General features: G+C 49.5%; 3 protein-coding genes across 6 annotated transcripts; all 3 read left to right on the top strand.

The window, feature by feature from the left end:
- Positions 1 to 749: 749 nt before the first annotated feature.
- Positions 750 to 13,838, top strand: Ing5 (inhibitor of growth family member 5). Of its 4 annotated transcripts, none has more exons than XM_051154395.1 (8): positions 750 to 851; positions 3,421 to 3,492; positions 7,597 to 7,763; positions 8,085 to 8,271; positions 8,345 to 8,438; positions 11,942 to 12,077; positions 12,188 to 12,249; positions 13,466 to 13,838. In XM_051154395.1, exons 1-8 carry the CDS (start codon positions 815 to 817, stop codon positions 13,506 to 13,508), a joined length of 798 nt encoding a protein of 265 aa, XP_051010352.1. In that variant the 5' UTR covers positions 750 to 814; the 3' UTR covers positions 13,509 to 13,838. The 4 variants fall into 4 exon arrangements, with proteins under 4 accessions (XP_051010352.1, XP_051010353.1, XP_051010354.1 ...); XM_051154396.1 differs by having other exon boundaries at positions 8,348 to 8,438; XM_051154397.1 differs by having other exon boundaries at positions 8,085 to 8,196.
- Positions 13,839 to 21,559: 7,721 nt separating this feature from the next.
- D2hgdh (D-2-hydroxyglutarate dehydrogenase) lies at positions 21,560 to 41,843 on the top strand. Its single transcript, XM_051154401.1, has 10 exons — positions 21,560 to 21,702; positions 22,445 to 22,788; positions 28,598 to 28,655; positions 29,199 to 29,338; positions 30,687 to 30,880; positions 32,391 to 32,559; positions 34,882 to 35,025; positions 35,896 to 36,038; positions 39,135 to 39,300; positions 41,329 to 41,843. Exons 1-10 carry the CDS (start codon positions 21,656 to 21,658, stop codon positions 41,586 to 41,588), a joined length of 1,665 nt encoding a protein of 554 aa, XP_051010358.1. The 5' UTR covers positions 21,560 to 21,655; the 3' UTR covers positions 41,589 to 41,843.
- Positions 41,844 to 51,647: 9,804 nt separating this feature from the next.
- Positions 51,648 to 59,826, top strand: Gal3st2 (galactose-3-O-sulfotransferase 2). Its single transcript, XM_051153676.1, has 4 exons — positions 51,648 to 51,726; positions 56,918 to 57,020; positions 58,055 to 58,322; positions 58,948 to 59,826. The coding sequence occupies exons 1-4, from the start codon at positions 51,648 to 51,650 to the stop codon at positions 59,764 to 59,766; spliced, it is 1,269 nt and encodes a 422-aa protein (XP_051009633.1). The 3' UTR covers positions 59,767 to 59,826.
- Positions 59,827 to 68,779: the final 8,953 nt, after the last annotated feature.

Raw genomic sequence — 68,779 nt, forward strand, 5'->3', positions numbered from 1 at the left:
CCAGGCCAGCCTGGTCTACAAAGCAGAGTCCAGTACAGCCAAGGCTACACAGAGAAACCCTGTCTTGGGGGGGAAAATGTGAAAAGGTCTCGCTAGTCTTGGCGAGCATGAGACTCGTCTTGTAGACGACCGCAGGCCTCGAACTCAGGGAGACACACCTGCTTCTGCCTCCCTTGTGCTGAGACTTAAGGCGCGAGTCACCACGCCCGGGTTTTCTTGGAAATTTTGCTGGCCTGGAGGTGTGCATGGCCTTCTTCAGGAAGTGCGAGTGAAGCACCACGTTCCAGTGTGGGCACGCCCCCATCGGGACAAGAGGGCAACACAAAGAGCATCAATGTTAATGCCTGCATTCCGGGGGTCTCTTTCCTGGTGGCTCACGAAGCCAGGAGAAACCTCAGGCAGCCCGAGGCGGCTCACGGCATGGCCAGACCCCACGTCTGAACAACGAGGGCCGAGCCGCAGATGCCAGCTGGAAGGTGAAGCTTGGAGCCAGCACACGTGCAAAAGGGGCTCCAGGCCAAGCGCTTTAACAGGGCAGCGCCACGCCTTGGAACTGGGCTGGGGACAGAGAGGTAGCTTCCGCATTGCAAGGTGCAGATTCCATCGCTCACCCGGATTCCCTTAGGGCAAACCCCACAGCGCCGCCTGGCGAGCGCCGCCGGCCGGAAGCACGGGGGTGGGCCCTGAAGCGCCCCCGCCCCGTCTCTGGCCAATCGACGCGCGCGGCTCATGAATAGTGAGCGCGCGGCACCGCCCCGCCCCGAGTCCGCGGCACCGCCCGCTCGCGCAGACCCTGAGCGTGGCCGCAGCGAAGATGGCGACTGCCATGTACTTGGAGCACTACCTGGACAGTAAGCACTCTGGCCGAGCCAACGCCCGCGAGGGTCTGCGCCGCCGTCGTCCCCGGGTCACCGCGATCCGTGCGGGGCACAGGGATACGCGGAACGATGGGGACAGATCGTGGGGACAGTGGGGAGGGGGGGCGCGCACGGCTGGGTTGAGGCGGGGCCGCGGATGGAGGGCGTGGGGCGCGGCGCGGGGTCCCGCCGCCTCCGTCGCGCCAATTCCAGGTGCGTCACGGGGGGTGTGGCCTGCGGCTCATGCCGCCCTCTCCGCTTTGGCCACACCCCCAACGCTGACCACGCCCACACCCCCTCCTCTCTATTTTGGCCTGGCTTGTGGGGAGGCCCGCCCCTTCTTAGCCCTCTGCTTGTGATGACAAGATTCCCATGTGTAGCCAAAACCTCAGCGTTTGCATGTGGTAGGAAGGAGCACTAGGCTAGTGGGGTGCGTCTTTTTCGCGGGAATTTGTGGTATGACAAGTTAACCCTGCAAAGGATGCTGTCCTGTATAACGGGTTGACCTTTGACATCCCAGGCATTTCTAACTCCGTTTATTTATAGATGGTGCGATGGACCCCCTGAGAGAATTAGGAGGAGGATTTTTCCCCCACTCATAGCAGAGGAGGAATTGAGACCCTTTGAATGGAGATGCCTCAAGCCCAATGGGGAGCCCATTTCTGCTCTTTTGCTTGGGTTTTTCTAGCTAGGCCTGGGAAGTGGGACTCCAAGGTGATCTGGCTTTATTCTGATGTCCATCCAGTGGCCATTCTACCGTGTGGGTCCAAGATGAGTTCACTACAATGCTGGCATCGCATGCTGCGTCCCGTGTGCTCCCCCCACCTGTCATGTGTGCCGTGTGTGGGCAGGAGCCCTGTTTCTCTACCACTACTGGGCACTACTTGGGGCACACTTTTATTTTTTTAAAGTTCACTGGAGATTAAGGTGTGGGAATAAATCTAGATCCAGAAACTGCAGATATAAAGGCCCCTCTCAAACCGAGAGGGTTGGCGCACACCTTTAATCCCAGCACTTGGGAGGCAGAGGCAGGTGGATCGCTGTGAGTTCGAGGCCAACCTGGTCTACAAAGCGAGTCCAGGACAGTCAAGGCTACACAGAGAAACCCTGTCTCGAAAAAACAAACAAACAGACAAACAAACAAACAACCAAAAGAAAGAAAAGTCCTTCCTTCTGAGAGGAGAGAGGTCCCCTGGAGGGTAGAGGTCTGACTAGCTGCCATGGTCACAGGAGTCGAGCTGTAGATGGGAAAGGCTTGTTGAGTTCAGGAAGTCACAGGCTTAAAGCAGCACAGCAAGTTCTGTATAAGATTTAGCCCTAAAGTGCTGGCTATAGGGAGTATTTGAGTGTGACAAGACCCAGAGAGGCAGCTGGAGCCTGCTGTAAACTTGAGGTAAGAGGTAGATCTGCATGAGGGCATCCAGTGCAGGCGGAGAAACAGCATGGGTTGGTTTGCGGACCAGCTCACTCTAACCACAGGGACTGCTAAACTGCTCAGGGGGCACTGGTTGCGTTTCCAGTGCTCATAACTGTGTGTGGCTGGAGGCTGATACGTTGGGCCGTGTCTTGCGACCACTTGTCTGCAGTTCCTGGTGCGGTAGTTATTAGGACAGAGTTGGAGAAATCAAGGAGGAGACCCGGATTCTATCTTGAGCTTTGGTGGATGAAGTTTGTTGAGTGGTGTGACCTAGGGCTGAGAAACAGGGTAGTTCAGGGGAGAAGTCTCAGCAGTCTTCCTTGGCTCTGTCTGCTGAGGGCAGGTGCCTGTGTCTGCCTTTTCACCTGACTGTCCTTTGAAACTGTCTGTTGTGTGCACTGTTGGGTACCTCCCCCTAAAAATGGCCTTTTGATTCCCAAACTGGAACAGAAGTAGAAAGACGAAACCTGTTATTGCAGGCTTTGGTGTAAAACCCTGGAGATAGGTTTGGGTTTTTTTGTTTTGTTTTTAAGATTTATTTACTTACGCATATGGGTGTTTTGCATGTATGTCTATGTACCACATGTATGCAGTTCCCCTGAAGTCAAAACGGCATCTGATCTCCTAGAACCACAAAGGTGCTGAGAATTGAACTTGGTTCTTCTGGAAGAAGCACTACGTGCTCTTTTAAAATTTTTATTTTTTCAGCGGGAGGTAATCCCCCTCAGGAACAGTCATAGGGGAGGGGAATAATGGGAAAAGGGGGTGGGGGAGGAATGGGAGGATACAAGGGATGGGATAAACATTGAGATGTAACAAGAATAAATTAATAAAAAAAAGGAAAAAATTTATTTTATTATTATTTGCATTAAGTGCTCTTTTTAAAATTAATTTATTATTTATGTATACAGTGCTCTGTACACCTGTAGGCCAGAAAAGGGCATCAGATCACACTACAGATGGTTGTGAACCACCATGTGATTGCTGGGAATTGAACTCAGGACCTTTGGAAGAGCAGGCGGCACCCTTAGCCACTGAGCCATCTCTCCAGCACCCACACTAAGTGCTCTTAACAGCGGAGCCATCTCTCCCCAGAGGCAGCTTTTTGCTTTACTGAGATATACAACACTTCCATGTCTCTTTCAGGCATTGAGAACCTCCCCTGTGAACTTCAGAGGAACTTCCAGCTGATGCGAGAGCTGGACCAGAGAACAGAAGGTGGGTACAGCCTGAGCTCGGTTTGACGGTTGGCCAAGGAGAGAAATGACTAGTAGAGGGCGTGGACCATCAGAGGGCCCTGCAGGGACCTTGTATATGCAGGTTTAGCATTGCAGTGTCTTGGAGGGAATACTGGTACTATTTGAGACAAAGCCTTGCTATGTAATGTTGATTGTGTAGACCAGGCTGGCCCCAAACTCATAGAGAATCACGTGCCTGCCTCCTGAATTCTGGAATTAAAGGTGTGCATCACCATGCCCCAGCTCGGGTCCTTTTTTGTTTTTTGTTTTAGCCGGGGCCTTGTTCTGTGATCCAGGCAGGCCTTGAATTCCCAAGGCACTTTCCATAGCTTCTTAAGTATATAGGGGTAGGGAGGGGGGTGCTGGTACTTTTAACTCAGGTATAGTTTCTTGCATTTTTGTTTTGTTCGGTTTTGTGTGTGTGTATTATGTGTGCATGCGTATGTAGACACATGCACTTGCGTACGTGGAGACATGTACTTGCCTTGGCATGTGTAGGGGTCAGAAGACAGCCTTGGCTTCAGACCTCATCTTCTACCTTGTGTGAGACAGGATCTCTTTTCCCATTACTGCTGCATGTACCAGGCCAGCTACCCCTCTCCCAGTAAGTGTGCTGGAATTCCAGGTGCACTTGCTTCCATGCTAGGCTTCTGCCTGGGTTCTAGAGGATTCGGTCTCATGTCCTTATGCTTTCACAGCAAGCACTCACCCACTGAGCCATCTCCCCAGCCTATGTCCTATGGCTCTGGCTGCCCTTGAACTTGCTCTGTAGACTATGCTGGCCTCAAACCTAGAGATCCACCTGCCTCTGTTTCCTGAGTGCTGGCATTAAATGTGTGCCACCACGCCCGGCTTGTCCCTGGGCTCTTACACAGATTCTTCTGGTAGCTTCTCAACTATTATTCTTTTCAGTCAGAACACTTGTTACTTCTCTCCTTTAAAGCTTTATTTTTTTTTCCGTATTTCTGCACTGTTAATAAATTGCGTGTTCCTTATCCAAAATGCTTTGGGCCAGAAGGATTTTGAATATTTATGGTTTTCAGTTTTGAAATATGTAGTGAACTATCTTGGGGGTGCAACTCAAGTGTAAACAAAAGAAACTTTGTGTCTGGAGGGTAATCTTATGTGATACTGCTATTGATTTTGTATATGAAATACTGTTTGCCCTGAACTGCATGTTCTGTGATCTGAGGTGTGCGGTCTTCCATTGTGGCCTCTTTTTAGCAGGGGAGGTAGAGAGATGGCTCAGGAGTTCAGAGCTCTGGTTCTTTAAGGGGACCCAATACCAGTAATCACTTAGCAGCCACCAGCCCCCTGTAATGCCAGGTCCAAGGGCTCTAACGCCTTCTCCACCCTTTTTCAGGCCCCTTGCATGCACACAGTGTATCTATACATACATGCAGGCAAAGCATATACATAAAAAAATAAATATTAAGAAGTTTCACAGTCGAGTGTGATGGCTCATGCCTGTAATCCCAGCACTTGAAGAGGCAGAGGCAGGCAGATCTCTATGAGTTCGAAGCCAGCCTGGTCTACAAAGTGAGTCCAGGACAGCCATGGATACACAGAGTCCCTAGGTGTCTCTGGTCTGTACACTGGTCCGGCCTGTTTGTTAATCCTCCTTCCGATCCACTTGTGCTCAAGCCGGGTCTAAACCTGCTGTTCTCTCCTCTCCGCCTGCCTGTCTCACCTGCGAAGGGCGGTCTCCTTCTCCCGTTGAGGGTTGATTAGAAAAACAATAGTCCAGGTGGAGTCCCCAGGTCCGCCTCCTAAATTCCAGGCCCAGGATGGCTCCACCCAGTCTATCTCAGGGAGTGTCCATGGTGTGTCCAAGGGTAAAGCCCACCAAGACTGCTTTCACCTGTAACAAAGCTTACAGTTCTTTCCACAAGCCAAGGCTACACAGAGGAGCCTTGTCTTGAAAAAACAAAAGCAAAAAATTTTTACATAGGAATATTCAACCAATGTTTGAAAAGTTAGTGATTTTTTTTTACCTCTTGATATTTTCCTACTTTAAAACATTTTAAAACTAACTTTATGTGTTTGGGCATTTTGCCTGCATGTATGTCTGTGCACAGCGTGCATGCCTGGTGCCCCCAGAACCCATCAGAGAGTGTTGGATCCCCTGGGACTGGAGTTACAAACAGTTGCAGGCTGCCATGTGGTTGCTGGGAATTGAAACTCAGTCCTTTGGAAGAGCAGTCAGTGTTCTTAATGTCTGAGCCATCTCCCCAGCCCCCATGTCCATACTTTAAAAAAAAAAAAATACACACACACATACACTTTATGTCATGTGCATGCCTGCATTTATGTATATGTACCACATGTGTGCCTTCGTGTCGTAGGGCACCAGAAGAGAGCATGGTCTCTCTGGAGCTAGTGTATGGATGGATGTGGGACACAGTGGGATTCTGTCTAGGACCTCTATAGGAACAGAAAGTGTTCCTAACTGCTGAGGCCTCTCACCAGCCCTATGCACTTAAGACGTCTTGAAAAGGTTTATTTATATATATGCCTGTGTATGTGTATGCAGGTGCCCATGGAGGCCAAAAGAGGGTATCAGGTCCCTGGAGCTGGACTTGCAGGCAGTTAGGAGCTGCTGTAAGTGTGCTTGTGCTGGAAATCAAAGCCCAGTCCTCTGGAAGAACAGCAGTGCCCTTAACTGCTGACCCGTCTCTCCAGCTCAGTCTCCCCCTTTAAATATTAGTTTGTGTGCGTGTGTGCATTCCCATATACATGATGTTGGCTCTGTTTCTTAACAATTAAAATTTATTATACAACCCAACTAGCTTACACAAGAGGGAAGGTTAAAGGGAAAAAAGAGTGAACCTTCCGGTATCCATTCCACCAGACGGGTCCCTGGGTGTCTCTGGCCTGCGTGCTAGTCCGGTCTGTTTGCTCTAGCCGGGTTTGAGCCTCCTGCTGCTCTCTCCTCTCAGCCTGTCTGTCACCTGCGAAGGGCGGTCTCCTTCTCCCATTGAGGGACGATTAGAAAAACAATAGTCCAGGTGGAGTCCCCAGGTCCGCTTCCTGAATTCCAGGCCCAGGATGGCTCCACCCAGTCTATCTCAAGGTATCCATGGCGCGTCCAAGGGTAAAGCCTGCCAAGACTGCTTTCACCTGTGTCAAAGCTTACAGTACTTCCCACCACATGTGCTTCTGTCACAGTGCATATGGAGGTCAGAGGATAGCTGCAAAGGAGCCTGTTCTTTCATACCACCATATAGGGAGCCCTGGAGAGATGGCTCAGTGGTTAAGAGCGCTCACTGCTCTTCTGAAGGTCCTGAGTTCAATTCCCAGCACCCACATTGTCAGCTCACAACCGTGATGCAGTTTTCTGGTATGCAAACGTAATGTAGACAAAGTGTCCATGTAATAACATCGTGTAAGTTGCAGGGGTTGAACGCAGGTTCTTGGGCTTGGTGGCAGATATCTTCACCTGTTGAGCCCCCTCACTGTCTGATCCCTCCCACCCCAAGATGGAGTCTTTTAGCCCAGGCTGGCCTTGAACTTGGTATGAAGCTAAAGCTGGCCGGAAGTCCTAATTCTTCCTCCTCTAGCTCTCAAGCACAGGGATTATAGGAATGTTCTGTCATGCCAGGCTTTCAACTCCCTATTCTAAACAACACACTCTTGTTGCCTGCCCCCCTTCCCTTCCTTTCCTTTTCCTTTCTCCCTTCCTACATACCTTCCTGCCTTCCCTCCTTCCTTTCCTTGAGCTGCTAGGTGTTGGGGATGGAGCATATGCCTTGCTTACTAGTATTACTGTAGTTTGGATGTTTAGAAGGTTTCTTGCTTTTGGCTGTTAGATGTATTTTCCTGAGTGTATTGTGCCTAAATGCCTCTCCTCTGGGCGTGTGACTAAGTTGTGCACCAAGAGCTAGGCAAAATGGCCATACATTTACTGTTCGGGAGAATTGGGGGGCAGTTTGACCACTTGCTGGACAATACTTGTTCCGGGTCTGTCCTGGGTATGTTGCTGTACCAGGAAGCGCGCAGTGACACGGCCAGTGATGCTCCTGCCAGCTTCCTGGATACACACCGCTCTACCCTCTTGCTTCCACGTCTCACCTGTCCCCATCAGATAAGAAGGCAGAGATCGACATCCTGGCTGCAGAGTACATTGCCACAGTGAAGACTCTGTCTTCAGAGCAGCGCGTGGCACACCTGCAGAAGATCCAGAGCGCCTATAGCAAGTGCAAGGAGTACAGTGATGACAAGGTGCAGCTGGCCATGCAGACCTACGAGATGGTGAGCGCGGGCTCTCACCCCTCTTTGCATGCCACAGGAAGGGAAGTGGGTGGCCTTGAGTGTCTAGGGTAGGAGTTCAGAGCACCTAGAGAGAGGACACACTGGGGGTCGTCATCCATGGGCCCACACCCATGATTTTGGATTTGGGGATGGGGTGCTGTGTCTTGCTGGTTCGTGGAACTATGTTTTGTTTGTGTTTTCTTGTGGTGCTTGGGGGATCTAATCCAGTGCCTTGTGCGTACCAAGCAAGTGCTGAGCCAGCGAGCTGCATCCCTGGCCTGCTTTTACTCTACAGTCAGCTTTCCAAGTGTCCTTTCGCAGGTGGACAAACACATCCGAAGGCTTGATGCTGACCTGGCACGCTTCGAGGCTGACCTGAAGGACAGAATGGACGGGAGCGACTTTGAAAGCACTGGACCGCGGAGCTTGAAAAGCAAGTTGGCTGACGTTCTGTTTACTAGTGACTGCAATTTTGAAGGCTGTCGTCTAAGTGTGCTAGGGAGCGACGGTAAATGAATCTGGGCGAATCTTGCTCCACTTTGGTCTGTTGTGTGAGGATAATGGGGGTCTTTGTTCTTCAGAAGGTCGGAGTCAGAAAGAAAAAAGAAGCTCCCGGGGCCGAGGCAGGAGGACATCGGAAGAGGATACTCCAAAGAAAAAGAAGCATAAAAGCGGGTAAGAGGGGTTGGTTGGTTGGTTGGTTGGTTGGTTTTCGAGACAGGGTTTCTCTGTGTAGCTCTGGCTGTCCTGTGTTGGCTCTGTTTCTTAACAATTAGACTTTATTATACAACCCAACTATCCTATACGAGAGGGGAAAAGGGTTAAAGGGTAACAAGAGTGAACCTTCCGGTATCTGTTCCACGGGACAAGATCCCCAGATGTCTCTGGCCTGCGTGCTGATCTGGCTTGTAAACTGGTGTCTCCCCAATCCACTCGCCTGCAGCCCCTCCTCTCCACTCTGCCTGATTCTTTTTCAATCCTCTCTGGCTCCCTCCTGATGTTCGATTAGAAACACAATAGCCCAGCTGGTGTCCCTGTCTGTTTCCTGAATTCCAGAACCAGGTTGGCTCCGTTTATCACAGTGTCAATCTCAGTGGGGTATCTGTGTTGTTTCCAAGCGGCTTTACCTGGGTAAAGCTTACAGTCCTTCCCACAGTCCTGGGACTTGCTCTGTCGACTATGCTGGCCTGGAACTCACAGAGATCTGCCTGCCTCTGCCTCCTGAAAGCTGGCATTAAAGGCTCCACACTACTGCCCAGTAGAGAGTGGCATTCTCTTATCCCTCAGGGTGATTTCTTCTTCTTCAGTCTGGGGGGGAGGTGTCTTCTTAGTGCCCCATCCACCTTCAGGTGTTGTGGGAATCTGTCCCGGCTTTGCCCTGGGAATTTGGGTTTCCCACAGTATCAGTCTGCGCAGAGGCAGCAAGCGAGTCTTGCCTTCATTGCTTCCAGTTTATACTGCTTCTGGGTTGAGGGGCGCTAGCTGTGAAAACAGCCCTGGTCTCAGACTCTAGAGCCGAGGGAACTGTCACTCCGCCTTTGTCGGTGTGGACCTCATTTAGTTCCCATAGTGTCCTCAGCATGAGGAGTCTAGTGTAGGGGTCTCTCAGTAGTGGAGAGGCCAGCACCCTCTGGCTGGAGCATCCTCTGAGGCCTCAGATGTAAGACAGGCATGTAACTGCTCCTAAAAACACAGGTAGGCTGTTCAGCTTCTCCCTTGACGGGAGCCATCATGTTATACCTGATGCTTAGGAAACAGTCATTGCTTTCAGGCCTGTTTGCTGGGCTGGTGGCAGTGATGACTGAACGGTGGCAGTGGTAGGGCTTCTGCTCTGTATTGACTTGGTGTTGGCCCCTGAATGGTAGTGCCGCCACCTTCCGAGTGTACATGTGTTCAGACAGGGCAGCCCGCTGGAACAAGGGGTGTGCTCAGGCCTTGGCATCGGATGCACAGAGCAGGCATCCGATGCACAGAGCAGGCATCCAGAGACAGTGAGAGACATTGAAGTCCTGGCCTTGCAGGACCAGGGCTTCAGAACCTGAAGTTTACACAGACACTTGTCTGTTGCTCTCCTGGAGCTCTGCACAGTCCCGGTCCCTAGCTGTGTTTGTGTTGTTTTGTTCCCATGACCTAAATGAGGCTGTCATTTTCTGTGGGGGACTTGGAGCAGTGCTCAGTCAGGATCTTGTGGCTCAGTGGTCACTTGGCCAGACCATGGGTCTCATGAAAAGTCACTTCCCTAGAACTGTCAGCCGCCATCTGTTTCCCATCTCAGCTCCTGTAAGCTAAAGTCAACATTCAGCTCTTTGACTGCCCCAGGGCCTGGTCAGTCCCCTATTCTAACGCTTGGATAGGCAGCTAAGTCCTCTTTACCTGGATTGTTAGGTAAGCACATAGGCGGTCATGTCCCGAGGCAGCTTCCTGGCCACGTCTAGGGAGGGGAGCTTACACAGAGCAAGTGTCATGCCCAGGGGACAGGGACTAGCTGTAGGGCGTGACTAGGTATCCTTCTCAACCTCTCAGAGACAGGGCCCTAGTATGTACAAGCTGGCCTTGAGCTGCCTTTCTAACTCAGGCTGCCTTTGAACTTGGGGTCCTCCTGCCTCAGTTTTCCAAGTGCTGCCTTAAAGGTGGGTGGCCCTACGCCTGCCTAGCTGAATGGAGATTCTGGGCTGCAGGTCATATGACAGCTGAATGGCTGTGACTGTTGGGTGGAGCTTCCTATGGGAAAGTTCCCCATGGCCGAGAGAATTGAGCAACTAAGGCAGGTACGCTGCTGGGCTTGGCTTGCTGCCTCAGAGGGGCCTGCATAGTGTCTTCTGACAGTAGGCCAGAGGGCGAGGCACAGAGTGTCACAGGCAGGTCTTTAAGGAGGTTTCCTATTGAACGACCTCTTTGGCAGTGCTTGGGAATGTTCTTGTGACATGTCTATTTCAAAAAGAGGTGGGTAGAAGCATGGGCTGCCTGCTAAGGAGACGCCCCAGATCCAGAGCCCCCAAGGTGTTGAGCTGGAATGTAGGTGTACACGCCCATGCACATAAGCAGCAACTGTAGAGGCCTACGGAACATTTGGAAGTTTAGAGACAAGGAGCCCAGGCTCTGTCTTGTTTCCTGTCTGCAGCTGTGCCGTGCCTTTTGCCATTTGCCCTCATGGGAGCTGACCATATTTATTTATTTATCTATCATATATTATTTATATATACCATATATATATATATATATATATTTATTTATCACTAGGCTGGGGTGAGTAGGGATAGTGGTATTACAAGCCTAAAGATTATCGTGTCTAGACTGCCCTACAATTTACATGGTCAGTTGAAAAACACACACAAAGAGTAAGCACAGCTCTACAGTGAAGGGCGGGGCCAGGCTGTGGCTACAGCAGGAAGATGAAGAGGTAGCTTTCTCCCTAGGCTACTGCGCAAAGACCCAGACACAGCTGCAGGCTCTTGTCAGCCTACTGGGCAGCTGGGTGAGGTTGATGTGTAGATATTTGGAACCCAAGGGAGGTGGCCAGTGTATGTCTGGGGTGAGGGGACCTGGGTAGATGCATTGGTTCTAGCAGAGCTGGTGGTGAATGTCTCAACCCTTAGGCCAGCCTTGGGTGACACACAGACTCAGATGTTAGCAGTCTGCTGGCAGGGAGCCATGTCCTTGTCCCTCCCAGGAGGTAGGAGCCAACCCAGAAGGGAGACCCAGAGAGAGCAGCAGCGTCATCCTGTTGGAGGGGTCTATGTAGACCGCACAGGCTGCTGTTGCATAGTGAGTGCTGTTGGTAATCTCAGTCCCCACTGCCTCCCGAGGCTGTGCTGGTGTGAGGGTAGTGTGCTTGCTGCTTGCTGCTGCCCCTGGGTTTGTGGCTGACACTAGTCCAAGGCAATCTCTTCACCTGGTAATTAGCACACCGTATTGTTCTCACAAAGTAAATTCAATAGAGATTTGGCTGGGAGGTTTTGTACCTTCGTGGCAGACATTAGGAGTGTGCCTAGGTTCCAGTGACAAGAAAGTTGGAAACAGGTTTATGAATGATGATTAGCTCAATCGTTGTAGATTCTTTCCTTGGAAACTGCAAGCGTCTTTGGTTCCAGGGTGGCAGAAGGGCTGCAGCATGGCCTTGTGCAGCCACGGCCTTCCTCCTGTTGCCCTGTCCTTATCGGAGCCTCCTCTCCCTTTAGGTCTGAGTTTACCGACAGTATCCTATCTGTGCATCCCTCTGACGTGCTGGACATGCCTGTGGATCCCAATGAGCCTACATACTGCCTGTGCCACCAGGTGTCCTATGGGGAGATGATCGGCTGTGACAATCCTGATGTGAGTGGGTCTTCAAGGATACATGTGCCCTGGGACAAATCTTGTTGGCCTTCCTGTGTTTAGCACACAGAGTGCATGGGTCTGACCCAGGCTTTCCCCTTGCTTTGCAGTGTCCAATTGAGTGGTTTCATTTTGCCTGCGTGGATCTCACCACAAAGCCCAAAGGAAAGTGGTTAGTATGAGGTGACTGCAGCCCTGGACAAGCCTGTCTGGTGCTCTGTGCCTTGTGTGTCTCCATGTTTCTGCAGCATTGGTCCTGTCTGGGGAGGAGCAGTGGTGGTGGCAAACTTACAGAGGGCTTATATAGTCTCTATATGCGCACTCTTTGAAGAAGGGCTCCCTGCCCCCACCCCACTGTGCAGCTAGTGCTCTACCACTGAACTACGTCCCCTTCGCCCTCTGGCTCCAGGCCGGATAGAGATTCTCTTAAGTGAAAGCAAGAAGAGTGGATTCTTGTCTCTAGGGAAAGATGAGACTTGTTAAAAAAAAAAAAAAAAGGAGCTATTCTCCCTCCCTCCCTTTCTTTCTTTCTTTCTTTCTTTCTTTCTTTCTTTTATTTTTATGTTTTGGTTTTTCGAGACAGGGTTTCTCTGTCCTGGCTGTCCTGGACTCACTTTGTAGACCAGGCTGGCCTCGAACTCACAGCAGTCCGCCTGCCTCTGCTTCCCAAGAGCTGGGATTAAAGGCGTGCGCCACCACACCCAGCCCGAGCTTGTACATTCTTGTTTCTGTCCTACGTCTGGTCAGCAGTAGGGTGCTGGTCAAGATGTTCCCAAGGATTTATATGAATAAAAGCCTAGTTTTGTTGACTTGTGTTAAAAATGGGCGCACAATCTTCAAATAGCAGGACTTGGGCCCTTCTCAGAGGAGCGCTTGGAGCCTCTCGTGGTAACAATCTCAGTGTGTAGATCAGCCAGTTTGAGTCTGCTGCGAAAGGAAAGTGAACGCTGTGTTGCCAGTGCACTGGTCATGTGTGTGGGGTGAATATAATGCCACCTTGTTGGCCAGGTCATTTTGCATGGCTCCTTGTTTCGTGCTACAAGGACCATATATACGGCAGGTCCTTTGGCTGTGCCTCTGCCTTGTGGGAGTGGGCTGGGCCGGGGTGGCAGTGGGCGTGTGAGAGCGGGTGTGTGCGACTCTAGATAATGGGCACCTTATATTATGCCCAGCCTTATCTGGATCCCAAGGCTACCCTGATAATGGATTGATCAACTTCAAAGGGCAGCTTTCCCCAGAGGAGAGGCTGCACGTCTCACCTGGTGTAGCCATCCCTGGCACTGTCTTACCAGAATCCAGCTACTAGCTACTCTGTGAGATGCAGGAAGCATACCTGGGTGCTGGGAGAAACGCTGCAGAGGGTTGATCCCGTGCCTTTCTCATCACAGGTTCTGTCCACGATGTGTTCAGGAAAAGAGGAAGAAGAAGTAGAGAAGAGGCTGTGGTGCCGGGCTGAAGAGCAAGCTGACACATTTCTTCACTCATGTTGCAATATTAGCTTTCATTTTAAAACTACCTTATTTCGACTGATATTTAATAATTCAGTGGCCAGTTGTAATTTTGGATATTTCCCAAAACAAGAAGCCACTGCACCGTTTGCACAGAACAATCTATCTCACAGGGACTTGCCACGGTGACTTTACAAGCAGGCTCCCCCATCCCTCAACCTCCCAGTACTGGGAATAGCCACACCACCTGTGGTGTGTGTCAGTTTGGGCTGTAGGCAGAGTGCGTGGTGCAGGGTGGACACATTTTAGCCTGGTGTACACTGCCGCTACTTCATGCCCTGAGGGTCAGCCTCCAGTGCCCATGCTTTCCAGGACTGTCTCGTGGCACCGTGGAAGCACAGCTGTTGCTCTGTGAGCAAGGTATTATCAGGCGTTGCCCCATGCTGTGCACTGACCCTGACTGGAGACCAGGGACGCTTAGCCAAGATACCTCTGGCGTGTCTGGAAGGGACCGGGGGCCTCTCCCAGGTGGAAGTGCCCTCTGTTGCATTGTGCACTACGTTTTCAGTGGGAACTTCCAGCCCTCCTTGGAAATTCAGCTTCCGTTAGCCTTGGACTGTCACCTTACCACGACCAGCACTGCCCAACAGCGGACAGCCAGCCAGGCTGAGCTTCCGCCTCTCTGGGAATTCCTGACTTTTTTTTTTTAACTGTGAAGATGAAATTATTGTAATAGCATGAAGGTCATGGGTCTGTGTGTCTATGAAGTGAGTCTGTCTCCTGTGAGCTGTTAGAGCTCTGCTGTGTTGCATCCCACTACCCCAGCAGCTTACATCCAAGGGGACTACAATTATGTGACATGATCTGTGAATGTGTGTGCCCAATAACAGTCCTGGAATGAAGGTAGGAAATTAGAATGTACCCTTTCTTTAACCACTGTCCACGAAACCAGTGTTGAACTGTCTTTTGGAAATAGTTGTGGGGATATGTGTGCACAGGGCCTGTTGAGATGCATCTGCGGCGGGTCCTTAAGAGTGACAGGATCCTGAGAGCGTCCTTTGACTTAGACTTCCTCTGGCATGTTCTCCAGTGACTCAGGCTCTCTGAGAAATAAGAGAGCGTGTTCCTGCCTTCACCCCAGAAAAAGACCCACAAGACGGAGCTGTGTTATGCAACTTCCAGTTTAAGGAGAGGCCATTTTTTTTTCTTTCTCTTTTTAATATGACAACGGACACATTGTTTTCTTATGATGGCCACATCTAAACAGATACGCTTCCCTCCCACTTTATACCAAGAAGAGGAAACAAAGCAAAAGGGAGTTGGATCTGCCCCACACCATGCCATCATGGTCATATTCCTGCTGGACAGGATGTCCTGCCTAGACTGTCCCAGTGAGAGGGAGATAGGGGAAGGTGGCGTGTGTTTGTGCTACTGAATTAGTTGGTCCATGTTGACCCTTCTTGGGCAGTGGGTGCCAGGCAGGTTGTTGCAGCTGATAGCCAACTGCCGAAACTGGTCTCTAGGCTAGGAAGAGCTTTGGAAATGCTGGTTCCTGTGGCCTATGGGCTCAAGGGGGCTGGCATTCTTGGGGACCCCTCTTAGGCTCAGATTAGATAGACATAACAGACTTTTGTTGTACTAAAGGTTGGAAGGATAAGTTAAAAATAATTTCCTTTTTTTTTTATTTTTTAAAGACTGGGACTCATGTATCCTAGACTGGCTTTGAACTCTCCATGTCGCTGAGAATGACTTGGATCTTTTGATCTGCTTTCCTTCCTTCACTTCCCAAATGCTGAGGTTACTGGTATGCATCAACAGGTCTGGTTTTGCAATGTTAGGGACCAAACCCAGAACTTTTTTATTTTGGCTTTTCAAGACAGGATTTAGCTGTCCTGGAACTTGTTCTGTAGACCAGGCTGGCCTCAAACCCAGAGATTCTCCTGCCTCTGCCTTCCAAGTGCTGGGACTAAAGGTATGCACCACCACCACTCTGGTCCAATCCAGAACTCTGTGAATGTTAGGCAAGCATTCTACAAATTGAGTTAATTATTTTCTTTATTTGGAAGCAGTACTTTATTATGTAGCCCAAACTGGCTTTGAACTTGGCAGTCATCCTGCCTTAGCCATGAAATGTTGGGACCACAGGTGTGTACCATCATGCCTGGACCTCTTGTACAGTTTCTGGAAGCCACAGAAGCTGGGATAATATCTGAGACTCAGCCTGAGGCAGCTGAGTCCTTTTGACTGTTGGGAAGAAAAGGTATTTACTGGTGGAGGTGTTGGAGACTGGATAAGCTCCATCTTCTGGCTTCCTGAGGTCACACTGGTTGTTCTCTGAGTTGTACCTAGGGCCATCCTACATAGCTCTTCTAATTTTGTAGTTTCTATGATTATCTGCTTTTTACTTTTTTTTTTTTTTTTTTTTTTTTTTTTTTTTTTTTTTTGACAGTTATAATAATGTCACCAAAGTAGTTACAGATAGTTAGGGAAAAAAAAAACAGAATTCATGGGTTTGGGCATTTAACTCAGCAGTGGAATGCTTGCCTACCAAGTATGAAGCTCGGTGTGGCATTGGCCCTGTGGTGGTGAGCAAAGCTGCCTTCCAAAAGTGATGGTCTAGGTTTGATCCCTAGCAACAAACCAGAAGAAAAAAAAAACGGAAAGGAAGATGCTTTGGGTCCTTGTTGGTACTCTGATGAAATGCTTGTTCCCATTGGTACTGTCTGTGAGCAAGGAGGAAATTCAAGAAAAAGCATCCTAGCACCAGCTCTGACTTGGGTGCTGCGCCACTGAGCACCATTCCAGAAGCCCCAGCTCTCTCTACCGTTGGACCAGACACTCTCTTGCCTGCCCATCCCATCGAGACCTGGCCTTCATCTGTCCCTGCTTCATAGACAGTGGCTTCTGTGGCCCCCACAGGTCCCTATGGCAGCTGCTTCCTGAGCCAGTGCTGCATCCTCCCCGTGTAATTCCCCTTCCTTGTCGCCTTCCTTGTTTTCTGTGCACAGTATCAGTAGTTTGAATCTCTCCGGTTTCTTGGAGAAGAAGCACGGTGGATTAATTAGAAACTGAGCCCCCAGGTCTGTGAACATGCTAGTGGCGTGATGGTCCAAGCAGTACTGACCAGGTGGTCACCTGTGGAGCAGGTGAGGTCAGTGTGGAGTCAGGCCACCAGCTGTGTCTTCCACTCTGCTGTGAAGAGCCATGTGTTAAGAGGGCTTGTGGATGGCGGGGATAGTGGCCACCTGCCTGCTCCTGTGTATACATCTCGCCTTCTGTCCCTCACCTGTCTGTCCCCAGAAGGCCTTGGCAGGGACGCTTCAAGCAATAACACTGTCCAGAGAGCAACTCCTCCATGTGATTATGGTGCCATGGTTGGCTCTGTTACGAGGCCAGGAGGTTGGGTCTAAAGGGTTTGCAATCAAAACAGTGAGGGACACTTCCTTCAGGCGTGGCCAGTCTGTTCTCTACCAACAGGTTGGTCTTCACTGCCTATGTTGAGAGGAGCGTTAAAGCAAGGGAGGTCTAAGGAGTGTCTTTTTCCCTCAGAATGTGCTGTGGTGGTTGCTCTTCACCACACTCCATCCATCAGGATGAAGCAGCTTTAACATGAATGTCACATTTTATTTTCAAGGGATTATTACCTTTGTCCCCTTTGTAGAGAAGAGATGCTATTGTAAGTCTTTTTATTAAATAATGTAAAGATGTATATCTGTATTTTTGGATCATGGATTATGGATATATTGTTTTAATAAAGTATTTTTGGGAAGAAACCCTTGAAAGTAGATCATTTTTGAAGACAGGCATGAGCATATCACATGTTCATTTAGTCAAGGGTCGAGGATGCCACTGAGGGACTTTATGGACCTAGGACCCTGAACTTGGCTCTGGTTGGGTACTCAGGGAGTCAATGCTGGGTTTCTAGGCTCCCACAAAAGATGCTTGCGTGGATGGGACTGATGGGGACTGCTTTATAAAGTACTGGGGGCTGGGGTATGTCTCAACACTGCCTGACATGTACAAGGCCCTACCTAGGCTCCACCCCCAGCAATATGAAAGAAAGCAACACTGTCCCTCCCCTGAACCGGAAACCTACACCTGGGGACTCTTGGAAGTGTCAACATCCCTTTGAGAAGGCTGGTTGGGCAGGTCCCACACACATACGACCCCAAACTGGGTGCTTAACAAAGTTTATTTCCCACAGTTTTGAAGGTTTGAAATCAAGGTGCCAGCAAGGTTGATACCTGCTAATACCTTTGCCCTTGGGTTGTAGGCAACTGCCTTTCACTGTGCATTCATGGGACAAGGCAAATGTGCCCATAATCCCAGCACTTGGGGCATCAGACAGATCTCTGGGAGCTTGAGATAGCCTGGTCTATGCCAGTTCCAGGCTAGGATGGCCTACATAGTGAAATACAGGACTTAGAGCATACATCCCCAGTCCCTAGTGTTTATAACAGACCATGCAGGTCCCAACCGTAAGTCCCTGCTTAGCCTTAATTACACACATGTAGGCCCTGTCCCTAAACAGTCAAGTTAGGGGTTAGGGCTCCCACATATGAATGCGAGCATAGACATTACTGGGTTGTCTGAGGCGTTTCCTTGAATGGTGCTGAGTTTCCAGGCTGGTCAGCATGAGGCTCAGCTTTTCGCCCATCATGGGAAACATTCTGTCAGAGGCTGTGGTTTTGGGGGGAAGGGACCCTGTGGCGACTTGTTAGCCTCTAATCTCCATGTAGTCTCCAGAGTATCAGCAGTCAGTTCTCAGGGTGACTTTAGGGTCAAGGCACAGTCCAGTTCTTTAGTGTTGGATGGGTGAGTGACTGCCGATCTTGGCTGGCTCTGTTACTAATTCCAAGAGTCCAAGCTGCCATTGGCCCACTAGTTAATGAGGGCTATGGTGATCAGGTAATGAGAGTTAGCATTAAAAGAACCAAACACTCTCTGGGCGTCTTTTCTGAACCTGTAACTGACTATTTTAGGGTTACCATTGCTGTGATAAAACACCATGACCAGAAGCACCTTGGAGAGGAAAAGGTTTATTTCACCCACAGTTCCTTATAATGTCTCATTCTCCAAAGCAGCGAGGGTAGGAACTTATGCAGGACAGGATCCTGGAGGCAGGAGCTGATGCAGAGGCCATGGAGGGGTGCTGCTTACTGGCTTTCTTATAAAGCCCAGGACTACCAGCCGAGGGATGGAACTTAAATGGAAGCTTTGATGTCTTTAAAAACTCAGGTATGCGCCTTTAATCCCAGCACTCGGGAGGCAGAGGCAGGCGGATCACTGTGAGTTCGAGGCCAGCCTGGTCTACAAAGTGAGTCCAGGATGGCCAAGGCTACACAGAGAAACCCTGTCTCGAAAAACCAAAAAAAAAAAAAAAACAAAAAACAAAAAAACAAAAAAAAACTCAGGTATGCTATGTGAACATGTCTTTGTTTTAATCCCAGGTGTGGAATATGGGGTTGATTCAGATTGTCCACAGCAGCAGACTATTTGCCTTGGAGAGGGGCTCTTTGCCAGCTGCAGACAGTTTAATTCTGAGGACTCTGGAGAGGAAATAAATGCCAAAGCCCATACTGCTGCCATCTGGTGGTCACAGTGAGCACCTGCAGGCTGTGGCCCATGCCTTCCAGCCTGCTCATGGCTGGCTAGGTGGCTGTGAGGCCAACAGTGGGGACCAGTATGTTCCCCAGCGGTCTTGTGTTTCTGTGTTTCATTTCTAGTTCTTGGGAAGCACATAGTGGGGCTCCATTGTTCTAATGGGCAGATAGTCACTGCGGGCCCTTCGTTGTTGCTTATGAATAAACGTCCTTTCGGTGAAAAAAAAAATGCCAAAGCCCAGACAGAGTTGGGGGGCTCTAAGAAAGAAGAACCCCATTCTCCCGGTGCTCCTGATTGATGCAGTTTGAAGAGAAACAGTTGGGGATTGAGAGGAAGACTGGCCTTGCCCCCCAAGGAACCTAATGACCCTGGGCAGCAGGAAGTGGCTAAGGAGAACTACACCCCTTCTCCCCACTAACCTCTTTTCTCTTGAAGTGTTGGAAGGATTGGGGTGGAGAAGGAAGAAAGAGACATAAGAACCCAAAATAAAAAGGTTTTAAACATACACCTACGGGCCAGGCATGGTGGTGCACTCCTTTAATCCTAGCACCCGGGAGGCAGAAGCAGGTGGATCGATGTGAGTTCAAGGCCGGCCTAGTCTACAGAGTGAGCCCAGGACAACCAAGGCTACACAGAGAAACCCTGTCTCAAAAACGGGGAAAAAAAAAAAAAAAAAGCAGCACACCTACATCCCAATGCTCCTGTCTGATAAAGCTAGGAGGGTGGGCAGACCCTAGGGAATTGCTCTATTGAAGGCACAGCCACAGATGCCTCCACCCCCTCCCAGCACATGGCATGTGGCTATTGACTCCTAAATGTTGAATTCATTTTTTACTTTTGGGAGACAGGGGTTTCTCTGTGTAGCTGTCTGTCTTGGAACTTGCTCTGTAGACCAGGCTGGCCTCGAACTCCTAGAGATCTGACTGCCTGCTTCTGCCTCCCAAGTGCTATGATTAAAGGTGTGGGTCACCGCTGCTGTCTGGGCCTATTCAAGTTTTCTTTTATCCAGTTTGCAAGGACTACCAGGATGCCATCCATGGCTTTTAGTTGGCAAAGCAGCACTGTCCCTCTAGTCTGCCTTGGTCTCAGGAGCTTGGCACTCTTCCTGGTTCAGAGATCTAACATATCTGGTACAGAATTCTAAATTAGCTTGCCATCTTTTTTAATTTTTATTTTATTTTTTATTTTGGTTTTTCCGAGACAGGGTTTCTCTGTGTAGCCTCGACTATCCTGGACTCGCTTTGTAGACAAGACTGGCCTCGAACTCACAGCAATCCACCTGCCTCTGCCTCCCAAGTGCTGGGGTTAAAGGCGGGCACCACCAGCGGCTAGTTTGCCATCTTACAGAATGTACTTCCAGGCTTGTTTCTGCGTTGGAAAACGGAAGTGGGTAAGCCGGGAGAAGTTAACAGTTATTGGAAACCGGGAGATGAACCCTGTTTCAGACCCCAAGTATTGTCCAACCAGCAAAATGGAAACTACTAGGGTTATTTAAAGGTGTGTGGAAGGCTGGAAAGTGGAATGCTGAAGTAACCGAATAATTTCAAGAAACAGCAACTGTTACCTAGGGCTGGGAGTGGCAGGGGAGAAAGACAGTGTCATCAAGCCTAGGAAACTGCTGCTGCTCCCTGTGCCTTGGAGCTGCCATAAAGTACTGCAGAGCCGAGACAGGACTGCCTGAGGAGTGGGTGGCTGGGGCTGGCCCCAGGAGGTCACAAATACTCCTGTAGAGTTGGTCTGGTCTCTGTGGTTCCCACAGTCAAGTCCCAGCCCTGGCCCTTTACTTGGAGGTTGGGCTTTCAGAGTAGTGTCTGCTGATGGACCAGTGACCCCAGGTAAGTCGGAAGCCCATGGGAGATAGAAAAGGGTAGAGATCCATAGGATCGACAGAGATCCCTAGGAAGATAGAAGCCCCTGGGGAAAAGAGGAGCTTCTAAGGGTGACAGTGGCCCCTGCAGAAAGAGCCACAGTGAAATGAAGGAGTGGCCACTTAGCTTTTGGGGCTAGTCGGGTGGACCACGATGGGGCCAGTTGGGAAAAGCGCTCGGAATAGAGAATGCTGGGACATCTGCTGCGTGGAGTCTGAGTCTGGTAAAAGCAGGGCAATCTCCACTTTGGGACCAGGCAGACTAAGGATAGGTCAGCAGGAGCTCAGGGCCAAAGGACTGGGAAGGGCGGGGCAGGACCCCAGCAGGGTGGCGTCAGGGAGGAAGGGCGGGGTCTGGGAGGGAGGGGCGACGCACATGCGCAGTCTCCTGCTCCACCCCTCTGGTCCTGGCCTACGGTAGTGCAGGGGTGGGAACCTGGGTGAGCGGTATTTGCATTCTGACGGACGCCAGGGTGCGTAGTGGGCTGGCTGCAGTTCCTGGGTGGAGGGCGCTGGTCTCTGGGTCTGTGCAGCTGGGACTGTGACCGCACAGGTCAGGAGCGAGCCTATTTACAGCACTTTTCACTTCCCACAACCCTTGGCCGTGTTGGCTGGGAAGGCAAATAGCAGGTCTTCCCTGACGTCATAGCACATGGCGCATGCGCTTGCTTCGCGCATGCTGTGTGGTGTGTTTTTTCCGTCTCAGGTAAGGCGGAAGCAGCGGCCAAGTAAGATCCTTCAGGTGGCCTCTTCCGGAAAGCTACATGGATTAGCTGTCCTACCCTGGCCAGTATGCACTGTCACAGTTCACTTCCTTTCCTTCCATTAAGACATTTTTGTTTACTACGTGAATGTAAAACCCGCCTTTCAACTATGTTTGGGCGCACAGTTCCGTGATTCCTTTCCTTTTCGTGCCTTAAAATCTAGTTTTATTTTGAAGGAGAAGGGCCTGGGAAAGCGATTGCTGTTTGCAAAAGTTAAAATACAGCGCCCACGAGAGGTTGTACCGCCCACAAGTACATACTCAGGGGAGTCTCTGGATGTTACACTACAGGACGAAACATTAAGAACCAAACCCTCCTAAGCATCTCGTCCTCTGCACCTCATCTTTCTAGTGCCAAGCCACCCCGTTTCTCCAGGCCAGTGGTTGTCAACCTTCCTAACGCTGTAACCCTTTAATACAGTTCTTCATGTTGCGGTGACCCCCAAACGTCATAACTGTAATTTTGCTAGTATTATGAATCGTAATGTAAAACCTGATAGGTCGGATATTTGATAGGCGACCCGCCCCCAGGGGTCGTGAACTGCAGATTGAGAACTACTGCTGGAAGCTATGTGTAGGTGACTTCAGTTGGGGTGCAGAGGCCGCTGCGGGGCTTTCTCACTGCAATATTGTTCGTGGGTAGCAAATTCAGTCTCTCCTCCCGCCCCCCCTCAATTTCTCTCAGATCCGGAGCAATGGTGCTCCATTTGGTGCCCAGGTGGTCCGCAAGGCTCTTCCGGGCTTCTGCAGGATGGAGGAGAACCTACGCTCAGGGAGCTTCGGTGGGGTTGAAGTGGCTGGCTTGCCCTCGGGGTATGTACAGCCCTTTGGCTTGCAGAGGGTACTCCTCCGTCCCTGGCAGCCCTGAGGTGATGCTGACCTCTGAGAGATACCCTGTGCAACGGCTGCCATTTTCTACTGTGTCTGAGGAGGACCTGGCTGCGTTCGAATGCATCATCCCTGGCAGGGTTATCACGGATCCAGAGCAACTGCAGGCATGCAATGTGGACTGGCTGAGGACCGTCAGGGGTGAGTTGGGACCCCGGGCAGTTAAAGTTAAGAGATCAAACCAGGAAGACAGTGTCGGGGAGGGCAGTAGAGTCAGTATGGCTCACAAGTCTGGGAAGACACCACCAAGGTCTTGTGAGAGCAAAATGGGCAGAATAAAAAGTGAAGGAGTCCTTGGCTGAAGCGAGGGTGTGTGAACACTGTTGCCTGCATTTGCTCAGCTTCCCCTCCGACAGCCTTCACCAAAGGCATGCCCCTCAGTTCTGGAAGCCTAGAGTCTGAAATCAGGTGTGTTCTCTGCAGCCTCTGGGAGAGGGTCCTTCCTGACACTGAACTTCTGGTGACGCCAGGTGTTCTGGTCAGCAATCCTCCGGCTTCTGCCTCTGTCTTTATCCTCTTCTGTTTTTTTTTGGGGGGGGGGGATTTTTTTTTTAATTTGAGGGGGTGGGAGGGACTGATTGAGCCTGAGCAAGCAAGTGCCTTGGGAAACCAGAAGAGAGAGGGTATTGGACCTTCTGGAGTTAAAGTTACTGGTAATTGTAAGCCACCTGATGTGGGTGCTGGGACTCAAACTACGTTCTCTGCAAAAGCAGCAAGTGTTCTTAATTGTTGAGCCATCGCTCCAGGCCTCCCCTTTGGTCTCATAGAAACTTGTCTTGTTGGTGTATTTAGGCTCCACTTAGTCCAGGATGATCTCAAGATCTTTAAAAAAAAAAAAAAAAAAAAAAAACTGTGTGTGTGTGTGTGTGTGTGTATGTGTGTGTGTGTGTGTGTGTGTGTGTAAGAGAGTGTGGATTTGTGCACAGAGATGCTATACATGTGGTCGTTCTAGGACCAAACTCTAGTCCTCTCTACTGCTCTTAACTGCCCAGCTGTCTCCAGACCTCAACATTAGGTCTTAATTATCCCGTCAAGCCTTTTTTTTTATACTAAGCTGGAGAGATGGCTCCACAGTTAAGAGCACTGGCTGTTGTTCCAGAAGACCCGCCCCCCCCCCCCCCCCCCCCGGCTTCACTTCCCAGCACCCACATGGTAGGTACCACAGCACCACAGTGTCTGTAACTCCATTTCCAGGGGGATGTGAGACCTTCACATAGACATACATGCAGGCAAAACACCAATGCACATAAAATAAAAATACATTTTAAGGGCTGGAGAGATGGTTCAGAGGTTAGGAGCACTGGGAGGTCAAGGTTTCTCTGTGTAGCTTTGGCAATCCTGGACTCGCATTGTAGACCAGGCTGGCCTTGAACTCATAGTGATCTGCCTGCCTCTGCTTCCCAAGTGCTGGTATTAAAGGCGTGCACCACCACGCCTGGCCAAATAAGCAAAACAACAACAACAACAAATATATATATATATATATATATATATATATATATATATATATATATATATATATATTTTTTTTTTTTTTTTTTTTTTTTTTTTTTTTTTTAAGAGCCCGTTTCTATATGAAGCCATTCTTCTAGGTTCCCGGGTTAAGATTCTGACTCTGTGTGTATGTGTGTGTGTATCTTTATAGATGGGTGTATGACAGGTGCTCTTGCTGTCTGCCACCTCCTGCATCTGTTTCCACCGGTCAGTAATTCTACCCAACTGAGATCCTTCTCAGTAACCCAGGCCCAGCACCTCCTTTGGGTAACTCCTCTTTTAAAGTGATTTTATCCAGCTTGAAAACACAGCATGGCATTCTTGCTGTGAAGAGAAGTAGTTGGCAACAGTGTATAGAGAGCGTTTGACAAGAAGTGGGGACACTTGGGTGCCAGGCAGCCTGGCCCAGTGCCACATGGCTGTTCTCTTCCTGGAAGGACCTGATAAAATTGAGACATCATCACAGGTTCCAGAGGGATTGGAAAGAATTGTCCTCTAGGTCTGCGTGTGAGGTAAAGAGGAACAACAGCACTGTTGTGTGGACCCCAGTTTACTGGGCTGAAGGGAGCATGGAAGAGCAAGTCCTTGGGTTTGCCGAGATAGATGCAGCCAGCTGGGCTAAGTGGCGGGGCCAATCTGGAGTCCAGCCTTGGGGCCATGCTGGAGCTCCGGGTCCCAAGGCCGTCAGTGGAGAGGACAAGCTAGCTAAGGAGACTGGGAGAGCAAGGCCCAGGGGCAGCAGGGGAGCCACAGGAGTATGTCACAGAGTCAGTGGAGAAAAGCTTGGTGAGGCCACACAGGTGGATCGCTGGATTAGGCAAAGTGATCGAGGTCGACGCCCTTAGTGAGCTTGACTAAGAACTGTGGCGCCATTGGTGACCTTGGTGGGGTGGAAGACAAAGTATAGCTGGAGCTGATTCTGGGCTGGAGGAAGAGGGCAGTACTGGGGTGCTGGAGGGGTACGTACTTGTTGGGGGTTGGGGGGTAAAGGTAAGAGCACAAGCCAGAGGAGGTTCGTGTTTGTTTTTCTGTTTTTTTGAGATGGAGTTTCTCTGTGTAGCCTTGGCTGTCCTGGACTCGCTTTGTAGAGCAGGCTGGCCTTGAACTCACAGCGATCCGCCTGCCTCTGCCTCCCGAGTGCTGGGATTTAAAGGCATGCGCCACCATGCCCAGCCCTTCATTTTTCTGTTTTAAGATGAGAGCATTGTAGCAAGTTCCTAGCTGATGGGGATGATGGGGGAAGCTGTGTAGGAAAGGAGGAAAGGGGAAGCAGTGAGCAGGAGTGGTGATGTACATAAGGGAGCTAGCTGCACAGGTGTGAGACACCAGGTAGCAGATCGCCTGCAGTAGCTGGAGGAAGTCATTGCTAGTGGGTGAGAGGCAAGGTGGGTAGAAGTTTGGAGGGGTGCTGGCAGCCATGGTCAAACGTACACTGTGGCCACAACTGTGTTTCCTACTTATAAAGATAGGCAGCAAGTCAGATTTGTCCCCAGTATGAGTGGATACGAAGTCCAAGTGAGTTCACCAGGAGGCAAGCTAGGGACCAAAGGGGGCATTGGGCAGCCAGGCTTGAGATGGGTGAGTGGTGAGATGGGTGAGATGGAATGGTCCTTTGGCAGTCTCTCAGTTAGGGTTGCTATTGCTGTGGTGAAACACCATGACCAAAGAAACTCAGGGAGGAAAGGGTTTTCACATCACTGAAGGAAGTCAGGACAGGAACTCACGAAGAGCAGGAACCTGGAGGCAGGAGCTGAGGCAGAAGCCATGGAGGGGTGCTGCTTACTGCCTTGCTCCTCCTGCTTCTTATAGAATCCAGAACCAGCAGCCCAGGGATCGCACCGCCCACAATGGGCTGTGCTTCCCCAATAAATCACTAATCAAGAAAATGCCCCCCAAGCCGGGCGTGGTGGCGCACGCCTTTAATCCCAGCACTCGGGAGGCAGAGGCAGGCGGATCACTGTGAGTTCGAGGCCAGCCTGGTCTACAAAGCGAGTCCAGGACAGCCAAGGCTACACAGAGAAACCCTGTCTCGAAAAAACCAAAAAAAAAAAAAAAAAAAAAAAAAGAAAAGAAAATGCCCCCCGCCCCCGCCACAGCTGGTTCTTCGGGAAGCATGTTCTCAATGGAGGCTCCCTCCTCTAAGATGACTCTAGCTTGTGCCTGCCAAGTTAGCATAAAAATAGCCAGGACGGGTGGATTATCAGGAGAGGTACCTATAAGCTCTTGAGATTTGGCAAAGTGCCAGCACCACATGCAAAGGCTGCAAAGCAAACAACATTCAGGGGACAAGAAGCAGGGGAGAGGCTCAGGAGTGCAGCTGTAGCAAGGCTCTGGGACAGAGGAGGGCATTCGGGTTGGTTGGACTACAGTTTGTTGAAGGGTGAATGAGGAATCCTTTTATGTTGTCATCAACTGCAAAGGGTCTAGGATACCAGAGAGTGCCTGTGACAACTTTAAAAAAACGATTTGTTTGTTTGTTTATTATATGTACAATGCTCTACCTGCATGTACACCTGCACACCAGAAGAGAGCATCAGATCACATTCTAGATAGTTGTGAGCCACCATATGGTTGCTGGGAATTGAACTCAGGACCTCTGGAAGCATAGTCAGTGCTCTTTTTTTTTTTTTTTTTTTTCTGAGACAGGGTCTCTCTGTGTTAGCCTTGGCTGTCCTGGACTCACTTTGTAGACCAGGCTGGCCTCGAACTCACAGTGATCCTTCCTGCCTCTGCCTCCCGAGTGCTGGGATTAAAGGTGTGTGCCACCACGCCCGATTTATAGTCAGTGCTCTTAACCTCTGAGCCATCTCTCCAGCCCCTCTGCTGCAACTTCTTGAAGGCATGCGGAGGGCAGGTCCTGACCCTGTGAGTGGCCTTTCTGCCTGGAACTGTTTGGGGCCTGTCTTTTTCCTGGCTTGGTTGGAGCCTTTCCAGCTAGACTCGCCTCTTGGTTTGGGCATTTTCCTGTACTGTCTTGGTGATTTCCGGCCTGTTGTTCCTTGTTCTTTTTGTTTGTTTTTATTTTTGTTTTGTTTTGTTTTTGAGACAGGGTTTCTCTGTGTAACCTTGGCTGTCCTAGACTCATTTTGTAGACCAGGCTGGCCTCGAACTCACAGAGATCCGTCTGCCTCTGCCTCCCAGGTGCTAGGATTAAAGGCGTGCGCCACCACGCCCAGCTTTTGTTGCTTGTTCTTGATCTCATTGGCTACTAGCTCCTCATTTTATTGGTTTCTAGTTAGAAGGGTCTACGTGTATCACAATTGTATTATCTTTCTGTTGTTACTTTGCCTGCTATGAGCAGACCCATTGCTGGGCTCTCGAATGTCTGTTGGAAAAGCCACTGCAGACTGGATGTCTTGCTTGCCTTCACCAGCAGTGCTCATAGCACTGAGCTCATTCACACAGGATGGCTCAGCACCCTGAACACAGCCAGCAGAAAGTCCACTGGTGACCTGGGTCCCTGGGTTAGGCCAGCCAGCCTAGGCAGCAAAAGCTATTCTTTTTTTTTTTTTTTTTTTTTTTTTTTGAATTTTCGAGACAGGGTTTCTCTGTGTAGCCTTGGCTATCCTGGACTCACTCTGTAGACCAGGCTGACCTCGAACTCACCGCGATCCGCCTGCCTCTGCCTCCCGAGTGCTGGGATTAAAGGCGTGCGCCACCACGCCCGGCTGCAAAAGCTATTCTGATGAGAAACTGTCTCCTATCTCTCAGAGTCACGAAGTGTAGAGCTTGAATCTTAGGGTGACTTAATTCGAGGACAGAGCTGCTCCACAGTGTTTCTGCAGCCACCATTACCTTAGGGCTCACAGGGATGGAAGAAGCATTTGGACTTCAAAGGGATGAAAGGGAGAGAGAAGCTTGAATGTCCTGGATGGCTGTGGCAACAAATGCTGCCCCAAGTGGCTCCCAGTTGCCATTTGGGCATCAGACAAAGGCAGTAAAGAGTGAGTGAGGAAGGCATGAACCCACTCTGGTGTGAGTAGAAAGCTGCAGGAAGGGGAGTCCTTCTCTGCTGGAACCTAAGGTACAGATGGATGGATAGATCTGTAAGTTTTTTAGCTATTGTACTAACTGGTTAAAGAAGAGTCTGTTAAAAGTCAACAGTCAGTTTGAGGAACAGCAGGATGTTTCCAAGTCTCCAGAGAAGCCCAACAGATGCCATTGCAGGTCGATGCTAGAGCAGGTGGGGAGGGGCCGTTGGCTCCAGCACTTGCTGTACAGTGATCCAGCTGTTACAGAATTCCTAGCAAGGCCCAGGACCCTCAGACGTCTCACTCTTGCACGTAAGTGTGTGTGGCTCTGGTGGCTGTGCTTGGCATGTCACTGAGGAAAAGCGAATGTCACGGAGGATGTTCTTTCCGATAAGCTAGAGTGGAGGGTGGGCATTGGGGGAGGGAGGCTTGTGACTGAGCCACTTCCCTCCACCTGGGCTGACAAGTGTGTTCTCCTGTCACAGGCTGTAGCAAGGTGTTGTTGAGGCCCAAGACCTCAGAGGAAGTGTCCCAGATTCTTAGGTAAGAGGAGATATCCTGCATGCTTAGGTAAGATGCCGTCTGCAGTCACACAGTGCTTTGCAACACCATGGGCCACGTTCATACCTACCCGTTAGAAGGTCCCTGTAGTTTGCTGCCCCTCTGAGTTCACTGGGCGCAAGAATACTGATTGCAGGATTCATCGCAAGCATAGCCCAAGGGCTGGTGTGTCGGGCTCAGAACTCAGCGCCTAGCAGTGGTACTGGACGGAGTGAGAGTGGTGGAGGGTACAGCTGGTGTGCTGACTCTTACAAACGCTATGAGAGGGTTCTGAAGGCATTGGAATTAAGCCCCACAAACCACTTCCCCCTGCCCCAAGACAGTGCTAGCCTCCCTTTCTCTGTGTATAGCTTTGGGGTAGACTCTCCTTTAGAATTCTTCGTGGGGTATTAGGGAAGAAGCCTCTGTCAAGCAGAAAGGCTTAGAAAGGAGATCAAGCTTGGGAGACAGATGTCAGCTTGGTAGCATGTCATTTGGGGGTAGTCATATGAACACGGCTTGATATCTACCCTATGTTTGTCCGAGGCATTGCCATAAGAGGAACTTGGCCGTGAACCCACAGGGCGGGAACACTGGCATGGTGGGGGGCAGTGTCCCCGTCTTTGATGAAGTCATCCTGTCCACTGCTCTGATGAATCAGGTCATCAGCTTTCACGATGTATCTGGTAAGTTTGTGTGCTGTAGGCTCTGAACTCCTCTTGTCCTTCCTATGGCCAGATGAGTTTGTCTTTCCTTGCTAGCCTCTGTGACTTTGCTTAGGCAAGGAGACGAGCTCAGACATTTGTGTGCGCTCATGTGTATAAGGTCCTGGCTGGGACGGACCTGGCAGGTGCATCAGGACCAACTTCCCTGGGCTGTAAGGCACTAGGCGGCTCACACTGTGGGGGCGTGTCACACAAGTCCCATTCGCATCCAGTCTTTGCCATGGCAGCTCTTCCTGGACATATGTGTGGCCATGCAGTGATTCTTGTGAAGAGGTGTCATAGCCTTTTCTTCTCTACAGAGGCTGCTGGATTGGTGGGAAGGGGCTACTGTTGGTAGTCGTCAGCGACATCTCGGCACCAAAAAGTGATCCCCAAGCTGAGGGCACTGATCTGTAACTGTTCTTTCTTCCTCTCCTTCCTCTTAGTGACACAAGAATCTTTTTGGCTCCATTTTTGCCTTTCTCCTTTTTCTTGTTTTATATTGTCATTACGAAGGGCCAGGTGTTTTGTTTGGTCTAGTAGGAAGAGATGGCTTTTGAGAGGTTCTTACCTATAAGGGAGTTTCGAGTTTCTCAGCAGTGACAGTTTATTTCTCTCTCTCTCTCTCTCTCTTTTTTTTTTTTTTTTTTTTGGTTTTTCGAGACAGGGTTTCTTTGTGTAGCCTTGGCTCACTTTGTAGACCAGGCTGGCCTCGAACTCACAGCGATCCGCCTGCCTCTGCCTCCCAAGTGCTGGGATTAAAGGCGTGCGCCACCACGCCCGGCTTTCTTTTTCTCTTTTTGTTTTTGCTTTTTGAGACAGGATTTCTGTGTTGTTACAGTTAATTGTATCTGTGCTCTGCCTGCATGTACACCTGCGGGCTAGAGGAGGGCATCAGATCACATTATAGATGGTTGTGAGCCACCATGTGGTTGCTGGGAATTGAACTCAGGATCTCTGGAAGAGCAGTCAGTGCTCTTAACCGCTGAGCCATCTCTCCAGCCCCAGAGTACTGGGATTAAAGGCATGTGCCACCACACTTGGCTAGCAGTGAGAGTTTTCTTTTTTTCTTTTTTCTTTTTTTTTTTAAAGATTTATTTATTATGTATACAGTGCTCTGCCTGCATGTGCTCCTGCAGGCCAGAAGAGGGTGCCATATCACACTACAGATGGTTGTGAGCCACCATGTGGTTGCTGGGAATTGAACTCAGGACCTCTGGAAGAGCAAGACAGTGCTCTTAACCACTGAGCCATTTCTCCAGCCCAGCAGTGAGAGTTTTCACATCCCTAGAAATCCAGACATTGTTGGTCACCCAGTTGCTCTTTGTAGGAATTCTGGTCTGCCAGGCGGGCTGTGTGCTGGAGGAGCTGAGCCGCTACGTGCAGGAGAGGAACTTCATCATGCCCCTGGACTTGGGAGCAAAGGGCAGCTGCCACATCGGGGGCAACGTGGCCACCAATGCTGGCGGTCTGCGCTTTCTGCGGTATGGCTCACTTCGAGGGACTGTCCTGGGCCTGGAAGTGGTGAGCTGGGTTCTAAGGCGGTGCAAAGCCTGCCCTGGGGATTGTCCTAGCTTCAGTCTGAGGTGGTTGGGTCTCCGCAGCGGTATAGGACGTGGGCCTATATTGGTATGTGTGTATCTGTTTCAGGTTAGGGACTCCATTAACTGTAGTGGTTCCTGGCTCTAGGTGCCTCAGGGACGTACAGAGTCCACATTAGGAGCTACCAGGGGACACTTTACTCAGACAGTGACACTCGGCTAGTACCAGACTTCCAGGAATTGGAGAGTGAGGAAGGTTAGCTAAGGCCAGCTTGGTATGGAGTCACACCCCTGCCAGCTTACCTCCAGGACCCTTGAGTCCCCTCCCCTCAACCCTTGCTATATATTAGAGGCTCAGATCCTCTTGTCTATGCAGCATTTTCTACCCACTGACTCGTCTCCCCAGCTCCTGTTTTTCTATCAGTAAAGTTGGCAACGAAGACTAACTCACTTATCACATCTACTGGTCGGTTCTTATGGCAGAGCCTGTGTCCTATTTACCCAGGTAGCCCTGGGGCAAATATAAAGCCGTGCTTTATCCAGTAAGTCTCTGGCTCTGTTTTCTGCTTGGTTGCCATTTACTACAATTACTACTACTGTTATTATATGTCCCATCCTGGAAATCCAGTAAGCCTCTGACTTGAATTATTAGCCAGTGACTCTCAGGTAGAACTGCGGTGTGGGGAACCAGCATGCCTTTATGACTCAGATGTGGGGGAGCCTCAGGGCAGGGCCGTTTGGTCCTCCTGGCTGTGTTCCTCCTATCTCCAACTGTGCTCCTCAGCCCCCTTTCATGGGCTGTCAGCCTCTGAGGTGTGTTCCCTGCCCCCAAGCTGTCCTTTGACTTCTCCCAGCTCTTGAGGTTCTTTGCCTTGCTTAGGTGTGTTCCCTGCCCTTTGCAGTCATGCTTCTGATCTTCCCATTTGTGCTCCCTACTCTTCCTAGCTGTGCTCCTCACTGGCAATGACTATGCTGTGCTCCCTGCCCTCCACAGCTGTGCCCCCTGCCGGCCATAGCTGTTCTCCCAGCTCTCCACAGCTGTGCTCCCAGCTCTCCACAGCTGTGCTCCCAGCTCTCCACAGCTGTGCTCCCAGCTCTCCACAGCTGTGCTCCCAGCTCTCCACAGCTGTGCTCCCAGCTCTCCACAGCTGTGCTCCCTGCCCTCCACAGCTGTGCTCCCTGCCCTCCACAGCTGTGCCCCTGTGCATTCTTTCCTTCTAGCAGCCAGACAGCAAACTTCTTGGCTTATGATGAGTTTGCGGAGTTCTAGCTGGGGAGAAAAGTTACCCCTTTAGTCTGATTAATCCACTCCGGGTTCCACTCATTCCCAGGCTTCATCCAGAATCAAACAGGGGCGTGGGGAGAGGTGAGTGGGGTGGGGTGGGGAGAGTGGGTGAGAGTTTATGGCTGGCTACATTTTGGAGTTGGGTCAGCATCTCCAGAGAAGGGATGGGTAGCCAGTGCAGGAAGGCCTATCTCTTTCCTCCTGCCAGGTACTTGCTGACGGAACCATCCTGAACTGCCTGACCTCCCTGAGGAAGGATAACACAGGCTATGACCTGAAACAGCTGTTTATCGGGTCAGAGGGCACCCTGGGAGTCATCACTGCCGTGTCCATCTTGTGCCCGCCCAGGCCCAAGGCTGTGAATGTGGCTTTCCTCGGTAGGTCCCTCAACCTGCCTCTGAGGTGAAGAGTGGAGAGTGGACAGGTGCCCTGGGCATGTTGGTGTGCACGTGGAGTGAGAGGAACTCATTGTTCTCGCTTCTTTGCTTCCTGTCTGGAGATCTGGGTCCTGGCCCTCCAGGGTGAGCGTTACGGTTAGCCTGAACCAGAAGACCTGTTCCACCTTCACAAAACCGAGATTCTTTTCTTCTCTGTCGTGGCTGGCTTGCATTTTAGAAGTGTGTCGTGCGGTTCTGAGAGAGGCGATGGCATAGTGGTAATTCCTCTGAGGCAGTGGGCCTCTCTCTCCCTCTCTCTAGCTCCACAGTGGGCTGCAGCCTTTCATCCATGGGGCCCTCTCACCATTCAGCATCCTTTTCTTTTTTTGTTGTTTTTTGTTTTTTTGTTTTTTAAGATAGGGTTTCTCTGTGTAGCCTTCGCTGTCCTGGACTCACTTTGTAGGCCAGGCTGGCCTCGAACTCACTGTGATCCATCTATCTCTGCCTCCCGAGTGCTGGGATTAAAGGCGTGCGCCACCACCGCCCAGCTTCAGCATCCTTTTCTGTGTAGCCGAAGTAAAGCCAGCTTCTGCCTGTGGCTTGTGTTCGTCTCTCTTACCTTCATCTGGGCCACTTCCTGGCCTCCTGCCTGCAGCCGCTGGCTCATCCAGTTAAGCTGGACAGAGAGAGGTGCTCTTGACTTGTTGGATCCCACCAGGGAAGGCTGTGGGTCCTAGGGTCCCTTCCCAGCTACTTGGTCTTATTGTGTCCTTTTATTCTATTTATTAAATGTGTGTGTGTGTGTATATACATTTATGTGTGTGTTTGTGGAGGCCAGAGGCTAACCTTGGGCATTGTTCCACTTTGTCCTTGGAGACAAGGTTCTCCGTTATCCTGGTAACTACTCAGTAGCTAAGCTGGCTGGCCAGCAAGCCCCAGAGATCCGCATGTCTTCATTTCCTTGGTGTAGAAGTCTCCAGGTGTATACCGCCATGCTGGCTTTTCTTTTTGTCTTTTTATATCTGTATGTGGTTTTACCCACGTGTATGTTGTCATGCCTGCATATATGTCTGTGTGCCATTGTGTACACAATACCTGTGAGGCCCAGAGGAAAGAGTCTTATTTCCCAGAACTAGGGTTATAGATTGGTTGTGAGCCACCGTGTGGGTGCTGAGAACCGAACCCAGAGCCTTTGAAAGAACAGCCAGTGCTCTTGACTTTGGAACCATCTCTCCAGTATATAACCAAAGACTGAGACGTTTCTTTAACTCTTCATCTTTCTGCACCAGACTTTTCTCAGTCTCTCGTTCCCTTTAAATCCATCCACGAACACTTTTTGTGGTAGAGGACCAGGCTTCTCGTGGTGTCTTCTCTGTTCTGAGCTCTCCTCGGTCGTATACAGAGCCTCACTTCTGAATGGTTTGGTTGGTTCCTAGAAGCCTAGAAGAGGATGATTTCTTCTTGGAGGGGGTCTGTGCTGTGGCTCCCGAGCCCGGTAACCTTGCAGAGATCTCAGGTGTCCCTACATGAGTGTTGGATCAATTTCTGAGACCAACTTAGACCCTAGTGCCGACAGGTGAGCATTACAGTTGTTTTTCTGAAACTGTTTTTTTCAGTTTCTCTCTTAACTCGGCTATCACACACAAACAAATTGAGACTCTATTATATTATTTTAATAAGCTTCATATAACTGAATAATAACTGAGCAGTTATTATTCCATTCTTATCCCTCTAAGCTAATCTGGTGTCCTCTCAGCGTACATCCCAGAGATACTTGCACTTTGTAGCTTTCTCCGCTCCACTCCTCCTCCTCCTGATCTCTCTTGGACCTCTTCCCATGGCTGAACCCCCTGCTTCTTCCTCTCTTCTAACTCTTCCTCCTCTGGCTGTCAGGAAGTCCCGCCCCATTCTCTCCCCTGCTCAGAGATTCTCAGAACAAGGAGTGCAGTGCAACCAGATAAGGGGGGCGGGGGCACAGAAACCAGCCCTTGAATTACACAGTAGCCTTACACCTACAGGTGAGTGGAATGGCCCATTTCTGATGGCTCTTGGCTCTGGCCCCTCTGACTTCTTTTGCCATTCCAAGTGCTCCGTGGACGTTTTTAGCTGTAGTTTCAGATCTAGAGACCTTGATATGTACCTGTGGGCTGACCTGTGGAGTGTTTCCGGTAGCACCAAACCCTTCATAAGTCACTCTACTTGTCCATGTGAGTTAGGTTGCTGTTGCTTCTGAGAAAGGGTGACCTGGCCAGGTGATGGGTGAGGCCCTGGGTCCTGCTGTCCTTCACCCTGTGGTGTCTGATGCACTGTGTCCTATTGCAGGCTGCCCTGGCTTTCCTGAGGTTCTGCAGACGTTTAGCACCTGCAAGGGGATGCTGGGTGAGATCCTGTCTGCGTTTGAGTTCATGGACACGGAATGCATGCAGTTGGTTGGACAGCACCTCCACCTGACCAACCCAGTCCAAGGTACCTGCCCCTGTGCTGCTGGGCAGTATGGCCCTACTGCTTTGGCACTGTGGGACATGTTGGATGGCTCAGAGGTGTTGGTGGTAGAATGTCCCATGAGGGTGGGTGGTTAGCGAGCACTGTGTGGCCATGGGTCGTTGTGTATAGGAAAGATTTGCTGTCTTTAAGATTTGTATTTAGCCAGGAGGTGGTGGCACACGCCTTTAATGCCAGCACTGGGAGACAGAGGCAGGTGGATCACTGTCAGTTCGTGGCTAGCCGGGTCTACAAAGTGAGTCCAGGACAGCCCAGGCTACAAAGAGACAAAAAAAAAAACAAAAAAACAAAAACCCCAAAACAAACAAACAACAACAAAAACCTAAAAAAAAAAAAAAAATTAAAGGGATAGTACAGTGCCCCTTAGTATGTTAGTAATACACATTTAATTTTTTTGTAATTTTAAGAATAAGTTTTTGGGATGGAAATTATGGCCTTTGGCATGTAGTAGCCATGTCTGAGGCGATCCTCTACCAACAAGTGGGTTTTCCCTGGGGTTCTGGAGTCTTTTAAGAGCAGACAAGCCAGCGTCGAGAGCCTGCAGTTTCCTCGAAGTGCCAGCCCCTTCCCACATCAGGCTGTTGGTGGGTACCATGTTGGACCCAGCCATGAGGCTGAAAGTGAGCAGGGCGGGGCTTCACACAGAGGGTCACCTTTGGCCTAGTTTCTCGTCAGTGGAAAACTTACATTTAAACCATGTGAAGTGTAGTATGCCCGAATACTTCGTGTTCCATAGGTCACCCTGAGGACCCTGGAAGAGCTGGCTTTGCCATGTGACTTCGGGTGCTGGCAGGCGGGACCACAGCTTACACTGTGTCCCCTGCTCCCTTGCAGAGAGTCCGTTCTATGTCCTGGTTGAGACCTCCGGCTCCAGTGCAGGGCACGATGCAGAGAAGCTAACCAGCGTCCTGGAGCAGGTGCTGAACTCCGGCCTGGTGAGCGATGGCACGATGGCCACCAACCAGACGAAAGTCCAGGTGCTGTAACGCTGCTTTCCCCTTCCTTCCCTCCTGTCCACATAGCTAGGGCCTGAAATGTCCCGCAGTGATAGACTGTGTGGCCAAGATACCATAGAGTTCATAGTATACATAGAAAAGCTCTTTGGAGTGAAAAAAAAAATGTATTCTTTGTTTCCAGATCGTTTTCACTAACATTAAAAAATCATCCCCACAGCCAGGCATGGTGGCACTCATCTTTAATTCCAACATTCGGGAGGCAGAAGCAGGTTGGCCTCAAACTCTTAAGTTCGAGGCCAGCCTGGTCTAACAAAGTAAATCCAGGACAGCCAAGGCTACACAGAGAAACCCTGTCTCAGGGGAAAGAAAGTTAGCCTCACACATCTCCCCGCCCCCAGGCTGCATGGCTGTGTACTGGCTATAAGTTGGCTACAGATCCCCATAGACTTGCCTTAGAGCGTAGAGAGGCAGGAAGAACTGCAAAGGCAAGCCTGAAGGCCCAACAAGTCCAGGGGAAGAGGGTGTCTGAGGAGCGGGCCTTGACTATATTGCCAGGGGAACAAAGGAACAGGAAGCACTTACTTCTGTTTGGTAGCTGCTCATTGCCTTAAGCGCGTGTTTTATTTTCCTGGTGCCTGGCCCTGGTCCTGCTGTCTGCAGTACAATGAGTTGCCACCAGAGGGCAGTAGAGGACAGAGACGGTGCAGGGAGCAGCCAGGGTTGTCCTGGGTTATTTTGGGGTGGGGGTCGTGGGGGGCGGGGGAGAAAGGAAGGATCCTGTGGAGAGTGTGAAAAACAGATTCCTTGAGCTGTGGCCTCTAAAGTCAACCTGTTATATATTCTAGTCTATTTATGAAACCATAACCTTATAGCTATGGTTGTGTTGTATTGTTAGTTTTTAGATTCTTTTTGGTGTTTTTTTTTTTTTTTTTTTTGATACAAGGTTTCTCTGAGTGGCCCTGGCTGTCCTGGAACTCATTCTGTAGACCAGGCTGGCCTCAAACTCAGAGATCCACGTGCCTCTGCTTCACGAGTGCTGGGATTAAATGTGTGCACCACTACTGCTTAGCCAGGTTTTTTTTATTTTTTAATGAGATGGGTTCTCATATAGCCTCAGCTGGCCTTGAACTTGCCCTCCATCCTCTACTCCAAGTTTAGCATCCTCTAAACCTTGTGTCCATGCATGGCCTATGTGGTGCTGATGATCCAACCTAAGGCTTCATGTTGCTAGGTAAGGACTCTCTCAACTGAGCTACATGCTAGCCCTACAGCCCATGCTTGCTGAAGCGTTTACCCATAAGTAATTGCAACCATTGCTTCATACCAGAGGTGTTCAGGGGAATGGAGCAGCCCTTGTGGCCCCTTGATTCTACGAGGTCGCCTTTCTGCCGCAGGTTGATTTCAGAGCTGGTGGGGGTGAGAATCATACTCTCTAGCCTTCATCCTGACGTGGTCCTCCTGTGCTTGGTGGCGACTCTGCATCTACTCCTGACGGCAGAGGTGCTCAGTCTGAGTCCTCAAGGTCCCCGTGTCCCCACCATGTCTCTCTAGGGTTTCCTAGAAAAGGTCTGGGAGAGTCTGGAGCATCCCAGCACCCTATTCTATACTAGGATGGGGCTGGGCTGGGATTTGGGGTCAGAAATTGGAGTTGAGGCTCAGGGAGATGACACAGCCTGGTCCCTGAGTGTGTGTCTGGTGAAATGATGGCTTTGAAGATGTTTCTGCCGACTTCTCTTGTTGAATGAGGCCCTGCAGAGTGCTGGGCCATCCTGCCCTCTGGCCCTTTGTTTTTCCTTCCAGAAGCCCTGAGTTTTCTTCTTATATTGTGTGTGTGTGTATGTGTGTGTGTGTGTGTATGTGTGTGTATGTGTATATGTATGTATGTGTGTTTGTGTGTGTGTGTATGTGTGTTTGTGTATGTGTGTATGTATGTGTATTTGTGTGCAGTGTATGTATGTGTGTTTGTGTGTGTGTATGTGTGTATGTATGTGTGTTTATGTGTATGTATATGTGTGTATGTATGTGTGTTTGTGTGCGTGTATGTATGTGTGTGTATATGTGTGTTTGTGTATGTATGTACGTGTTTGTGTATGTGCGTGTGTGTGTATGTGTGTTTGTGTGTGGGGTGTGTGTGTGTCTTTGGGGAGTTAGGTTCCAGCAAGTGTGTTGAGGTCAGGATAACTTTTGGGAGTTGCTTTTCCCTTTCCCTTCAGCTCCATGGCCTGAGGAAGGTTGGCAGGCTTGCCTCAGCAAATGCTTTAGCCCATGGAGCTGGCCCAGCTGTGGGTTTTCTGACATGTCCTAGGCAGATCCGTGTGTGGCTCTAAAGACATCCCGAGTGCCATCCGTTTTGAGGCAGCTGATACATGACTTTCCCAGGAAAATATAAATGTTCCAGGAGACAGACCAAACAAAGAGTCAAGTGTAGCTCAGCGAGATAAGTGAATATTAGGATTATCCATAGGAGCATGTCTGACTCATGGGAAGCACATACCTCAGAAAGTCTGAATCTCTTGCCTGCTAAACATCTATGTATGCAAATGAATCCAGAGGACCACTTGGTGTTGGGGCATCAGGTGGCTGTTAGCTCAGATAAAATTAGGAGCAAGCGAGAGTCTTGGAAAGTTAAGATTATTCACATTCTGCCTTCGCTGTTTTTGTTTTTCCTCAAGATTTTCCGTATATGAGTGTTTTGCTGGCTTGTATGTATAGTCACTGCATTCACACCCTATACCTGTAGAGGCCAGAAGAGGGTGCTGGGTCCCTGGAACCTACAGGGTGTTATTAGCCACTTTGTCTGGTTGAACCACAGCTGGGGCCTCCGCTAGAGCTTAAGCACTGAGCCATCTCTCCAGCCTCCGATGGTCTTCTTTGTGAGATCTGCCTGCCTCTACCTCCCAAGTATAGGGATTAAAGGCGTGCGCTACCAGCCACTGCTGCCTGGCAGTAGTCTATCTTCTTAAAGTCTCTGTCACGTTGTCACACTGTTGGTTTGTTCAGCATCCCAGGCCTTTGCACACCCAGCCCCTCTGCCTACCTCTCCTCTGTAAAAACCATTTCAGCCTTGCCCAGGAGGCCATTGTGGTGATCTCTGATTGTGTCCTTTCGCTGTCGTAGATGCTGTGGGCCCTGCGGGAAAGGATAACAGAGGCACTCAGTCGTGATGGCTATGTGTTCAAGTATGACCTATCCCTCCCTGTGGAGCGGCTCTATGACCTGGTGATTGACGTGCGCACCCGCCTTGGCCCCCGTGCCAAGCATGTGGTGGGATACGGGCACTTGGGTGAGCAACATGGAGCTAAACGCGTCAGAGGCACATTGGTGTCATGTTAAGAGAAAGCTTAATTTGCTCTTGAGTTAATTTTTATTTTTAAAGATTTATTTATTATGTATACAGTATTTTGCCTGAATGTAATGCCTGCAGGCCGGAAGAGGGCACCAGATCTCATTGTAGATGGTTGTGAGCCATCATGTGGTTGCTGGGAATTGAACTCGAGACTTTTGGAAGAACAGGCAGTGCTCTTAACCTCTGAGCCATCTCTCCAGCTCCTGCTCCTGAGTTAATTTGACCAAGAGCAAACCGAAGTTTGAATCCCCTTCTCTCCCTGTGTCTGTTGTGTGTTTATCAACAGCTGCCTGATGTCTGACTATGAATTTGGTTGTGTTCCTATTGCTGTTTGTCTGTCTGTCCCCAACAAAGAGCTTTATATTTACTCAACAGCCCAGGAAAGGTCACATGGGGAAGGAAAGAGAGATAATTTACAGAAATCTTTAATAGAATTTCACAAGCGATTATATTATTTACTCCAGCTGGACCCAAAGCACTCAGTAAAGGAAACAGAACTGTGAACATTAAGTATCAAGTTACATCCATGACGCTTCCAAAATCTATGGCAAAGATTTGTTGCTTAAGGTTATTTTTCAACCTTTTTTGCTCTTTTCAGCAAGTGATTGTCCCCTCTCTCTCATACACACACACACACTCACACATACACTCACACACACACACTCACACACACACGTACACTCTCACACACACTCACACCCCCACACCCACACACACACATTCACACACACACTGCCTTCTGGGTCAGCAGCATGGAAGATTAACTAGACAATACCTATGCATTGGCTTAGGTTGTAAAAAGCTGATTACACAGGGAAAATCCAAGACTAGGAGGGCTGATTGTCACGTTGTTTTCTTAAAGGTGGGTTAAACAAACAGGCTTGAGTGTGTAGCAGGCCGTCAGACTAGTTATGTAGTCTTCTATTAACTTGGCTGTGAGGTCCAGCAGAAGTTCTTAGAATGGGTAAGAGAGAGTTCCTCAAAATGGTGTCGCTGGACCTCCATAGCTGAGCTTGTCAGTTGAGTTTTGTGGTTTGTCCCAGCAAAGGGTGCAAGGCCTGGACTGAGAAGGTATTGTTGGTCTGTCTGTCCATCTGTCTCTCTGTTTTTGTTTTTGAGACAGGTCTCACTCTAGTTTTGGCTGGCCTAGAATTCACTCTGTCGGCCAGGCTAGCCTCACACTTAGGGTGCCTCAGCTGCCTCTGGCTCCTGGGTGCGGGGACTAAAGGCATGCGGCGGCACTTTGTCCTCACTTCATTTCTCCCAAGTGATGTCTGACAAGCCTGTTGGTGTACAGGAATGGCTCCCACCAGCCTGTCTCCTCAGGCCCTAGGGTTCTGAAGCCAGTTTCCAGTCATTTTTGGGAGAGTAGGAAAAACAACAACAAAAAACCTGGTGCTTGAGGCTGGAGAGATGGCTCAGTGGTTAAGAGCACTGACAGCTCTTCCAAAGGACCCGGGTTCAATTCCCAGCACCCACATGGCAGCTCACAACTGTTTGTAACTCCCAAGATCTGACACCCTCACACAGACATACATGCAGGCAAAACACCAATGCATATACAATAAAAATAAATAAATTATTAAAAAACAAACAAACAAACAAAAAAACCCGGTACTTTAGGTCGTGTGCTGTTAATTGACAGGGATGACTTGTTTATCCCTCCCAGTCTCCATCCCCTTCAGTTCAGGGGACCTGTGTGCTGTGATGGGGAGAGCAGTGCAGTTGTCAGCTTTCCCACCTGACTCTGAGCAGGGGCTCATTTGCCCAAAGTGCTGCAGGACAGAGCTCAGCAGCTACCATCCATAGCCATGGAGGATTGAAGGGATGGGTGAGGCAAAGGTGCAGTCACCTGGTTGGGGGATGGGGGGGAGCACATCTCAGGGAGTATTAGAAATCTGAGAAGGATGCTTTGGGGTAGATTTCTGGGGCCCCGCCCAGCCTAACTGTTTCCTTGTTCCCCAGGGGATGGTAACCTTCACCTGAATGTGACTGCAGAGGCCTTCAGCCAGGAGTTGCTTGGCGCCTTGGAGCCCTATGTGTACGCCTGGACCGCAGAGCAGCGGGGCAGTGTCAGTGCCGAGCATGGCCTAGGCTTCAAGAAGAAAACCGTACTTGGCTATAGCAAGCCACCCGTGGCTGTGAAACTTATGAAGCAGCTCAAGGCCCTGCTGGACCCCAAAGGCATCCTGAACCCCTATAAGACTCTGCCTGCTCAGGCCTAACTAGAGCTTTTCAGCTCGTTGTGGCAAGATGATGGAGCCTCGGGCATGCAGGGTTGGTGGGCCTGGAGGCCTCCTGGCTGGTGGCGCTTGCAATGGACCAGGCTACTGTCTCATTGGTTAGGGACGAGCCAGCTCTGAGCACCTGGTCCTTCTCTGGCCTCCTGCCAGCTCCCTGTGGGCAGGCCAAGTGGGTGGGCAGTCGCCCCACTCCCAAACAGGCCAAATCTCAGTGCTCTGTGGTAGCCTGTGGAGACCCGCCTTGTAGGCAGCTCTGGAAAGAGTTCTGTGTGGTGGGCACCCTGTGGGCTGCAACAGAGCTGTGCGTTCCCAAATCAGTTCCCACCGTAACCCTGAGCACCACAGCTTGTTCACCTGGGGCTGAGTGGAATCTGCTGTCATACCAAGCAGGTCTTGGATTGGTAACTGTGGTCCACCTGACCAGGCCATTCCTTTTGTTTTGTTTTGATTAGAGGGGTTTTGTTTTTGTTTTTGTTTTGTTTTTTGTTTTTTCGAGACAGGGTTTCTCTGTGTAGCCTTGGCCATCCTGGACTCACTTTGTAGACCAGGCTGGCCTCGAACTCACAGCGATCCGCCTGCCTCTGCCTCCCGAGTGCTGGGATTAAAGGCCACCACACCCGGCTCTTGTTTTGTTTTTGTTTTTGTTATCTCTGATTTGTTTGCTTTGAGACAGAGTCTCTCTACACTACCCAGGAACTTACTGGGTAGGATCAAATGGACCTTTAACTCACAGTGATCTGCCCGCCCCTGCCTTCGCCTCTGTCTCCTGTGCTGGAAGTAAAGGCAAATACCACCACACCCAGCTTACCTGGTTCTTGAAGACCTGCCTGGGTGGTAAGCCAGTGTGTGTGGGCTGTCTTTGCCTGCAGAGCTTGGTTTCTGGTTATGGAACAGTCCCCCAACTGAAGTGAAAAGAGGCAACTGTCAGTTGTGGGCACACCACATGGTCTGCACACTAACCTCTAGGACTTGTCCAGTCTCATGAGGTTGAACCAAACTTACTTTTTTTTTTTTTTTTTTTTTTTTTGCTGTCAATCAGTTTCCAGAAAACTTTTGAATTACCACCCGCCGTTGGTGCTGGAAAAGTATTCACATCAAGTTTTGGCTAGTTGCACACATAGGGCTCTCTAGGTCTCCATGGTGTCTCCACACGCGGACTGGGAGGCGAATGTGGAGGGGCCGGTAAGCGAGTGAGGAGCAAGAGGTTGTAGCCACCCTGCTCAGTAGCATGATACAAACACGTACGGTGAATGTGGGGGGTTCCAAAGCAGGTGTGTGTCAACCCTTCCTGCCAGTGCCAGCCTCCCTCTTACTCCAACTGGGCATTCATTTTCTGGAGCTCAGGGGGTGAGGAACAGGCAGGGGAGCCTGTAGTTTCCCCCTTTTTACTAGCTGTGCAATGCTCCCGTCTGTTCATCCATCCCTGGGGAAGAGCCACTTCTTGGACCCACTCCAACTTTTCTTTTGTGCCTTAATGTTAGTACATTTTGACGTTAGTGGTATCTAAGCCTCACTGAAAAACGGCGTGGTGTAGCAGTATGCAGCTGGAAAGCAAGCTACCCAAACTTGTGTCAGCTCTGACCAATGCTCCCTAGGATAAGGGAACAGTGCATTCCACCCACCCAGAAAAACCTAAGTTAGAAATAGATGGGAAAATGAGCTTGCTACTGAGTCTGCCGACTGACCAACGAGATTGACTCCGGAAACCTCAGGCCTCCAACACAGCCAACGACTAATTAATGCCTGAAGACTCAGACCTCCACCCAGGGAGGAGAGTAAGCCTGTGAGAGAGCTGGACGTGGTGGTGCTAGCTTGTAAGCCAGCATTCAGGAGGCAGAGGCAGGCCCATCTCTGACTTAGAGAGCTCCAAGATAGCCAACGTTCCATAGTGAGAGCCTGTCTTAAAAAGTAAGAGCAGGATGCACGCCTTAATCTCAGCACTTGGGAGGCAGAGGCAGGTGGATCACTGTGAGTTCGAGGCCAGCCTGGTCTACAAAGTGAGTCTAGGACAGCCAAAGCTATCACAGAGAAACCTTGTCTTGAAAAACCAAAAAAAAAAAAAAAAAAAAAAAAAGCAAGAGCAGGTGACCCAAAAAGCTGACTGCTCCCATTCCATTGCAGACAGGAAGTCTCCAGTGTGCAAGCTGGAGGGGCTATTGTGTTTGGATTAGTTTAGGATTCTACCTCCAGACGTCTAAGCTGTAGCAATATGAGACATAGTTACCTAACCCAGGCAGTGGGAGGAGCATAGTCAGAGCCTGCAGCTTCTCAGTGACTGAGAATATGGCCTGGAGGTCTCAGCCCTAGGGAAGATGCTTGGGGCCTGGGCAGGGCCTTCCTGACACAACAAGGGTCTACATGGTCCTCCAGAGCAGTGTGCCTTGCAGAAGGACAGATGGCACCTGAAGATGGTCAGGATCCAGTGCGTTGTATGGTTGCAGACCATACTTACTAGTTGGACTTGTGCCCGCTGGGCTCAGCACATCTACCCAGTCAGTGGTGGCCACTCTGAACCTGCCCCTGCCCCTGGACATGTGGGATGCAGGAGGTCCCTCCCTGCTTTTGACCTGTGGACCTTGGTTGCAGCTTCCCATTGCTGGCCATCTGGACTCCCAAAGCCTGGGTTGGTAGGTGACCCCTAGGCCCATAGAAGAGAACCCCTTCCTTGCCCTAGGGGCTCAGTGGGAGCTGAGAGCAAGCACATGTGAAGGGGGGCTACTGTTAAGTCACCAACTTGCACCCTGGTGGGATCCTTCATGGTGAAGTGTCCCACCTCTGAGCCAGTGTCAGGTTTTGGCTTTTGTTTCTCCCCCACCTTAAAAAATATGCAAGTGAGCTGGGTGTGGTGGCACATGCCTGTAATCCCAGCACTTGGGGAGGCAGAGGCAGGTGGGTCGTTGTGAGTTTGAGGCCAGCCTGCTCTACAAAGTCTAGGAGAGCCAAGGCTACACAGAGAAACCCTGCCTCGAAAACCAAACAAAATGCGAGTGGTGTGAGGTAACTTTTTCCTCAGCATGGTGTTGGCTCTGTTTCTTAACAATTAAACTTTATTATACAACCCAACTAGCTTACACAAAAGGGAAAAAAGGTTAAAGGGAAATAAGAGTGAACCTTTCGGTATCCGTTTCACTGGACGGGTCCCTAGGTGTCTCTGGCCTGCACGCTGGTCCAGCCTGTTTGCTGATCCTCTTTCCGATTTATGTGTGCTTAAGACTGGTTTGAACCTACTGTTCCTCTCTGTCCACTCTGCCAGCCTTTCTCTCACTTGCAAGGGGCAGTCTTCCTCTCCCACTGAAGGTCGATTAGAAACACAATAGTCTAAGTGGAGTCCCTCAGTCCCCTTCCTGAATTCCAGGCCCACGATGGCTCCAGCCAGTCTATCTCAAGGTTAATTTCAGGGAATATCTGGGGTGTGTTCAAGGGCACAGCCCGCCAAGATTGCTTTCACCTGTGACAAACAAGGTTTACAATCCTTCCCACAGCATGGCCCTTTACCATTGGTTTGAGCCAGGTCTGCTCCTGAAAAGTCTGCTTAGCATTTCTGCACCAGGTCTGAGGACAGACTGTGCCATGTTCTGCATAGATTCAGATGTGAAGAGGGCATGGGGTGGGGTGGCCTTACTCTCAAGCACATCTTCCTTCCTCTCTGTAGATCCAATGCCCCGAGGAAGCACTGTTAAAAAAATAAGGCAGAGAAGTAGGCTTGGTCATAACAGGCTGAGATTGCTTTATTGCAAACAGGAGAGCAGCTGCAATGATTCTACGCAGGCTTAGAGGGGCTGGGACGGGCACGCACGCACATACTTAGGCAATTACGCACAGTACACAGCTGCTGGAAGTTACAGCTATGCTTCTGTGATTTGGTGGGAAGCAGGGTGGGTTGTTTTCATTACCTGGGGGTATTGATTCTGCAGGTGGAGTGGAGCTATCCACCTGCTCTTTATGAGGTACAACATGCCTCAAGTCCTCATGACGGGAGGCTATCACCTGACAGGTTCAAGGCTAGCCGTAAGGTTTCTAGAGCAGCACTCGGCAGGGTGGTTCATAAGAAAGGGCTCCAAGACTTAGCCAATGTTTGGACGAGGCCCGTGCCGCATGGTCTGGCCTGCCCTGGTGCATACAGGCCAGCCTGCAGTTGGCCTCCCTGGATCCTGACATTCCTATCTACAGGGCTGCAGAAGTCTTTCCCTCTTGGCCCTCACCCAGCAGGTTTATAAACAGGTGCTCCTTGGGACAGTGGCCCTACAAGTTGGACTCTTCTTCATCTATAGTTTTTTGTTGTTGGTTTGGTTTGGTTTGGTTTGGTTTTTCGAGACAGGGTTTCTCTGTGTAATAGCCTTGGCTGTCCTGGACTTGCTTTGTAGACCAGCCTGGCCTCGAACTCACAGCGATCCACCTGCCTCTGCCTCCTGAGTGCTGGGATTAAAGGTGTGCACCACCAGGCCCGGCCTTCATCTATAGATTATGTGGCTATTAGACACCTCCTTGGTTCACAGGCAGTATAGTTGTCAGAGCTACATTTTTGGTTTTGTGACCCTGGGGTCTTTGGGACAGTGGGGGAGGGTGCAGTGTGGCAGGGCACATTCCAAGTGGCTCATGGGATATCTAACACCCATTTAACTAGGTGGGAAGATTTGCTTCTGACTCTGGGAAATGGGAACCTGGGGGCAGCCAGGTGAGTCCTCCCACTGGTTCTCACTGAGCCCTGGCCTGACAAGGGGTGCACTTGAGGGAACCCCTGGACTGGAGCTCTCCCTACTGCAGGTCCCACCGGCCTGGCCCCTGCCTGTTCTTGCCTTTGTCTTGGTCGGTAGCCTCCTGGTCATCCTCCCCTGGCCTGAGTTCTGTAACCCAGAAATCAAGAATCGATCCTTTGTTCTCTGGTCACCTGTGCCTGAGACAGAGCTGGGCTTGATGCCGGCTGGCCAGAAAACACTGAGTGGAGGAGCAAACTAGAGGGATCTACCAGCCTTGGGTGGCACTCTTCCCCTGGTAGCTGTGGGTCTGGCTGAGACCCATGGGGCATAGGCTTTGTGCCTAGCACATTAGCAGAGCTGGTCTGCGAATAAGCAGAAATCTAGATAGATAGAGCTGTCCCCAGCAAAGCCAGTTGGAAATTCCTGTGTCTTTTGGGCAGGGCCGTGATCCATTGGACACTAGTTTTTGGTACTCTAAGCTGCCATATCCCTGAGTGAAGGGCTAGAGCCCACAGACTCAGTCCTAGGCAATCTCTAAGTAGAGCCCCTTGGTCACAGCAGACTGTCCCTTCTGTTTAGCTGGCCAGCCCCTCCGAGCTTCATTCAGGAGAAGCCTGTGGCTATATCACACCGTATCACAACTGTCCTGTCTATTCCCAGTGGCATAAAAGTAAACGGTCTCTTTTTCCTGCTCAGGCCCTGTAAGTCAGCAAAAATCTAGGGAACTACTACCCTGGCCTGAAAGAAGGGTGCTAGTTTGGGGACCTGACCACATGTTCCCTGGGTGGTCTGCCGCCTTCTGGGCCGCTGTGTCACTGTGGAGCAGCTAAAGTATCATATTTTGGGAGCATGTGAGATCCACTCTGGCTCCCTGTGTCTCCGTTTGAACCTGTGTAGCCTGGGCAGTAGGATACCCGAGAGCCTCTCAGAGAGCAGAGCAGCCCTTCCCATTTTCAGAGTGGAATGTGGGGGAGGGGAGGTGCAGGGTGGAGGCCAGCCTGGTACTGCTTATCTGTCAATTCACCTGCTGTTAGCTTAGAGAGCTGCTTGGCAGGCCCCTGCACTTTAAGGTCTGGGATGTGTGCTGGCTTTAGCAAATTATACCTAACACCTGCCTGCCCCCCCGCCACCCCCCCCCCATAGAGACGGTTGTTGAAAGGACTGTATGAGGTCCTCCTTTCTTCCTCTCTCTTTCTCTCTCTCTCTCTCTCTCTCTCTCTGTCTGTCTCTCTCTCTCTCTCTGTCTCTTTCTATCTCTGTCTCTCTTTTTCACACAGGAACCACCTAGGTTTTAGTGTCTAATAATTGGGAGACAATTTATCAGGCCATGAAGACACTAAGTTTGAAAAACTGGGAGGGAAAGGGGATCGCTTTATAAACTAACTATACAAGCTGTGATAAGAATGCATACCTTATAAAACCAGGGCACTTTCAACTCCCTGTTGGGGCACTACTGTTGTCGGGTGGCACACACGCCTTCAATCCCGGCACTTGGGAGGCAGAGGCAGGCAGATGTCTGTAAGTTTGAAGCCAACCTGGTTTACAGAACAAGTTCCAGGACAGCCAGGGTTATTACACAGAGAAACCCTGTCTCAGGAAAAAACAAATACCCATCAAATAAATAAATGAATAAAACCTTGTACACATAGTAGTTAGGTGAATGAAGCTGTTGGTTTTCCCTTGGCTTGGGAGATTGGTGTCTGGGTTTCAGTGTAAGTCATCCGCAGCTTTCACCTCTTCTGGATGGCAGATATCTTGTTTCTGCCTTTGAGTGCTACCCTAGCCTGGGTCATGAGGTCAGTGATGTTTTTCTCCAGATTGTCAGTGTGACTATTTGGTGGCCATTCTAGTTGGGGATGGTTTGAAATTCATCTTGTGTCCGCTGCAAGTGTGTCTCTACCACCAAGGTGATGTTATATATGGTATTGGGATCCATCTTGGACAGCTTACTTGTTGCCATGGTTGGTGGTGACATCTCTTAACTGTTTACCTATGTCTTAGTCAGTGTTATATTGCTGCGAAGACATGCCAGGACCACGGAAACTTTTTTTGGGGGGGGGGTTTGAGACAGGGTTTCTCTGTGTGGCCTTGGCTGTCCTAGACTCACTTTGTAGACCAGGCTGGCCTCGAACTCACAGTGATCCGCCTGCCTCTGCCTCCCGAGTGCTGGGATTAAAGGCATGCGCCACCATGCCTGGCTGACCACGGAAACTCTTACAAAGGAAAATATTAATTGGGGGCTGCCTTACAGTTTCAGAGGTTAGGTCCGATTATCATCACGGCAGCAAGCATGGCAGCATTCGGGCAGACATAGTGCTGGAGAGGTAGCCGAAAGTTCTACCTCCAAATCAGCAGGCAGCAGGAAGAAAGAGAGCCACTGGGTCTGGCTTGAGCTTTTGAAACCCCAAAGCCTATCCCCAATGACGCACTTCCTCCAACAAGGCCGTTCCCTGGTGACCAGGCATTTAACTACATGAGCCTATGGGGCTGTATATTTATTCAAATCACCACATTTAATGCTTTGGTTTCTCAGCCAGCAAGTCCCTAAAGCCACTGCTGCTTGCGACAACACAATCGTGAGGGCTTCTAGCTCTTATTGCTTGGACACACTGGTGAGCTGAATGGGAGCTGCTATGCTGAGGGTAAGGACAGCATAACAGCTGCCTCACCCAGAGTCTCTGCTGTCTCTGAGTCTACTCAACCATATGTGGTGGCTTGAATGAGAAAGCCCCATGGGCTCATATATTTGAATGCTTGGTCCTTAGTTGGTGGAACTGTTTGGTGAAGACGAGGAGGTATGGCCTTGTTGGAGGCAGTGTGTCGCTTTGGGTGGACTTGGTGGTTCGAAAGGCCATGACAGGACCTCTCTGCTTGTCTCTGTCCTGTCTCTCTGTCTCGCTGTCTCTGTCTCTGTCTCTGTCTCTGTCTCTCTCTCTCTCTCTCTCTCTCTCTCTCTCTCTCTCTCTCCGGATTACATGTAAGCTCACAGCTACTGCTCCCCCACCATCCCTGCCTGTGGCCATGCCCTCTACCATGGTGACCATGAACTAACCCTTGGCAACAGTAACCAAGCCCTCAGTTAAATGTTTTCTTTTATAAGTTGCCTTCGCCATGGTGTCTCTTCATTCCAGTGGGACAGTAACTAAGACAGCATCTCTGGAGCCTGTATCCTCCTTGCCCTCTGTGTGGTGAGTGTTAGGGTTCGGGTGATCAACTGAAGAAAGACTCCGAGGATGTATGCAAAAACAAAGAGTGGTTTTACTCTAGCATGCTAGGATCGCCTCTCTCCTCTCGGGCTTGACCCCAAAATGAGCACGCAGGCTCAATTTATAGACAGTTGGAGGGATTTGTGATGACAGAATGTATGAGCAGAGTGTACGAGCGGATTGTGGATTCAGTGCTGGCTGTTTGATTGGTTATTGGGGACTTCTGAGTCACTGAAGTTTTGGCTCTTACTCAGGAGTTGGCCTTTAATTTGATTGGGTGGGGCCAGCTCCAGCTGTGTTCTTTATCAAGGCCATGAAGTAACAAAAACTTAGTATCTAGTCATTTTGTCCTATAAGTTGATTAGCTGCACATGAGCTGTCTATAACTTGTGGTTTGTTTTTTTTTTTTAAAGACTTGTTAGAAACTTGGCCTAGTTAGGCAGAATGAAAACCTGAAGCCTGTCATGGGGTTGGTCTAGTCAAGCAACTGGGGTCATTGGGGGGCTTGGGGGTCCCTGGGGTCAGGTCCCTTCAGTGAGGGGTTTCAAAATACTGTCCTCCAAACACACAGCCTACCTTGGCATATAGCCATCCCTTTATATCTCTGGCCAAAGCAAGGAGACAAGGCGTTGAGTGTTCTCATGTCTAAAGGCACACAAGGGGGCCAGTGTTCAAGGCTCTCTCATAAGGTAAGAAACAGAGCTAGTCACTAGGGACAGGGTCAGGGCCGCCACCACCATGGATTGCTGTGGCTCTGTGGGGCAACTGTCATCTTAGTCTGGATGGGATGTTGTTCAGATGGACTCACTTCTCAAGTGTTAAATATGCTAAGCATTTCTCAGAATTTTAACTGAGTTAGTAAGTAAAGAGTTTTGAGATAGGGTCTTACTATGTTTGTAACCCTGGCTGACCACGAACTGATAGCCCCTACCCCCACACACCTTTTGAGACAGGGTTTGTCTCTGTAGTCCTGGCTGACCTGAAACTGGATATGAGGACTAGGCTGACCTCAAACTCACATTAGTTCCACCTACTTCTGCCTCTTTTTTTTTTTTTTAAATTTCCTTAGGAAAGAAATTTTCATGCAACAAAATTTACAAATAAATGTATTTTTCCCTACCTTACTCTCCTCTTTAAAAGGTCCCCTTTTAGCCAGGCATGGTGGCACATGCCTTTAATCCCAGCACTCGGGAGGCAGAGGCAGGCAGATCACTGTGAGTCTAGGACAGCCAAGGCTACACAGGGAAACCTTGTCTTGAAAAACCAATATAAATAAATAAATAAAAATAAAAGGCCCCCTTTTATCCTAAATTGAAAAATATTTTTTTCTTATTATAAAGAAAGCTTTGAAGAAGAAAATATTTCTGGAGTTTGGTTGCACATCTGCAGAACTATTGTCCCATTCCCCAGTCTATATTGCCCACAAAAATTAGGGAATCCAGCTGGGCGTGGTGGCGCACGCCTTTAATCCCAGCACTCGGGAGGCAGAGGCAGGCGGATCGCTGTGAGTTCGAGGCCAGCCTGGTCTACAAAGTGAGTCCAGGATGGCCAAGGCTACACAGAGAAACCCTGTCTCGAAAAAAACAAAAAAAAAAAAAAAAAATTTTTTTTTAAAATAATAAAAATTAGGGAATCCATGGATTCCTCACCCATCATCACTGGGGCAACTCCCTCCCAGAGCACTCTGGGAAGACTCACATGGAAGGTGGGGAGGAAGGAAAAAGTATGATCTTGACCAAGAAAATCCTCCTGGGTCAGACATGCCAGCTGCCAGGGCCCCGCCTAGTGATACAGGAAGGGAAGGCCTATGGAAGGGCCAGCTTTCCCTTCTGAGCTTCGGAGGAGGTTTCATTTCTCATTAGGATACAACAGTTAGCCAGGTCACTGGCAGCGGCGGGAGGAGGGATGGGGGGTGGTGGTGGGAGGTGGTGGAGGGTAGTGGAGGGTAGGGCCTAGAGTGCCACACCTGAGCCAGTAGGTGAGCTGTTTAGGGATTCAAGTTCAGTTTTCACCGAAGCCATGCCTACCTGGCATGCTGAGAGCTGGCCGTCTGAAGGCAGGAGGAGAGCCTGACTGTCTGCTGGAGACTCTGAGTCAGAATGCTGTCTGTCCTGAGAGGCACACAGAGGTAAGGCGATATGGTTCTGGGTGGCCGGCACAGGGGACCATTGGATTTCCTTCTAGAACAGTTCAGAAAGCTGACAAAATATGTTGACGGTATTTGTCTTTGAAAGGAAGTTGGCTTGGATTTGGGGACTCTTCTTTTGAAATCAGTCTTTTTTAGATTCCATTTCAATCTCTTAATGTTTTGTTACTGAGGATTAAATCCAAGAATTTGCCCTTCAGCTTATGGTGAAAACAAGCATGCAACCGTAGAATTATACCCCAGGCCAAGTTTCACTTCAGACAGGAGAACATTCTGGAATTTGGGAAGCCCATGAGAAAGCTGCAGGCCCGGCACAGAGGTATTGAAGTTACGTTGGTTACTTGGGCTGAAGATGGAGGACACTGGGGTCAGGAACTTACTGGCTTGGTCCAGTGAGTTCTGTCCTGCTCTGTGGCCGGGTCCCTGGGCTTGTAAGAATGTATGGCCTGTGAGCCCCTCACAGAGTGGCCCTCATTTATGGCCACACACAGAAGCTTGGCCTCTGCCCTGAATTATGCATCCCTCTGTTGTCATGGATATTGCTGGCATATTGTAAAGAATTGGATGAGAGGTTTCCTAGTTATCAGTGGTTAAGGCACAAACCTCTGCAAGCTTCAGGGCAGCCCTCAGCCTAGCGACATTCCATACTAGGTCCCTGTTGTCTCTTGGGACCCTAGTCTGATGGTGGAAGGCCTAAAGGGGAAGTCTCCCCGAGGGACAGAGCTGCCCATCGGGGCCTGTGTAACCTGTGTGGATGGTATCTGTCCCCATGGGCCGTTGATGTGTCTCTGTGGTTGGCTGTCACTTCAGGCTAGCTACTGGGTTCCAGTCCAGGAGCTGGCTTTGCAGAGGAGCGAAGTAAGGGAGTGTGGCTACAGTTTGCTGGGTGTTGGCCACAGGTGGCTAGGTGAGACCCGAGGCTGAGTGTGGTGGCATATGCCTGTTGTGTGACAGACTTTTCCTGCAGAGACACAACACACATCTGCTCACCCCAGATTAAGGATCCCATGACAGCCCCAGAGTACAGATACCACTAAAGTCCAACTTGGTGAGCTTGGGGTTACTTACAGGAATATGGGTGAAGGGTTACTTAAAGAAGACAAAATGACTCAAAGTTAGCTGCATAACCAAAACCCACCCCAGCTCACATGAGTGACAGCTCACAAAGTTTGGAACCTGGAGCACCTGGAGGTTGCTCAACAGACTGGAGACTGTCCTTTGCAGGTGCCTCAGATGGTCTAAAGCTCTCCTAGGTAGCTGTTCTGGTCTCAGCCTTAAGGCTGAGGTGGGGGGGCACTCAGCTTTTTTTGTTTACTCTGGCAGGGAGGGGCCTATAGACTCTGGTCAATTTCAGGAACTTCTGAAGGTATATATTTTGAGCTGTTTACCGTCTTGTTTAAGGAGCTTCCTACAAGAGGGAATGTTTCGTTCTCTGAGGAAGCCTTTACACACCAATGCCTTTATCCCAGCACTGAGGAGGCAGCTCTCTTGTGAGTTCAAAGCCAGCCACTGTCACTAGTGAGATCCTATTTCAATAATTAAACAACCAGGCAGATAAATAAATGAAAGTAGCAGCTGGATGTAGTGACACACACCTTTAATCTCAGCGTTTAGGGGGCAGAGGGAGGCAGATCTCTGAATTTGAAGCCAACCTGGATTATGTAGCAACTTTCAGGACATCCAGGGCTACAAAAAGACTGTCTGAAAAACAAACAAACAAAAGAATGAATGAAACAAAACAAAACAAAAAAACAGAAGGAAGGAAGAAAGTACTGAGGTCGCTTTTTCTGCCCATGGAAGAAGCTCCATTGTTGACCGTCGCTCATCTGTCATGGAATGTAATCGGTCCCTGCCTGGGCAGGGGTAAGCTCTCTCTGGCAGGAATCCTAGAAAAGCCTGGCTTGAGATTCAAACAGGTTCTGGAATCTACTGGGCAGTTCTCAAGTAGATGATACACTGTTCTGTTTGTGGAGAGTACCTGACATATGGTAGAGGCCTGTGTCCACGGAACTTGGCTGCCTGAAAGCTAGGTCAGCGGGTGAAAGTGCTTGCTGGCAAGCCTGGCAACCTCAGCTTAGTTCCTAGAACCCATGTGGTGGAAGGGGAACCGACCTTCACATGCATGTCATGGTGTGCATACATGTACATACACACATATGTACAATAAATGGTAAATAGATTAAAAATGTAAAGGAGAAGTAAGTGTTCCCTATTGTTGCAGCTGGAAGCTGGCTTGTGACGTAAAGCCAAGTGCCAGGTGGTCTTATGTCATGGATGTATTTAGGGAGATATCCTGGTAAAACAGTGCTGTTTTGTGAAGCTGGCAGAAGGCTTGTGAAGGTTTTAGATTTGTTTGTTTGTTTGTTTTTTGAGATAGGGTTTCTTCGTAGATCCTTGGCTGTCCTGGACTCGCTTTGTTGACCAGGCTGGCCTCAAACTCACAGAGATCTGCCTGCCTCTGCCTCCCTGAGTGCTGGGATTACAGGTGTGTGTGCCACCAATGACTGGCTCCCAGTGGAGAGTTTAAGTCAACCGCTCTGAAAAAGAAGGGAAGAGGTCCTTTCTCTTTCTGCATGTTAAAAATCAAGACGTAGTTTTAAAATTTAAGTTTCTGTTTGTCCTCATGCAGAGGAGTGGGTGGGGTGCCGGGTCTTGGCCTATGGCTGCCTTAGTCCCCTGCTCAGGCAGGGAGGGTGTGGGGGAGAGTTATGCGCTGTGTTGGTGGGCGGCAGGTGGTGGGCTTGGTGCCCTCTTCAGCTTGTGACTTGGGAGTCCTGGACCTTGACTTGGTCCTAAGGTTGCTCTTGTAAAGGCTCATTCCTGGTAAACTGTAAGACAGGTGGTCAATGTGTGCTGAAATTTTATGAATCTGAGAGGAGGCCAGTAAAAGGCAGCATGTTTAAGGAATGATTTCTATGGGGAAGAACAAAATGGTGGCTGAGGAACAGAAGACAGTGAACACTGTGTCTGCAGAGTTCCTATCAGCTGGGGAATCTTACTCTAATCACCTAAGGCTGTAAAGTGTCCAGCCCCGTGCAGTCACCTCCCCAGGGAGTGCTAACCACAATGACATGAGAAGCTCTTGACTTGGGATGGTCCTATGATGGTACTGGGAAGGCTTATCCCCTTTAACTCAGTGAGAAGTCTTCAATCGGAGCTCTGCCTTTGGTTGGTTGGTTTTCTTTCTTTTTTTTTTTTCTTTCTTTCTTTCTTTTTCTTTTTTTGGTTTTTGCCTTCTCCCCCCCCCCCCCCCGCCCCGCCCCACTGGGTTTCTCTGTGTAGCCTTGGGTATTCTGGACTCACTTTGTAGACCAGGCTGGCCTCGAACTCACAGCGATCCGCCTGCCTCTGCCTCCCGAGTGCTGGGATTAAGTATGTCACTGCACCCAGCACAACATCTTACATGTTGTTTGCAGGGGGTAATTGCACAGAGTCAGCGAGATGATATCATACAATGGCACGGAGTCTGCAAGAAGATAATCAAGCCGTGCTATAGGTCATGTCATGTGCACCAAGTGCCACAGACCAGCACTCGGTGACATTAAGACTGATAACCACGGCCCTTCAAGGAGGGAGAAAAAAAATCAAGCTCCCAGGATCTGAAGCCAGATCTCCCCCAACACCTTAACCTCAGGCCGTTATTGGCCTTGCCAAGCTCATTTTAGACAGGGAATAAGTCTCTCTATATATCAGGGTCTCAGGGGAAGTCCCCAACCAGCCTGGCCCTTAACACCTTCCATCTTCTCCAAACACATAAAACTTTGGATCCACAACTGGGCCTCAAGCCACAGGATATTAGTGGGTTGTCACATATAGGTGAGAGGTGGGTGGTGTTACATGGTCCCTCCCTGTCAGCTACCATGGATCATGGGTCAAAGTGTCCTACTAGAGCTTCTCAGAGTGCAGAAATCTCCTCATGATCCTGGTTCTGGGAAGGAGAGGAGCCAGTGGGATGCTTGGGGGTCTGGGGAGCAGTTAACTCCTCACAGAGCAAACACAGTAAGGCTGCTGACTGGAGAGCCAGACCCAGACACTGAGAAGTGAATGTAAGCCCTTAGTGTATACAGCAGAGCTTACTAAGGCTACAGGAAGACAACCAAATCCCCCAATCTCCAAGGCTAGGAAGAGATGGCTTTCTAATATTCTATTACATGTCCAGGGGCATCATCAGCCAGAGTGGCTGCATCTCATGTGCTGGCTCTGAGTCCTGGCTTGACATGGCCTATGGATTAGGCAGGTAGCTCTGGTCCCAGACTATGCCCTTCACTGTGGCTTGGCTTTAGCTGCAGAGCAGCAGCAAGTCCTCTGAAATGCTTCTGCTTTCACTTCAGCAGGTGGAATGGCAGCACACTCCCTCTCTGTCCCAAGATGTCCCACTTGTCAGTCAGCTGCCTCATGTAGCCCCTCCCCTTAAGTGAGAGCAGCTCCATTCAGTTCTTTGGAAACTAGAGTCTGTGAGAAGGAAATGTATGTATGTGCATGCGTGTGTGTGTGTGTGCGTGCGCGTGTGTGTATGCGTGTGTGTATGCGTGTGTGTATGAGTGTGAATGTGTATATGCAAATTGTGTGAATGTGTGTGAGTGTGTGTATGTGAGTGTGGGTGTATTTGCGTGTATGTGTATGAGTGTGTGTTTGCATGTGAATGTGTGTATGTGAGTGTGTGTGAGTGAATGTGAGTGTTATGAGTGTGTATATGTATGTGTATGTGAGTGTGTTTGTGTGTGTGCATGTGTGTGTATATGAGTGTGTGTGAGTATGTGAGGGTGTTTGCATGTATGTGTAGTATAGAGTGTGTGTGTGTGTGTGTGTGTGTGTGTGTGTGTGTGTGTGTGTGTGAATGTACGCACGCATGCGCATGCACACTGGGGAAAAATGTCTCCTGGGCTTGAAGACAGCACCTCTCTTTGTCCTCCCAGGATAGGGTTGGGTAAGGAGAGGAAACAAGAGCCTGTGCTCTCATCAGGACAGGAATCCCAATGTTCCCATTAGTGTTCTTAATAGGACACTATTGCTTTCTAAGGTCCATCTCAAACTGTTTTCCACTGGAGGCTGGGCCTTGCCGTGGGGCTCAATCCATACATCTGCCCTTCAGTCTTCCCTCTGCAGCTCAGGGGTGTGGGGGGGCCTGCATGCTCGCACACCTAGGTGCCCCAGGTTCTGGGACAAGTAGGCTTGTGTCACCCATGCTCTGGGCTTACCAGGTGTCACAGGGCTCCTTCTTGAGTAGTTGGTGGGGCTGTGTAGCCAAGTGGCACTGAGCAGGCACTGCCCACAGGTCCTTCCAGGTGGTACTCTTCTTGTTCCTGGTGCTGGCTGTGTTCCTGATGCTTGGTTTCCTGCATGTGGACTTCAAACTCCTCTCACCGTAAGTTCTGTGCAGACACCTTACACTGTGGGAGTCTGTGCTCTGCCCCTGTAGCCCCAGACTCCTCCCCAGTGCCAGGACCCTCTCCTGCCTGCTTTAAGACACTGTCATTCACTCCCCCACTGAGTTTCAGTGTCTTCTCTGGGAGGGAGTCGTGAGCTATGCTTGTCCTGGGCCTGTCTCCTATGATGACAAGCCCACTGGGAAGGCTTCTGAGGAGGCTCTGAGGCCTGGCCTGGGAAGGGAACCAAGTGGAGTTGGGTCTACACTAGGAGCTTTGAGAAGGTTGCCTCCTGGCCTATGGAAATGGCCTGGCTTCTAGCATGGCTTCTGGGTGGTGAGGTCATAACTATGCCCCTTTGTCACCAGGCCCCAGACCATTCTTTCCCCTGCCTGCCAGGACTACATCATCCAGAGGGTGGCTATGCATGCCCACTTGCACAACCAACTGCCTCCCAGACCAGGAATTTCCCCAGAACTCCAGGAGGCTCTTATTTTCCTCCCCTTCATGTTGTCTTTGGTTGGATTTGTATGGCAAGGAGAGTAAACCATCCTCTGAGAGAATACACTGTCCCAAGGTCCACTGGATCCTGCCCCTCACTGTCCTTGTCAGTCTCACTGGCTTCCATTAAGACAGGAAGTTACCTGGTGACCAGGCTAGCTGGCTGCATCCTAGCATTTGTTAGGCTGGCTGACCTTGGCTGAAATCCCAGGGCCACTGCCACACAGGGTTCCCTGAGAGGCAGCAGGTTTTAGGGCATATGGGAATGCTTGGGGTCTGGAGTATCCCATGGCTTACATGGAAACCAAAAGTACAGCTGTTGAGGACATCTTGCTGAGAGGGGACATTCTATCTGTCACAGAGAATCCCCCTGGACTGCAAGATTGCTGAGTGGTGGGGCTGGGCTAGGGACGTAGCACTGGAGGATGGTGAGAGATGGTATTGGGCCTCCATGTTGATAGGTACTAGTTGGGGGACACTGTTGAAGGTGTGCAGCTCCTTTATTGATGATGGTCTACACTGTCTCTACTAGTCTGCTCAGGGACAAGGCCCAGGAACCACCAGTCACCAATATCATGTTTCTCAAGACGCATAAGACAGCCAGCAGTACAATTCTCAACATCCTCTACCGCTTTTCGGAGTCTCACAACCTGTCCACAGCGCTGCCTGAAGGCTCTAGTTTCCATCTGGGCTACCCGTGGCTTTTTGTGACACGGTATGTGGAGGGCATGCAGCAGGATGACAGCTTACACCATCGTTTCAACATCATGTGCAATCACCTGCGGTTCAACTTTCCTGAGGTGTGAAGCGTGGAGGTGGGGGAAGGGGACGGCCTTGCCCAGAGGAGCTATGGGTGTAACCATGGTGCCCACAGGGGGTGGAGGTGGGAAAGCTGACGAGTAGTGTGAAGTTGTAGGATTGGAGAGGTCTGCCTGTAGACCTGCCAAAGTCACTCTCTTCAGTCTGTTAATGGCCTGTAATTGCTCTTGGCATATGACACGTAGCCCCAAGGCTTCTTCTTCTTCTTCTTCTTTTTTTAATATTTTATTCAATTTTAATTTATGTGTGTTGGTGTGAGGGTGTCAGAATCTTGGAGTTACAGACAGTTGTGAGCTGCCATGTGGGTGCTGGGAATTGAACTCGGGTCCTTCGGAAGAGCAGGCAGTGCTCTTAACCACTGAGCCATCTCTCCAGTCCCAAGGCTGTCTTCTTGAGGGTGTTCTGGCCCTCATATCTAGGAGTTCCTAGTTCTGGAAGAACATACTGGGCTTTTGTTGACCTTAGAACTTTACACTTGCTCCCTTTGGGGCACCTCCGGCTCTGTTCCAGGGAGCTGGATCAGGTGGGAGGTAAGGGCTTTGCAGGCAGCTGCACAGTCCACCCAAAACGGGACTCTCAGCGTCCCACTACTCCTTCTCCAAACAGGTGCAGAAAGTCATGCCCAACGACACTTTCTACTTCTCCATCCTACGGAACCCGCTTTTCCAGTTGGAGTCCTCCTTCATCTATTACAAGAGCTATGCGCCTGCCTTCCAGAGAGTCAAGAGCCTAGATGAATTCCTGGCAGATCCGTGGAAGTACTACAATGATAGTGCGGGCCTAAAGAACGTCTACGCAAAAAACAACATGTGGTTTGATTTCGGCTTCGACAACAACGCCCCGGTTGAAGCGGACTATGTTCACACGTGCCTCGCGGAGGTGGAGCGCCGATTCCATCTGGTGCTCCTCACAGATCACTTTGACGAGTCTATGGTGCTGCTGCGCAGACGGCTGCGCTGGCAGCTGGATGACGTCGTGTCCTTCAAGCTGAATGTGCGCAGTGAGCGTACCATCTCGCACCTGACACCGGAGAGCCAGGAGCGGGCCAAGCGCTGGTGTGCGCTGGACTGGCAGCTCTACCGGCATTTCAACCGCACGTTTTGGACCCAGCTGCATGCGGAGCTAAGCCCGCGCCAGCTCAGGGAAGAGCTGGAGCAGCTGCGGGCGAGGCGGCGCGAACTCACCACCCTGTGTCTTCAGGACCCAGAGCCCAAGAACAAAACTCACATTGATGACTGGAATCTGCGTCCTTACCAGTCCGGAAATGCTGAAATTCTGGGCTACAACCTTAGGGATGGTCTGGACAACAGCACCCTGCGTATCTGTCAGAGGATGGCGATGCCGGAGCTCCAGTACATGGCCCACCTGTACTCGCTGCAGTTTCCCAACAAGACTCCCAAGAACATCCCATTCCTGAAAGAATAAGGGGTTAGCTAAGTGACCCATTCTCCCCAGGCTTCCCTGGGAGCCCTAGGTTTTTTTTTTTTTTTTTTGCCAGCCTACTTTTCCAAAGTGAAGAACAGGGTGAAACTGTGAAGAGACCCACCCATCCCCAGCTCTGAGAAGAAAGCCCTACACCTAAGATAACAGGTACCGCTGGGCCATAGCTGAATCTACCCATCGTAAAGACATGTTCTGGACAGGCAAGAACGCCAGTGACCTTTAATTACCTGTTTACAGAGTTAGTCTAAACAGCCCATCAGGTGAACATCAGCCCAGGGGAGCACCAGGGCTGAGGCAGTGGGACTGGGGGTCCACCAAGAGACTCAAAACAGCTCCTTGGGCTTTTCTAGCCAGGTGAATTCACCACTGACCACAGAGGCATGCCTGTACAGGGTACAGGGGCAGCCGCTCAGAGATGGGTCCAGGGGAGATGGGATGCAGGCAGCCTTCCATCTTTGACGTTATGAAGAACAGTGTCAACCGAGAGACAGGCGCAGTCCACTTTTTAGCTTCCTGCTGGACAATCCTAAAGGAGAAAGTACCTGTCTTGCCAAAGGTGCCTAGAGGGTCTCAGAGTACTGTACCTTGGTTGCCTTGGAAACCACGCTGGGTATAGTCTCAGGGATCATCTTTTGGGTACCTCTCTTACTCATCCATGCAGAGATACTAAGCATCCAGCTCTGGCAGGGTAAGGTACCTGGTTACCCAGGGGTGCCTAACACCAGGCAGCCTAGGAAGAGCAGGGTGTTGTGTTGGGGAAGAAGCCACTGTCACATAGTGTAGAGTTTCAGTCTGAGCCTTGCTTCTTGAGCTTCGGTGGAGGCATTTCATCTGTGTCAGAGCCCCCAGCTCTGGGCAAGAGGGCCCATGCTCCTTTGGGCACCAATTTAATAGGGGTACTTTAAGGAAAGCAATTGTTGGTGAGTTTGGAGATGGTACAATGAGTTTGTCAATCCAAAAGGATGTTGTAAATTTAAAAATGACATCCCCAAACTGAATAGAGATGATCAAGAATACCACGGATGGTGGCACGGGCTTTTAATCCCAGCACTGAGGAGGCAGAGGTAAGGAGATCTCTGAGGTCAAGGCCAGCCTGGATTACAGAGTGAGTTCCAGACAGCCACGGGTACAGAGCGAGGCCCCATCTAAGAGCAAAACAAAAAGAAATGAAACAGGAAACCACAAATAAACAAGCAAAACAACCCCCCCCCCCAACAAACCTCTGAATTTAGACAAAATTTACTCTTAGTAAATTTAGGTCTTCTGGAAGAGAAGTAAAAGAAAAAGTATTGGCTTAGAACCCCAAGACCCAAGTTGTTGGACCAAGTTCTCAACACAAAGGGTTTTTTGCCCCAAAGGCAGGAATAAGGGACAAAGACAAGAGACAGAGGAAGAGGGAGAAGGGGAAGGGAACAAAGGAAGGGGAGAAAAGAGGCAAAGAAGAGAGAGGAGGGGTATTTATCCTGGAGTGTCAACAAAGGACCGCCTCTGGATAGACAGGAGATAGCCGTGGCACACAGGAAAATGGTGGTTTATAAAGAATAAAGGTGGGGCTGGAGAGATGGCTCAGAGGTTAAGAGCACTGCCTGTTCTTCCAGAGGTCCTGAGTTCAATTCCCAGCAACCACATGGTGGCTCACAACCATCTATGATGAGATCTGGTTTCCCCTTCTGGCTCTGGCGTGCACTCCGAACACTGTATACATAATAAATAAATAAATCTTTAAAAAAAAAAAAAAGGATAAAGGTACAAGGGGAAACCCTGTGTTAGGATGAGGTGTTTAGTTTTAATTGGGCATGGTTAATTAGGTGAGCCAACAGGTGCTTTTGATAGCTGGACTTCAATATTTTGATAGCCGGACCTTGGTAGTCAGTCACCCTCAGGAGGACAAAGTCACCAAATGAGCGACTAGGCCTTGCTGGCTAGTTTCAGGGATGTAACCGAATGGAATCTAAGAGAGGGGCAAATCCTGCCAGAGCCATGCTCGCTATGCTTGAGCTGGCCAGAGTGCCTTCATGAAAGAGGTGCTCTTAGCTTCTGCCTTGTCTCCAGCTCCTTAATTAGAACTCTTCACTCTTAGTACACTTCATTGTTTTCTTTTTCCTTTTCGCCAGTTCTGGAGATTGAACCCAGGACTTCAAGTTTGCTAGGCAAGCTGTCTAACACTGAGCCGTATCCCCAACCCTGAAAGACTCAGGAAGCAGGAAGTAGAAAGAGAGCAGCATTAGTGTTTTGTCTCTCTCTCTCTCTCTCTCTCTCTCTCTCTCTCTCTCTCTCTCTCTCTCTCTCACACACACACATACATACACACACACACACACACACATATATATGTGAGACAGTTGAATGTTGGTTTATATGCGTGTGTGTGATTCATAAAGCCATTCTTTGAACACATGCTTTCTCTCAGGAAACAAATGTTCTTTATGTAGACTAGGATATATTTGTTGGTAGACACACATATGCACACACACACATATACTATTTTCTTAGAGCATAAGAAGCTGAGAGTAGGGCTGGAGAGATGGCTCAAAAGTTAAGAGCACTGACTGCTCTTCCAAAGGTCCTGAGTTCAATTCCCAGCAACCACTTGGTGGCTCACAACCATCTATAATGAGATCTGGTGCCCTCTACTGGCCCACAGGTGTTGTATGCAGGCAGAACACTATATACATAATAAATAAATAAAATCTTAAAAAAAAAAAAAAAAGAAGCTGAGAGTCCTTGAATTATAGTCAGCAACTGATGTTTCATCATTTTAATGTACTGAGGAATGACTCATGAATTTCTATGACTTAATTTAAAATTTCCATAGCCATGGATTCCATTTTGTTCATACTTTATTTGTTACAACTATACCTAGATTATACATGAAAATTAGGTTACTAGACAAGCAAAATAATAACTTATTTAGGACCCTGATCAAGGTAAAATCATTGTCCCAATATGCAGGAATAATGGGCACTGCTTTGCACACTCTAATGTATATTTGCTCTCTTCACTCAAAAACACAACTCTCACCCCAAGGGGATAAAGAGATAGTTTATTCTGAAGCCAAATGTGACTGACCCGGGAACAAACAACTTAGGTTACCTTGAAGTCATGTTCTATCCTGACAACAGTTTGATACATTAACATAATGGCGGAACAAAGAAATTCATAAGATAAAGCACTTTTAAAATACATCACTGGAAATAATAGGTGGATGGGTTCCAGAAAAGTGGAGAAAGGCCTGCCATAGACCTCAGGTGCTATCTGGTGACATTCCGAGCTTTTGGGGTGATGGAAGCTAGGGGTCTGTTAATATATTCCAAAAGGGTTTACCTATCAGTCACAAGGATGTTCAGTCAGACTCAGAGGTGGGCAACAAGTGGACAAGGGGGCTGTGCTGGCAAGTTTTATGCCAACTTGACACAAGCTGAATACAGTCATCTGAGAGGAGAGAGCTTCAGTTGAGAAAATGTCTCCATAAGATTGGTCTGTAGGGAAGACTGTGGAGCATTTTCTTAATTAGTGACTGATGGGGGAGGGTCCAGGTCACTGTGTGTGGAGCCACCCTGGGTTGATGGCCCTGAATTCTATAAGAAACCGGGTTAAGCAAGCCACAGAGAGCAAGCCAGTTAAGCAGCATTCCTCTGGCCTCTGTATCAGTTCCTGCTCTGAATCTTGCCTTGCGTTCCTGCCTTGGCTTCCCTCCGAGGACTGTGATCTAAGACGCACAAGGCAAATAAACTCTTTGCTCCCCAACTTTCTTTTGGTCACAGCAGCAGCAGTCCTGGTCATTCCAGGGGCTACAGAAGTGTCACTCAGCTGCAGCATCCCAACCTCTCCCACGGCCACTGGGGTTCTAATCAGTTCATCGGCCTCGGAGGAAGCTTAATGTAGAACATCGTTCTTTCCAGAAATGTGTCCACAAGTCCCTCTGCGTGCCAAGCACTTGCGTTTTGTGTGTCTCGGTCACACAGGCTTACTGTCCCACACCATGAGAAGATGATGTAGATGAAACGGAGTAGCAGACAGAAGAGCAGCCAGGAGAGAGGAACAGCAGCATCATAGCATCAAAATTTACTAGCTATTATGCCCAGTCTAAAAAAAAAAATCCCCTTTATTTAACCTAATGTATAAAATATAATGGGAGTAGCTTAAATTAAAATAATCAAGAACACTGCCAGGCTTAACGGAGGGAAGGGAGCAAGCAGATGAGGGAAATAGGCATTTTAAAGAATAAAAATTTACGTATTAAAAAAATTTTGTTTTTCAGGAGAACAGGTTCTCCCTGTGTTAGCCTTGACTGTCCTGGAGTAGCTTTGTAGACCAGGCTGGCTTCGAACTCACAACGATCCGCCTGCCTCTGCCTCCCAGTGGTGGAATTATAGGTGTAAGCCACCACACCCTGCTACATTTTAAAATTAAAGCAATGAGAGATGTTGAAGACTTCTGTGACACCCCCCCCAAGAAACAAACAAACAGACAGACAGACAAAAACAAACCCAACAGTCCAGACAGGAAGCTGCTGAAGAGGGTCCTTAAAAACTGTAGTAAAGAGCCGGGCAGTGCAGTGGCGGGGGTGGGGAAGGACTCAAGTTTTCTTTTCTTTTCTTTTTTTTTTTTTGGTTTTTCGAGACAGGGTTTCTCTGTGTAGCCTTGGCCATCCTGGACTCACTTTGTAGACCAGGCTGGCCTCGAACTCACAGTGATCCGCCTACCTCTGCTTCCCGAGTACTGGGATTAAAGGCGTGCGCCACCACGCCCTGCTTCAAGTTTTCTTTAAGGGGCTGGCAATGGGGAGTTTGACGATGCTCCAGTGAGTATGCAGGTAACACAAACTGTGGACTAGATGGGTTTTTGGGAGGGTGGGGGTGGGGGATGGTACAAAGGTGGGAGGGTGTCTGTTACCAGGGAGGAATGGGGATTGACAGTGATGAGGTTCATTGTATGAAATTCCCCAATGATTAGTAAAAATATTAGATTGGTGAAAAAAAAGCCTATACTCCTTATATGTTTCTCCCTGTAGCTACAATTATTTATACTCTACAAACTATTTATATTTAGAGTATTAAAAAAAATCACTATACATTTTCTTTTGGTCAGTTTGATCTAGCGATAACTTCACTGTTGTGGCTATCTCTAACTCTGTTTTTTAGGGAGGAAGGCACTGTCTCACTGTGTATCTCTGGCTGGCCTAGAACTCACTTTATAGATCAGACTGTCCTCAGACTCACAATAAGATTTTATTTTAAACCTTAGTATTGTACAAAGTTTTAGTTTGGGAAAGTGAAGGAGAAATCACAAAAGAAATTAGACAACGATATAGCATTCTTTTAAAAAATCTAACAAGATTGTCTTTTCCCTACACACCTTTGTTGTTACTAAGAACAGTGTTAGAAGAAGAGATTAGCCCTGCTAAATCTTTTGTTCTTCTTTTTCTTGAAATGGGGTTTCTATATTTTGTGTATAGGTGTTTTGCCTGCATGTATGTCTGTGCGTACCTGCGTACCTGGTGTCTGAGAAGGTCAGAGGAGAGTGCGGGATCCCCTTGAGTGGGAAGTTACAGATGGTTGCCAGCTGCAGCGAGGATGCCCTCAGGGCCCTCTGGAAGAGCAGCCAGTGCTCTTGACTTTGACCCATCTTTCCAGCCCCAAACTATGTCATTTGAGGTGAAAACTGAGACTTTTGTATTGACAACTATGGAGCCTGATTGTGGGTTCCCCAAGAATTATCCACTTCTCACCTGAAGTGTCACCTGGATGAGAGTGAGGCACTGGCAGTGTGGATTTTTCAGGTGGATTTTGGTGAATTCTTTCCTGGACTCAGACCTCTCTTGATCCATTTGTTGTTTAATCTGAGTTTTTTTTTTTTTTTTTTAGGACCCAATTTTGGTAAATACTTTTTTGTTGTTGTTGTTCAAAAATTTTGACTTACATTCTTTGTGGAGATTTGAACCAGAATGGCTCCTATGTAAATGTTTGGTTCCCTCTGTTTCTAAAGAGACTTATTTTGTGTGTTTAATGAATCAGAGGTTCTAGAAGTCCTATGGCGGGGTGTGTGTGTGTCATAAATGGGTAGCCAACTTGAATTAAGGTTTTAAAAATCATAAACTTTCATATTAAAGCTGGACGAAGCCATCCTTTTGCATGTTGTCATGCCAAGTTTGGTTGACCTCATGGCAAGGCCTGCTCTTTTCTAAAGTGAAATGGAGGGGTGCAAGAATGGTGAAGAGAGGGGGGAGGGGGGAGGGGGAGGCTGTAGTTGGGATGCGCTGTATGAGAGAAGAGAAAGAAAGACACACAAATAAAATTAACTATCTCACTGAATTGCAAGAAAGAAGAAAGAAACCTAGAAAATGCATACCTAATAAATAATTGAACGTTTCAAAAGCATGACTAGGTGCTCCGGAAAGTAATTGCTCTGGGGTCAGGCTCCTTGCTTGCTGTAGCCATCTTCCCTCCAGAAGTCTTGAGCCCTCACTCTCCCTTGTACCCCTGCATTGAATCACTGGTGTGCCCCACTAAGTCAGACCGTGGACGCCAGCTCTGAGACCAACTCATGGAGACTAAGGACGTGTAGACACAGCAGAGAATGGAAGAGAAGCCCTTCCCAGTGGGGTGCTGGTCAATAAGATGGGAAGCCGGAGGCTGACAATAAGGTAGATGAAGAGGAGGGAGGTGGGGAGGAAGAAGATGAGGGAGAAGGTGATGGTGAGAAAGAGGATGGAGATGAGGAGGCTGAGGCACCGACAGGCTAGTGGGCAGCTGAAGGTGGCCAACATGCAAAAGGCCTATGAAGATGACTTGATAGCCAAAAAACAAAACAAAACAAACACAAACCCGTTAGATTTAAAAGGTCCCTGTGACCTTGCCAACCCTCCATCACTTGTCTCAGAACCTAAATGTGGTCCCCTTTGACTAGAGAGGCAGACCCAACTGCCTGCCTGCAGAGGGCAGTGCTACCCATAGCTGACCAGGCTGAATTTTCACAAGGGAGGAAAGGAAGAACCAAAACTTCCAAGGAATTGACTTTTTTTCCCCCAAAAAAGAGAGGATGGAGAGTTGGTGCAGAAGTTAGGAACACTTGCTAGTCTTGCCGAAGACCCAGTTTTGGGATACCTAGTACCCACTCTGCCTCCAGAGTGCTGGCACTAAAGGCGTGTGCCACCATGTCTGGCTGCGTCAGCCACTTTTCCTGATAGTTGGTAACCAGCCCAGCCTCAGGAGCATTCTACGTCCTCCTTCGTCCCCCTGTTCTGTGGTGGAAGTTTTGGTTTATATGTAAACATGCTTGTGTTTTAATCCCAGGTGTGGGATATGGGGGCTGCTCCAGTTTGTCCACAGCCGGTAACTGTGGGGAGGCACTTGATCTTTGTCAGCTGGGAGCTACCTCCTGCGGGGGGCGTGGTCTTTGCTACAGAGAATAAAAGCCAGGCCCGGATAGAGACTGCAGGCTCCCAGAAAGAGGTCTGCTGGTCCTTCCCGTTGCTGCTCCTGGTTGCTGATGCAGTTTGAACAAGAAGAAGGTGGACATACCCTGAGACAAGGACTGGACTTGCCCCGAGGGACCCAGTGACTCTGACCAGCAGGGAGCAGCGAAGAAAAACAACAACACCACCCCCCCCCCCCCCCCCCCCCCCCCCGTCTTCTTCCCAGTAACCTTCTTCTCTGCTACTTGGTGCTGGGGTGTTAAAAGGGATCGGAGTGGAGTAGGGAGAAAGAGATGTAAGGAGGAAGGGGCTGGAGAGGTGGCTCAGTGGATAAGAGCATTGTCTGCTCTTCCAAAGGTCCTGAGTTCAATTCCCAGCAACCACATGGTGGCTCACAACCATCTATACTGGGATCTGACGCCCTGTTTTGGCCTGCAGGTGTACATGCAGATAGAGCACTCATACATAAAATAAATAAAATCTTTTTAAAAAAGATATATAAGGAACCCAAAATAAAAATAGATTTTATTTTATTTTTTTTTGTTTTTCAAGACAGGGTCTCTCTGTGTAGCCTTGGCTGTCCTGGACTCACTTTGTAGACCAGGCTGGCCTCGAACTGACAGCGATCCACCAGCCTCTGCCTCCCAAGTGCTGGGATTAAAGGCATGTGCCACCATGCCCGGCCCAAAAATAGATTTTAAAAGTACACCTATACTCTTCTTTTGGCTTTTTGAGACAGGGTCTCTCTACATAGCCCTGGCTGTCCTGGAACTTACTATGCAGACTAGGCTGACCTCGATCTCAGCGATCTGCCTGTTTCTGCTTCCAAGTGCTGGAATCAAAGGTGTGCGCCGCCATGCCCAGCTCTATGTCTTACTTCTGACTTTACCTGTAGTATAACTATGTTTATATAGTCTCAAACAAGAAAAAAATATTCCTTTAAAGAAAGAAAGCAAAATAGCAACAACAAAATCATATTCTGAGTATCCCACTAACATTCTTTGGTGCACATGTCTAGCTGTACTATATTTAGTGGAATGGTATGAAATGGTGAAAAAGGCCAATCAGGAAAGGTTTTTTTTTTTTTTTTTACATGAAGTTACTGTTATCTACTTATTTATTTATTTATTTATTTATTTATTTATTTATTTATTTTTGGTTTTTTGAGACAGGGTCTCTCTGTGTAGCCTTGGCCATCCTGGACTCACTTTGTAGACCAGGCTGGCCTTGAACTCACAGCGATCCGCCTGCCTCTGCCTCCTGATTGCTGGGATTAAAGGTGTGCGCCACCACGCCCGGCTGCTACTTATTTATTTTTAAGACAGGGTTTCTCTTTGTAGACTTGGCTGCCTGGACTCACTTTGTAGACCAGGCTGGCCTCAAACTCACAGAGATCCAGCTGCTTCTGCCTCCCCAAGGGCTGGCATTACAAACGTGTGCTATCCTGCCTGGCTGTTTGTTTGTTTGCTTTTGTTTTGTTTTGGATGTTTGATGTATGTGTGAAACAATTTCCAATAATAAACTACAGGACCAGAGGTAGGTTCCAGCACCCACTTAAGGTGGTTCACAACTGCCTAT

Source organism: Acomys russatus, chromosome 12, assembly GCF_903995435.1.
Source record: "Acomys russatus chromosome 12, mAcoRus1.1, whole genome shotgun sequence".
Classification (NCBI taxonomy): Eukaryota; Metazoa; Chordata; class Mammalia; order Rodentia; family Muridae; genus Acomys; species Acomys russatus.

Excerpts from the sequence above, each read along its gene's own strand:
- Gal3st2 (XM_051153676.1), top strand. The coding sequence starts at position 51,648 with ATGGTTCTGGGTGGCCGGCACAGGGGACCATTGGATTTCCTTCTAGAA. Across the intron at positions 51,727-56,917 it reads GCTGACAAAATATGTTGACG|GCACTGCCCACAGGTCCTTC; the intron begins GTATTTGTCTTT and ends GGCACTGAGCAG. Across the intron at positions 57,021-58,054 it reads GACTTCAAACTCCTCTCACC|TCTGCTCAGGGACAAGGCCC; the intron begins GTAAGTTCTGTG and ends TGTCTCTACTAG.
- D2hgdh (XM_051154401.1), top strand. The coding sequence starts at position 21,656 with ATGCGCTTGCTTCGCGCATGCTGTGTGGTGTGTTTTTTCCGTCTCAG. Across the intron at positions 32,560-34,881 it reads TGTGAATGTGGCTTTCCTCG|GCTGCCCTGGCTTTCCTGAG; the intron begins GTAGGTCCCTCA and ends GTCCTATTGCAG. Across the intron at positions 39,301-41,328 it reads GGTGGGATACGGGCACTTGG|GGGATGGTAACCTTCACCTG; the intron begins GTGAGCAACATG and ends CTTGTTCCCCAG.
- Ing5 (XM_051154395.1), top strand. The coding sequence starts at position 815 with ATGGCGACTGCCATGTACTTGGAGCACTACCTGGACA. Across the intron at positions 3,493-7,596 it reads GCTGGACCAGAGAACAGAAG|ATAAGAAGGCAGAGATCGAC; the intron begins GTGGGTACAGCC and ends TGTCCCCATCAG. Across the intron at positions 8,439-11,941 it reads AAAAAGAAGCATAAAAGCGG|GTCTGAGTTTACCGACAGTA; the intron begins GTAAGAGGGGTT and ends CTCTCCCTTTAG.